The sequence below is a fragment of the Mus musculus genome, chromosome 8 (genome assembly GCF_000001635.26).
Source record: "Mus musculus strain C57BL/6J chromosome 8, GRCm38.p6 C57BL/6J".
Classification (NCBI taxonomy): domain Eukaryota; kingdom Metazoa; phylum Chordata; class Mammalia; order Rodentia; family Muridae; genus Mus; species Mus musculus.
Window position 1 is genome coordinate 12,016,647 of NC_000074.6, and position 72,089 is coordinate 12,088,735.

Consider the following 72,089-nt stretch of genomic DNA (forward strand, 5'->3'; position numbering starts at 1 on the left):
GCTTACTAGACATCTATTACTTTTCCTGAGAATGTTCCGTTGAGTTCCACAGCTCATTTCAAAAGCTGGGCTGTTGGTTTTCTTGGTGTTTAGTCTCTTGAGTTTGTTGGCTGTTCTAGACACTGATCATCTGTCTGATGCGTAGCTGGCTAAGCATTTCCTCTTGTCCTGTGGGCCACCTCTGCTCTGTCCTGTGGGCAGCCTCTGCTCTGTCCTGTGGGCAGAAGCCATCTAGTTCCCCGAGGTCCACTCTCCTCTTACTGCTGGAACGCTTGTGTTCTAGTCAGACTGCCTCGAGCCTGCAAGCTCAGGCACAGGCTCTCCTCTCTCCTTCAGTCAGTCCAGGAGTCAGGTTTCAGTGCAGGTCTTGTGGTAGCGTCTTAATTGATCTGGAGTTGAAATTGTGAAAGGTGAAAGGTGAAAGGTAAGGATCTGGTTTCTTTTCTTTTCTTTTCTTTTTTTTTTTTTTCTCTGCGTGTTGAAATTCAGGCTTCCCCACACCATTGGTTGAAGATGTTGGCCGCTTTGGCTATCTTTGGGCTTGTCCCAAAACAGCAACACTACTCCCCAACAGCAACAACAAGCAAACTAACAAACAAATACCTGGTAGTAAATCTAGTCAAGGAAAGAGACGATCTCTCCTGTGAAAATGGCTGGGCACTGAAGAAAGCCATTGAGAAGACACTAGAAGATGGGAAGACTTCCCATGCTCATTGATTGGAAAAACCAATACTGTGAAAATAGCCATCATACTAAAAGCAATCTACAGATTCAGTGTGATCCCAGGCAAAATGCTGGGACCTTTTCACAGATGTATTTCACTTTTTAAAGATGGCATGGGGCCTGACAGGGCTGAAATCTATGGAGCTAACAAGCAGGTTGGTTGTTCCTGCCCTAGCTCCTGACTGAAGCTCCTCTACCCACCTTATTTGACAACCCTGGAGTCTGACGTGGACTAGTGCTCATTGCACACAGCCACTGCCATCTGACGGTTGCTAATTACTTCTTGTCTGTCTTCCAAATTCTCACCTCCACTCACCGAAACACATGTATAAAGTAACTCCCAGCATTCCTTGCCTTCATGCACAGGTCTTGGTACCTGGCTTTCCTTTATGTCTGTATGTAGTTCGCATTACTGTAGACTACAAAATGCAGCTTCCCTCTCTGGTCTATTTATACTTTCGAGTGTTTGTTCTCTACTCTCGTTGACTTGACTGTTCCAGCGTCATCTGTCCTAAGAACCACGTCTGTATTTAGTTTATGACCCAAGTCACAATTTTAAATAGTACTTCCTCCTAAAAACAACATCAGCTGTGTGAGGATGTGACCTCACCTCCGTCTTGCTCTCCTGTGCTGCAGAGGGTATATGGATATATGCAGTGGCTTCCGTTTTGAGAGCATGTGAAGCCTTGAGGTTGCTCTCCTGTAATCATGGAGAGAGTGGGCTGTTTGGGCCCTGTGATCTCCAGTAGCAGTGAAGGGTGTTCTTCAGGTGCTCTCAGAGTCTGCTTTTCGCTCTTCTGCAGAGATGGGGGGAGAGAGAGAGAGAGAGAGAGAGAGAGAGAGAGAGAGAGAGAGAGAGAGGGAGAGAGAGAGAGAGAGAGAGAGACAGTTAGTATCAACAAAACAGTAATGAAATGGGATTTGCAGGGAGCCCCGGGCAGGGCCAAGAGCCAGAAGCAAGATTTCCTGATTATGTTCCTTTCATTTCACTCCCATGGAAGTGTCTCTCAGCCTGGCACATGAACATTCAAGGACAGGATAGAGTGGCTGAAGAAAGGACCCAGGAGGCTTAAGGCAGGGGCATGGTGTCCAAGGTACACATCTCAAGTGTCCTCACTGAATTTTGGGACTCTGGGCTTTCTCTTGGCAGCCATGGTCCCTGAAGACCTTCCTAAAAGCCTAGGGGTGCACATGGTGGTGACACACAGGGTGACATCCATCACTCTTCCCTTAGACTTTTGCCTGTGTCAGAGTGGCAAACACACAAAACATAGAGAGATAGATTGATAAATGATAGATAGATAGATAGATAGATAGATAGATAATAGATGATAAATAGATGATAAATGATAGATAGATGATAGATAGATAGATAGATGGATAGATAGATAATAGATAGATGATAAATAGATGATAGATTGATAAATGATAGATAGATAGATAGATAGATAGATAGATAGATAGATAGATAGATAGATAGATGGATAGATAGATAGCTTGGTGAAGTCTGAAGTACTTACTCAGGCTGGCTCCTACACTTCTAAAGACCAGTTGTGCTTTTCAGGCAGAAAAGAGGGGCAGGCATATGTGTGTGACAAGACCACCAAGGAACCAGCTCTGGCCAAAGCCTCGAGTGAGGCATACTTAGGCTGGGTGGCAGTTGGAGGGACTGAGCATCAGAGAATGAGTCAGAGAGACAAGTGTCTCAGGTGAAGTTTAGACAACTGTTGGCAAGGATGTCTGGAGATACCAGAGAGCAGCATGCTGAGATCAAAGCCCACACTCAGCATCACTGTCTCCTGGAGAGCAAACCTGCTGCTATGGGGCAAGACCAGGACAAGGGGTCTTACCTGAGGCTGTGGGCATGGATGGGTAACCTGGGCTTGGCAGTGTTTTCCACCCAGAATCCACCGGTGACGAACTGGATCCTAGCAGAGGAGAGGATGGGTTGGGAGAGATGTTTGACTTTGCAGGTCGAGGTTAGGGCTTCCCACAGTTCCATGAACTGTTCCCAGGTTCTGGATTTCTAAAGATTCTATGTGCATGACTCAGCATGACTCAGCATGACTCAGCATGACTCAGCAGCAGGTGAATCATAGGCCAAGTGTGACTTCCTGGAGCAAGGGACTGGTGGGCAGTGCTGTGCCCGGGATCGCTCATGCAGGGCCCAGACTGCTCACCGCAGAGCACTGGACATCCAAGGGCAGACATGTGGGGAGCCGCCCTCACATTTGCCTTTACAAGATGGCGCTGACATCCTGTGTTCTAAGTGGTAAACAAATAATCTGCGCATGTGCCAAGGGTAGTTTTCCACTACATGTGCTCTGCCTTCCCCGTGACGACAACTCGGCCGATGGGCTGCAGCCAATCAGGTAGTGACACGTCCTAGGCGGAGGATAATTCTCCTTAAAAGGGACGGGGTTTCACCATTCTCTCTCTTGCTCTGGCTCTTGCACTCTAGCGCTCTTTCGCTCTGGCTCCTAAAGATGTAAGCAATAGAGCTCTTGCTCTCTTGCTCTTTGGCTCCTGAAGATGTAAGCAATAAAGCTTTGCCGCAGAAGATTCTGGTTTGTTGCGTTCTTTCCTGGCCGGTCGCGAACGCGTGTAAGACAGACATAACCAACAAATTAACCCTTTGCAGTGCAAATCAGTGTCATAGGCTTTGTAGTTATTAGAACACAAGTGTCCCCATGGGGAATTCAATAGAGAACAGTGAGCGTGCTCACATGTTAGACATCTTTCACACTGACGACTTCAGCTTGCTCATTTAATGGGGAAATCCAGAGGTGCCAGGAGATTGAGTTGAGGGTATACAGCTGATTGGGACAAATCACAGCCACATGCTCATCCTGGGACTCTTCCATATATTGGTATTTTTGTGTATGTTTGCCTATTTTATTCACGGGTAATAAAAAGGTAGTTAAAAGGGCATACAGAGTGCTTCAGTATGGAAGCTTCATCAAGGACGTGCACATGTATAAGGCAGTCCTTGCGCTTAGGAAAGGGACATGGATGGGATGAGAGGTCTAAATGTGGATAAGATTGTATCTTGTATCTTGGGTATTCTAAGTTTCTGGGCTAATATCTATCCACTTATCAGAGAGTACATATCATGTGAGTTCTTTTGTGATTGGGTTACCCCACTCAGGATGATGCCCTCCAGGTTCATCCATTTGCCTAGGAATTTCATAAATTCATTCTTTTTAATAGCTGAGTAGTACTCCATTGTGTAAATATACCACATTTTCTGTATCCATTCCTCTGTTGAGGGGCATCTGGGTTCTTTCCAGCTTCTGGCTATTATAAATAAGGCTGCTATGAACATAGTGGAGCATGTGTTCTTCTTACTGGTTGGAACATCTTCTGGATATATGCCCAGGAGAGGTATTGCTGGATCCTCCAGTAGTACTATGTCCAATTTTCTAAGGAACTGCCAGACTGATTTCCAGAGTGGTTGTACAAGCTTGCAATCCTACCAACAATGGAGGAGTGTCCCTCTTTCTCCACATCCTCGCCAGCATCTGCTGTCACCTGAGTTTTTGATCTTAGCTATTCTGACTGGTGTGAGGTGGAATCTCAGGGTTGCTTTGATTTGCATTTCCCTGATGATTAAGGATGCTGAACATTTTTTCAGGTGCTTCTCAGTCATTCGGTATTCCTCAGGTGAGAATTCTTTGTTTAGCTCTGAGCCCCATTTTTAATGGGGTTATTTGATTTTCTGGGGTCCAGCTTCTTGAGCTCTTTGTATATATTTGATATTAGTCCCCTATCTGATTTAGGATTGGTAAAGATCCTTTCCCAATCTGTTGGTGGCCTTTTTGTCTTATTGAAGGTGTCTTTTGCCTTACAGAAGCTTTGCAATTTTATGAGGTCCCATTTGTTGATTCTAGATCTTACAGCACAAGCCATTGCTCAGTACAGGGGAACGCCAGGGCCAAGAAGTAGGAGCTGGGGTGGGGGGAGGGTATGGGGGGACTTTCGGGATAGCATTGGAAATGTAAATGAAGAAAATACCTAATTAAAAAAAAGGAAAAAAATAAATGTGGGTATGAGTATCTGTAGAAGTAAGCATCAAAGTGCAAACACACTGTGGTGTGCACAGACAGGGGCTTGTGGCTTGTGGTTAGTGTATGTTCTATACCTATATGAAAATGTCCTGGAATAACAATAAAAAGAGAAAATAAGTATATGTACAGAATTGGTGGTGCATATGTAATCTCACTTAGGTGGTTTAAGAAAAGCATGTACACATATGTGCATTCATGCATATAGCCTATATTTGTGTAGACTTGCATGTTCTTCTTGCTGAGACCTTCCACTAGATACCGGCTTTTTTTCTGCAGTTTGACTCGTTGTCCCTGGCCTCAGCAGGGGTTTACTAGCTTAATTCTGTTTGTAGAGGCCATCAAAGACGTCTTAGCTTCTACTCCTCCTGGATAAGTAGCATTTTGTTTCCTTTCTCTTTTGTTTGCTACCTGAAGCTCACACACCTCCCCTCTCTCATGGGGCAAATGTTTCAATTTGGAGGAATGTCTCAATCAGGAGAAACATGTTACACAGCGTCTCTTTCACTAACCTGCTCTAGAAAATCAATCACAGACATTCCAAGAGATTTTCCTCCTACGTGATTCTAGAGCCTGCCAGGCTGACCATCAATATAACCCACCACAACTCCCTATTGTCCCCAAGACTAGGAATGGTGCAGTTGAAGGGCTTAAGATGCTCTGACAACTGGTGATCCAGGTATAAGGCCTGGCTAGGGATTGGTGGTGAATTAGAGGTACACAAAACTGGTGTTATAGGGGACTTGATAGTAGTTGTACTGGGGAGGAAGTGGAACAGGAAAGCTGGGGCTCACCTAGGATCATGCCGGGGTATAAATGAGTCCACACACCTCCACCTTAGCGACAGTGCACACAAGGACATGGGGCCCATCTTTCACAATGCTGTCTTAGATGTCTTCTTGCTTGGGGGTTTAAAGACATTCTCTGTTCTTTAACCCACAGTTTGGGAGTAATTCAGGAGATCAGCTGTCCTCTGGAGTCTTCGGAATTAGTCTCAAAAGTGGCATCTACCTTGCTTGGAAAAGTACACCCTCCTGAAATAGCGAATTTGGCAGGAAATCTGGGTAAGGTCCCACGATTACGTAAAAACTAGTGTTCATTTTACACAGAGTGTCAAGTTGGTCTTTAAATAGCTGTCTCATAAGCACTAGCCATTTTATTATCCATTAAGTCATTCAGCATCTACTATCCAGGTTCTCAGGTTATTTTCCCCAGAGGAGTTGCTGATATGCAGTATTCTTGCAAAAAAACGAGGGTATTGAGAAGAGAAAGAGATTGTTGAAGGGAGAGTATCCTGCAAGCAATCTCTTATTGCATTTGCTTGATAATTTAGGCAAAATGCAGGCATCAAATTTGAGACAAGTAAAAAGGAAGTCTTTAGAATGCATTGTAAACTCAGGGCTGTTTGCTGTAGTTCAGCCAGAGGGTTTTTTAGTTTTTCGTTGTTTTTTTGCTTTTGTTTTGTTTTGCTGCCAATGTATGGCAACTGTAGGCTTAAGTCCATCATCATGTCACCATTCTGAGTGGGACATCATGTCAGGCACAGGCCAAAGAGACAGTATTGTCTCTAGCTGGAGCCCTTGTATGGCTGGGAGATGGGCAACGCCTGCTGAAGGTCACTTGGAGAGTCCATAGCAGAGTGTAGGGCCATTTCACATCCGCTTCGAGAGTGTCTTGGGGCTATCATGTCCACGCAGGGACTCCTAAGTGAAATGGGGTCTCTAGACATTCTAAAGGCAGGACAGAAAACCTCCAGCCAGGGCTTTCCAGACTTTTTATTTGGAGGTCCAGGATCCAATGTTTATCAAATTCTCTAAAAGATATGTGGTCACCATCACCATGGAGAGGTGATGAGGTGATGGTTCTATAGAGCCTAGGTTCCTTTTCAGATCCCAGTGAGGTCTGAGTGGAAACCTGACAGGTCACCACAACATATACCAATGGGAGTTTATCATTCTGAGAAGATAGAGATGCACTCGGCTTAGCCCCTCGCAGAGACTGGCAAAGCGAGCAAGCTCCTCCACCTATGGTTTAGAGTTGAGCTTTGGTCTCAGTAGATACTGTTGCATGTCACAGCCTTGACTTCTGGCTGTAGTCCTGAAGAGATGGGGTAGATAAGAGCCCTAGGATGTCATTTGAGAATACAATGCTATGGTTTGAGTGACTGCTGGGAAAAGCTGCTTCTGTCTGTGTGCACATCTCAGGGTCCCCTTGCTCTGCGGGGCTTTGTATCACAGGCATGCACCCGGCTAGGAAAGAGTGTTTGCAACCCTGATAGGTGGTCTGAATTCTTTTCACTGAAAGGAACCCTTGAGTCCCCCAGAAAGCTCTTTAGTACCCTCCCTGCAAATTGAGGAGGCGGCACCCCTTTTGTCCAGGTAGTTCAATGAATGCAGCATCCTGTCCTTGCTGTGCTAAGGGCCACCATCACCTTTGATATGGGGATTGGCTTGATGCTGAATTTTTGGCATTGTTCTTGGACTTGTCTCCTTTCTTTTTTTTTTTTCTAACCTGGTGCCTGTGACATACCCTTCAGTAGGGGGCCTGACATGCTTTCCTGCTAGGCTGGGCATATCCCCAGAATGTTGGTCCCTTGGATGTGGGCATGTTTAGGGACAAAACTCAAAATGCTTCAAAGCATTACAAGGTAAACACTGGTATCAGCCACACATAAAGGGGTGGCCATGAGGCTGCCTAGTGACTGAAGTTCAGCCTTGTGTGGGTGTCAGGGAATTGAAGGCACAAACATAAAGACCTTGACTACTTAACACGTGACCCAGGAGTGTTGCAGAATGGTATCAGCTGCTCAGAGAAAGCACTGGTGAGCCAGTCCTGGTCTGTGGAGCTGCTGTGCAAGATCCCTGGCCTTGAATTTCTAGGATTTCAAGGAACTTATAGTGTTCTCTTGGAGTCTAGAGTTGGCAAGCAGACAGATTCCTGGGACATTCCTGCTTCCGAGTTCTATAAGAGGACAATCTGAAGTGTCCTCTGTCCTCTGAGAGGCAGTGCCTGCAGTGTCTGTATAGTGGCTGAGTGAAAAATATCTCCCATAATCTCAGGCATTTGAACCTTTGATCCCCAGTTGGTGGCACTGCTTGGGGAGGTTTAAGAGGTGTGGCCTTGATGCAGAAAGTATGCCCCTGGGGGCAGGCCTTATATTAAAAGCTCTGCTTCCCGCTTGGCTCTAAGATGTGAACTCTCGGCTTCCTGTTCTGGCCACCATGCCTGCTGCCTGTTGTCTGGCTCTGCCCCACGAGAATTAACTCTCATCCCTATAGTACTATAAGTTCAAACAACCTCTTTCTTCTATAAGTTGCCTTGTTCACGGTAATTTATCACAGTAACAGAAAAGTAACCAGTACAAGCTGGGGCTTCTTATTCTTACCACCTCCCAACACCACGGTGCTCACTGGAAGCCATGCTTTGTTCTGTTCAGTGCTAGAATCAGTGTCTCTGTCTGGGGAAGTGAAATGAGTACTACTGACCGGCCAGTAACTCACAAGGTAACACCAGTTACGAGAACCCTAGGACCCCTGGGTGTTGGGTCTGACTAATGGATCATCTCCAGAGGGCCAGAAGCTACACTCACCTGGCCACCCACTGGGTGCTCTATTAGGGGTCATGATTGAGCCATTTCTTATGTGTATAGTTGTACCCCATCTCTCTCTCTCTCTCTGAACCATCTCTCCTCTGCCTGCCCCTTCCTACCTGGATTACAGTGACTTCTCTCTGGCCACCCTATCAGTTCTCAAAGCACACTCTTGCTCAGATCTTACTATTTCCCACCCTCTTGGGGGGCATGGAGAGGTGTTTCACATGGCTTAACCAGGGAAAAGCAGGCTGACAAGGTCCTGGAACTCACAGGTGAATGAGAAGTTGGCAGTTCTTAATAACTATGAGCTCATTTGAGACCAGTGAGACCTTGTCAGCCAAGATGGCCGCTGGTTGCTGGGTTTGTGTTGCCCTTGATAAATTTAATAGAAGCAAGGTGAAGTGCACAGCTGCAGGGTTGAAGAAGGTCAACATTGTCAATGGCTTGATGGATCTGGAGACTCAAGTCACCTATGAGTCCAACTTCAATTACATGAAGTAGGAAGAGAACCCTTATTCTGCATTGTCCTTGAGAGATAAATGGGTAAAGGTGATTTGTTTCATATCTGCTTGGTCCTTCCTACCAGGACAGTCAAGGACACACCTAAAGGTTGTTTTATTTTACATTAGAGTTTCTAGAGGATGCAGCAGAACAGGACTTAGGACACATCTGATTGCATGTGGGCTGGTGGTTCTAATTCCGTGGCTTATGTCTGCAGGTGGCCTATCCCTCAATATGTATGGGCAGGGCACAGAGCAGGGGGTGGTACTCTCTGTGGAGACTTGTGGGGCAATGTGCAGAACTAGGGACTAGGAACCAGGTGGGGACTGGGAATGTTTCAAGAAGATGATGATACTGAAGTTGACTTTATTAAGTGAATAGAATATATAGTTAGATGAATGTGGTGGCTTGAAGGAGAATAATCCCTATAGGTTCATATATTTGAATACTTGGCCCCCTGTATTAGTCAGAATTTTCTAAAGGAACAGAACTGATAGAATATGGATATCCCATATCTATGTATATGTATATATCATATCCCTCATATAGATGAGATTTAATGGAGTGGCTTACAGACTGTAGTCAGTCGCTGTCTTCTGACCAAAAGGCGAAGGATCTGGCAGTTATTCAGTTCACGAGATTGGATGCCTCAGTAGTCATTATATCATGTCGGAACCCCAGAGAAGTCTGACAAAGATGCCAGTTTTCAGTCTACATTTGGAACCCCCAAGAAGTAGGCTCTAACTAGTGAAGGGATGTCTCAGGAAGAGCATAAATGAACTTGCCAGCAGGACTGAGGGCCAGCAGGCATAAAGCGAAATCTCACTTCTTCCGAATCCCTTTAGGGAGGCTGCCACCAGAAGGCATAGCCCAGATTTGGGGTGGGTCCTCTCACTTCAACGAGCCAATCAAGAAAACCCATTGTAGGTGTGCCCATCTTCCTGGGTTTCAGTTGATTATAGATGTAGTCAAGTTGACAAGTAAGATGAACTGTCATGTCTCCAGTTGGTAGAACTATTTGGTAAGGATTATTAGGAAGTAGGGTGTTGTTGGAGATGTGTCACCACGGCTGAGCTTTGAGAAAGTGGTCTCATTCTTCCTTGTGGTTATAGATCAAGAGATGAACTTTCTGCTGTGTCTTCACTCAACCATCCATCACAGAGTCTAATCCTCTTCTGCCAATGAGCCAAATCAAATGCTTTCATTTATAAGTTGACTTGGTCATCGTGTTTTTCTCAGAAATAGGAAAGTAGGCCAGGCAGTGAAGAAATGAGGATGCGAGGTGACAGAACAAGTTATCAAACGAGGGACTAGTGTAAAAGTTTATCTTAAAAAAAAAGGATGAGGTGCAGTGAAGGTGTGGAGCTGGAGCAGGAAATCAGAGATTGCCAGCCTGGACTTAGCTTGCTCCACACTGTGTGTCTGGTGACCTCAGGTCACTGTCCTCTGAGCATGAGAGTTAGCTAGTGAAAGTGACATTGTAAACTTGTTATGCAAGTTTAAGCTCTTAGCCCAGGACCTGGCAAAGCATACACGCCATCTGTTATTTAAGAAGAGAGACAAGAACCTCTTGGAACATGTGGGACTTGATAATCTCCCACCATGTGAAAATGACACATTTCAAACCCCAGCCAGTGCTATTGTGAACACAGCCAACACCATTGTGGTGGAAGGCACCTGGGTCCTCCTCGTGAGTGTACCACACAGGATTTCTACTACCCTGCTGTCTAATTGTGACCCAGAGCCTCTAGCCATTGGTGTGGGACCAGGAAAGGAAAGGAGTAAATGGCGTCTGAATTGGGAAAATTGTTATTGGATTGCTATTATTGGATTACGAGAACCCCACCGTCACATGAAGTGTGATCGAAGCAGTAAGCCGGGCTGGACTGGCTAGTCACAAAGGAAATGTTCAATGATGGTAGGTAGCATCTGGTCTGGGCCACAGACTGGGGAACATGTTTCTATAGCAGCAGCTGAGGCGGTTCCCTAGATGCTAGTTTGATGGAAACCATGTGGGACTTGACCAGAGACTTGACCTAAGACTGCTGTGGCCCAAGGAAATGACAAGAATGGGGGATACAAGCCTGCTTAGTGGAAAGAACACGGAACCATGAGGCATCACCCACATCCTGTGGCCATTTTCAGAAGGCTCATGTGGTTCCTGTAACAGTGCACTTTCCCTGGGGATAGGATGACATGGTAAGACTGTCTTGCAAACCAGCAGCAAAAATATGAAGGGACTTTCATGAAACACAGCGAGCTTCTTCAGCAGGAGAGCCAAACATGTGATACAGCTATGCTGTATATTCCAGGGGAGACATAAACAAACCTCTACCCAACCCAAATAGGGGCTGATATCAGACCAAGGTAAGAACAATACCAAAGTCCAACTTGGTGAACCAAAGAGTCTTACTGGGGTTGCTTACAAGGGTGTAGGTGAGGGGTTACTCACAGGTGGCAGAAATAACTCAAAGACAGCTGCATCACCAAAGTCCACCCCAGCACGGGTGACATTCACAAAGCTGGGAGCTTGGAGCTCACTGCACAGGCAGAATGGCAGTTTGGAGGGTGTCTCTTTTAGAAAGCTCAGTGGGGCCTGGGCCTCATTGCAGGCGGCTTAGAAGATCTCTTCCACTTCTCCCATCTGTTTGGCTGGTCTCTGATTGGGCAGGTTGGCTACACTGAGTCTATTTCTGAGCTCCATTTACCTGAAAGTAGTTCTTCCTGTTTGTATAAGCTTGAGGAGGGAGAACTGTTATTTTCAGGGACTTCCTGAAGCTAGTGAGTTGTTTGCTTCCTGATTTTAATGAACATCCCAGCAGGATGGACTATTTCACAGACCACCCTAGAATATCTTAAGGAGCTTTCCTCCAAGACAGAACATTTTATCTGGGGAAAAACTTGTCATGTAACAAGCTGTCACAAATGGCTGACATCATTCTGCTTGAAGAGATGTGTCAACAGGACACACGGAGAACCCGAGCAGAGGTACATTTATCACGTGACGTGTAGCTTTTCTGAGAGGGCAAGGACAGTTCAGTACCAAATGCCAGAGTAAGAGGGAGCTGGATGGGAACTCATGACCTAATTCCATAGCTAGTTTATAAATTCCAGTTATAGTGCACTAAAAATTCAAATGTAAAATAATTAAACCATACAGTAAGAGAAAAACTGAGTTTTTTTTTTTTTAATGACTGAGGGGTAAAGTGACTTCCCTTTATAAAGCACTAAACAGAGAGAGCTTAAATGTTCATTTTTAAGCCTGTAGCACAGAGCTGGGGCTCAGTCTTAGCTGATTGTTTGCATAAGTAACTCTGTTCTCTGAAGGTACAAGATCATGATGTTACACCCCCAGCACTAATGAAAAAAAATGGTAAATAGAATGAAAAACTGTAAAAACCCCCAAACCATGCAAATCAGGAGAAATGCATAAAGGGCTACAGTATCCAGTCGTTAGAAACCAGGAAGGGCCACACTAAGGTGAGAAACAACGTGTATAGCAAGCATTCACACATGGAGACAAGCAAGCAGCTAGAAAGGACAAGAGCCCCTTGGGCTAGGGCTCATGGGGTAATCTGGACATTCCTGCTTCCATCTCCTTTCTACACACATCACAGCCACACATGGCGAGGGGCGGGAAGTGCATGCAACTTTTGTGTGGGTAATGGGATTTTATCTTGTATTTTCTAGAGCTCTCTAGATTTTTAAATCTTTTTTCCTATATATGCATGCAGGAAAATGTGTGCTGAGACGCCAGAGGTACCTTTCATGGTGGTCCATGCCAAGCCAGATGTGACTCTTCACTTTGCCCTTCCCCAGTTCTTTTCAGTCATCTTAGGTCTAGCAGACATATGCAGGCCTAATCAAGTTTACTTGACCTAAAAGCTGTGGGGGTCTTTGGAGAGGGGCTGGAGGGTGACAGGAAATCCATGGTGTCCCAGGACAGGAGTGTCAGCAAATGGTACTATAGACTTCTCTATTGCTGTGATAAGATGCCATGACCAAGACATCTTACAGAATAAAGTTTATCTGGGGTAACGGTTCCAGAGCATTAGAACCCACGGTGGTGGAGCAGAGCTTGGCAGCTGCAGTAGAAGGCTCACACCTCGAATCTCAAGCACAAAGCAGAGAGAGCAAACTTAAAGTGAAGAGAGACTCTTGACTCTCAAAGTCCTCTGCCATTGATGTCCTCCCCCCAGCAAGGACACACATCCTAGGCCTCCACACACAGTGCCACCAACTGGAGACGATGCATTCGGATGCTGGAGACCATGAGGATATTCATTTAAACCTCCACAGCACTACTGTTCAATTCTGGGATTGCCATCACACTGAAGATTCTGCAGTCTCTGCGACTCCTGCTCCTGGCTTCTTCTGCCAAGTCTACGGGACACTGGTGCGAGTCCTGGATCTGGCCTCTTGGGCTCACACTCCAGCCAGTGGCTTCTCTTCAGGTTGCTTCCATGTTGGTAGAAAGCATCTATGCTGTGGTTGTCAGCTCCTGATACCCATGGCTATGGCTCCTCAAGTTAACATGTGTGCAGTGGACATGCAGAGATGCCACAGATAGTCTCTTTATCTCTAGGTTTAAAGAGCTACTGTCATTCCCATTCTGTCCGTGAGAGGGGCCGGGCACCATGCCCACCTGCTTTATGGCTCTGTATGTCCAGCAGCCAGTTATGTGTCTCTCTGGTGCGCACTAAATATGGAGGAGAGGCACTGTACACATCTGATTATTTGAAGCATTTTAAAGTAAACAAATGTGTGCACATACATGTACAGGTGCATGCATGTTTATGTGCACGAGCGGGGAGGCCAGAGGTTGGCACACAGAGGTGACTTCCCTTTAAGTTGTCACCTGACTTCCATATCTGCACTGTGTTGCCCACCCCTACGCCACAAATACATACTACATAAATATAAAACATTTTTCCCCCAAAAGGCACAACTCTGAGCAGCCTTTCTGTCTGCAGCAGCCATAAGCGGCAGCACCGGTCTCCTCAAGCATTCAGATGAATGGAGGATCCCTTTAGAAGTGACAGCCCAATGTGTAAGAATGATAAACGGCTCTGGCCTTGATAATTTTTATTAAGCACTAAATGTCACATTTAACCTGCATTACGGAAAGCAATTACCCATGTATCAACAGTCAAGCAGCGTAGAGCACCGTGCCCACAGAAGCACGCTAGGCTCCATCTGGGAATAAGGATTTTCAATTAGGAGGCAAATAGCTGCCGAGGGATGTGGTCCTTCGGTGGCTCCCAGAGGAGGCCGCTGAGTAGAGTCTTCATGCCGGCAGCCAGCGAGGCAGTGTCAGCCGACCGTCCCCAGCCATCTGCTGCCAGAGCAGCCGCACTTTATCAAATCTCAATATTTACAGACGCTGATCAGCTCGTGGGGCCAGGATGGCTCCCTGCCAGGGAGTTCTGGGAAATTCATTTTAAGGTGTGTTTCAGTAGGCTAATTAATTTACAAGCACCTGTTTCATGGCTCGGAGCTGATCGTGCCACAGATGAGCACAGCCGGGGGAGAGACTCTATCCTGGAAATAGATTTCAATTGATTTTAATTTGCTGATGGCACGGTGGTAGGTTTAATGGGAGTGGAGCCTGGAGCCCCCTTTTTTCCTTTCTCTTTTTGGAATGGGTTTCATTGGTGGCATATTGCTTCGCCCTGGCATTGCAGGGAAGGGCGGCCTCGGCAGGATGTGTGTGTGATATGGGCACCTGTGGCCAAAGGACTTGGGGAAGTGGTTCTGATGGGGCCCAGTGGGCTGTTGGTGTGGGACTGGCAGTCAGCATAGATAGATGCCTAGGGACGTTTGGATTTCAGATACACAGCAAGTGATCTTTAGCAGTGGTGACCCCATGGGGCCGTCTTGCTCTGCTCTGCCTGTCATTCGCCTGTGGTTGTTTAGACTTTACCTGCTGGATCTGGTGCTTCAAATGTGGTGCCATGCTGCAGAGACACAAGCTCTGCCCTCCTGAGGCTCCTGCTCAGGGCGTTATTGTGTTTGACTCTGAGACAGAGATTTTTGTACTTACAGCCAAGGGGACACCCAACCCAAGTTCTCTCCTGAGGCTCTCTGCTCCTATGCATACTTCAAAGACCTTGTCTCTATAGCCCATTCCACTTTTTTTTTTTTTTTTGAGTGAGGGACATCTTTCCTTGTGGGAGGCCTTGGGATGTGTAGTGACACCAGTTGTGTGAGAAGACCGGAAAAAGGAACAGGAGAAGGGGACGGGAATCTCATACGCACACTCAGTGTACTAACTGCTTCTCCTGGAGCTGATGTAATTGGCTTAAAGCTTTACAAAATGAAGAGAGGGTGTGTAGCTTGCCAGTAGCGCTCTCAAGAGGAGACACTAAGAAGGTGTTAAAGAATGTGTTGGGTGAGATGGGTTTGGCTTGCTATTCCTAGCAAGGTGCAGTTGCCTGTGGCGGCTCAGATATCCCTCCTTCCTACAGGAGTGCTGACATAAGGCACCACACAGCAGAGCTGGAAGGCTGCCAGTATCCTCAAAACCGGCTTGGCTAGGCCAGAAGTTCCTCTAGAGTCTGTTCCACCATCTTGTTGAGTGGGGGCCTTGGGATTATTCAGGGACTGCTGTTTCTCTCTACTTCCTCTTCTGTCTCTCCTTTTACATCCTTTCTCCCTCTTCCCTTGTCCATTTGTGTGTGCTCTGGGCCCATGCTGGCCTAGAACTCTGGCACTCTTCCTACCTTGGTCCCTCAAGTCCTGGGTATGCTCTGAGCAAGACTCATGTGCGCATTACTCAGTGCCACTGATAGGACCTGCTTCGACTCCAGCATCCATTACTATTGTACCCTCCACAAGGAGACTCAGCATGCTGAGTGCAGGCACTCAGAGCATTCTGGTAATTAAGAGATGGGGAATATCAGATATAAGGATCCATGTCCCCCAGGGAAGGAGTGAAGGTATGGAGGAGGCAGAGTCAAGCCTGGCTCTGAAGCCCGCTTCACTGCGATGAATTCCCCCCTCCCCTCTCTTCCTTTGCTTCCTCATTCTCTTATTCACTTTCTAAATATACTTATGTACACAGGAAGTGAGCATATGCATGCCAATGCTGACTTGAACATGTAGGCAGATTCTCCTGTGTCCTGGCTGCGGGAAGCTTTTAGAGATGATGTTGGTTGGTTGGTGTGAGAAAAATTGCTTTCTCTCATTAAGTTAGTAGGTGTCCTAAGGAAGGAGCCCAGATTGCACATATAGGTGGACCAGCCTATGTGGATGAAAACAGACCACCACTGTGGGCAGAGAGTCCAGCCACTGTGTTCTGTAACAACCGTGGAGAGTGGAGTCATTCTGTGGACAAACCCCTGAGGACATCGTGGAGGAGGCGCAGGACGGGGACCTGAAGTTTACCTCCAGCTTACCAAGGAGCATCCCGTAGTCCACTCAGTGAAAACTGTCCTACCCTGTGAGGCTCCTTCCTCTCCAGAGCTGTGTTTTACCAATGGTCACTGCCCTAGCACCATATTCTCTCCCTGGTCCTATGATGTGTCCAAAGGGTGGACCTGTGGGAGAGCAATGAAGAACCAGTAGAGGCCATTACAGTCAGAGAGCCCGTGGTAGCAGAACTCTAGGCAGGATTGCCATCAGTGTGCCATAGGCAGGGGCTACTGTAATATCAAGTACAATGATAATGGTGTACATCTTTATTTTGTGGGTCCAGGAGGTGGGAGTCCACCATCAGGCACAAGCTCCAGTGATCCTGGGCAGGCTGGCCTTCCTCACTCCCTCCCACCACTGGGAACAGGCTCTCTGGTGTCTCTCCCTATGGGCACACAGGTCTCAGCTGGGATGAGAAGGAGGAGCTCAGCTACCTTTAACATAGATGTTCACATCAACGTTACATGTAAGAGGGAGCTGACCTACCTTTAAGATAAATGCTCACACTGTCATTACATGTAAGTGAATTTCCTCCAACAACCTCGGAAAATGCCACATCCTGAGATGTTCCTCAATGAGTGATGGGCAGCAGTGAGCCATAAAGATTATATGAACTCTCCCTTACAAGCCAGATGAAGGGTCATGAAGGGCTGTCTGTCATGGTGCTGTTTTGCAGTGTGTCCAGTCCTGGTTTTAGCAGAATGAATTCGTGGGTTACACTCAGATTCATTGCCCGTGATGGGTGATTTCCATCTTCAACTTGGTTACTGACGAGACCTGCTGGTATTTCTGTGTGTTTACAGAGAGAATCGGCTGAGGGGAGAAGACCTTTCCTGGGTGTTTGAAACACTGTTCTGTGGGCTGGGGTCCTGCCTGGAATACAAAGGGGAGAGGTTAAATCTCACCAGGCAACAACGTTCTTTCTCCGCTCCTTGGTCTGTCAGGAGGTGAATAAGATCCTTCAGCCACCCTTATCACCCCGATGTTCCAACCATAATGGTCATACTCTCAAAGGCTGAGCCAAAACAAGTCCTTCCTCCTTAAGTTGCCTGTCAGGTGTTAGGTTATGGGGGAGAAACGAAACTGTCAGAGTTCTTTAGTGGCTAGTGGGAGAGGCACAAGGATAGCAGACATCTAAAACGTGAGCTTAGAAATGTTCCTGTGGGACTGGGGAGACAGCTCAGTAGATAAAACACTTGATGTGCAAGCAAGTGGATACAAGGTCTATTCCCAGGGCCCAGAGAAGAGCTGGCTGGGTGTGATGGTATCTGCCTGCAATCCCAGCACCAGGAAGAAGGAGACAGGAGGTCTGGGAGACTTGCTGGGCGGCTGGCCTAGCTATATCAATGGACTCCATGTTCATTGAGAGACATTTCCACAAAAAGTAAGATGGAAAGTGATTGTGGAAGACATCCGAGGTCAATCTCTGGTCTCCATGTTCACGCATACACGTGTGGAGAAGCAGCAGAGGAAGACATCTGATGTTGATGCATGATTAGCTATGTGCTTGCACACAGGCACACACACATGCACACAGGCACACATATGCATGCACACAGGCACATGCATGCATGTACATAGGCACACCTATGCATGTACACAGGCACATGCATGCATGCACACAGGCACACACATGAATACAGGTACACACATACATGTTCACAGGCAGATGCATGCCTGCACATGCATGTATGTACATAGGGACACACATACATATGCACACAGTCATACACATTCATGTACACAGGCACATACATGTATGTTCATAGGCACACATGCATGCACACAGGCTGCATTACATACACTAATTCACCCCGTGGTTTGCTCTGAGACAGATAACCGGTGTTGGCTCTGGACAGAAGTCAGGCCCAGGCCTAGAATGTGAGTGACTGGCACTTCTATACTGCGCATGTGCCCAGGGGTAGTGTGCATATCTATCAATGGACAAATTATAAGTGTGCTTCAGTCTGATGTGACGCTCCTAGAATGGCACAGAACCCAGTACACTCTTCACCCAGATCTTGTCCCAAGAAGCCAGGCAGCTAACATGCCTGGGAGCCTGGGAGCCTGGGAGCCTGGGAGCCTGGGAGGCTGTGTACTCATGAAGAAACCCCAGATTTCCATCTTCAAGAAAGGCCTGGGGGGCCCACCAGACTGGGCTCATTAATTTAAGACAGTTGAGCTTGCGTGCGCCGGGGCTCACAATTCAATTATGGAGGGAGATAATCTTCCTGGGGTGGTTCATTGAGGCTGTGATTTTTAATTAATTCTGTACATGTGGGGATGCTGTGGAATGCACAGTCTGAGCTCTCAGGGCTGTCACCTCTGTGTTCCTGTTGGTGGACTCTGCCCAGATGTGTGGCTGCGGTAACGCTCCCTAAACAGGCTGGGCCACACTAGCTCTCTGCCTCGGGGCCTGAGTTGAGCCAGGGACCCTGCTTTCCTACCCCTATGGAATGGCTTGGAGTAGTGTTCCCTGCCCTGTTGTCTGGTTCACACCCTAAAACCTCAGTGAGGATGTGATTTAAAAGCGATGGGCCTCTTATTTAACTTCTCTTTGTTTTGTTTTTGGGACAGGGTTTCACACACCCAAGTCTGGCCACAAACTTGCTGTGTAGTTAGCAGTGGCCTTGTGCACCTAATAATCTTGCCCCTGAATCCGGAGTGCTAGGATTGGAGGTGTGGACCACCATGCCTGGTTGGGATTATATGCATGCCCTCGTGTCTGGCTTTTATATGGGTGCTGGAGATCCGAAATCAGGTTCTCAGGTTTGTGCAGCAGACACTTCACCTACCAAACTATCTCCACAGCCCCTTCAACTCAGTAGTTTCTTATCCCTCCACTTTCATAAGTTGTGGAATTGTGTTTGGCCAAGGAGATTAATTGACAATATATCTCAGTGGCTTTTGACTTGGCCAGGAGACCTTCTGGATACGTGGCTAGCCAGTCAGATATACTTGACCCAAGGCCCAGTTAAGTTGCCTGCTCTAGGCTAACACTCTTTGCTGTAAGATCTCATTAAAGACTAAGTTTTGCTGCTTAGACAGAAAACCAATTCAACCTACTTGCCTTCTGCCTGTAGGCCACAGGACCAACGCACAGTCGCTTTTAAACTTTTTTTCTTTTTTTCTTTCTTTTGAGACAGGGTTTCTCTGTGAAGCCCTGGCTGTCCTGGAACTCACTCTGTAGACCAGGCTGGCCTCAAACTCAGAAATCTGCCTGCCTCTGCCTCCCAAGTGCTGGGATTAAAGGCGTGCGCCACCAATGCCCAGTACTTTTTAAGGCAATGTTTGAAACCACGATCAGGGAAGAGGCTTTGTTTTCGATGACATCTGCTGCTGTGATCATACTGTGGTCAAACACATCTGAAATAAGATTCATTCGGCATTTTAAAATTTTATTTTCTGTGGTTGAGGAATTCATATGCAGGAGGCAAGGTTGTACCATGAACCACACCTTCAGCCCAGGTTTAACCATTTAACCACACCTTCTGGTGATGTTGTGTGTACTCTTGCCCCTGTGTGACTGTCAAGCACGGCTTACCTTTGTTATTGACTGGCTTATTCCACCCGAGTGCCATCCATCCCTGCAGCATGGGACAGGCCAGATCCAGTTCCACTGTGTGCACAGACCACACCTGTATTTTCCAATTGTCTGCTGACGGGTGCTTGGGTTGCCAGATCTGGGGTGAATGACACTCTTCTGAGTGGGAGCACACAGGTATCTGTTGTTTCTGCTTTTGATTCTTCTAAATATACAGTTTCAGGGTTTTTTCTTAATATAAAGGTAATGCCTGTTATATTACTTCGACCTGAGAGTGGTAAGTGCCAACTGTGCAACATGTTCTGCTTCCTTCATGTACAAAGGTTCCTGAAGGACAGGTCCTCAAGGGAACAGTGGAGGGAGTTGCAGGTGGGCGTGAGGAGCTGCCCACCCTGGAGGAAGGCAGACTCCTCCCACCCGGGAGGAAGGCAGACTCCTCCCACCCGGGAGGAAGGCAGACTCCTCCCACCCGGGAGCAAGGCAGACTCCTCCCACCCGGGAGGAAGGCGGACTCCTCTGTGATTCTGAATTGGAAGGGACCACAGCTCATAGCTAAGGAATTGAAGTTTTACTTAGGGGCCAAAAACCAGAGAATACCTTCTTGTCTGGCATGTCCTGTAGGTGACAAAGCCACCAGAAGCTCCTGCTGTTTCCTCCTGTGCTCTGCACCTTCCTCTTGCTGGAGAGCAATCTCCAGTGGCTTTCTCAGAGAATTTCCTGAACACCCCTGAAATTTAAACATCTTTATGGAGGTCATTTTATATACAGAATCTAAGCAATTGATTTTTTTTTTTTTTAGTATTCAAGCTAATAGGAATAATCCCACTTTCTCATGTGTGTGTGTCTCCATCTCTCTCTTTCTCTGTGTTTCCATTTCTTTCTGTCTCTCTGTTTCCGTCTCTGTCTCTGTCTCTCTGTGTCTGACTATCTGTCTGTCTCTGTGTGTGTGTTTGTGTATGTCTGTCTGTCTATCTCCCTCTCCTCCCCCTCCCGTGTGTGTGTGTGTGTGTGTGTGTGTGTGTGTGTATAGAACAGAAGCCAGCCTCAGCTGTTTTTTCTCAGGTGTCCTACATCATGTTGTTTGAGATAGGATCTCTCTATTGGCATGGAATTCACTGATTCAGATATACTGGCTGGCCACTGAGCCCCATGGATCTGTCTTTAAAAAGCAAAACAAAACAAAACAACCCCCCCCCCCAAAAAAAACAAAACAAAACAAAACAAAAAAAACCATGGCTCTGAGCAATCTAACTCAATTGTTCACGCTTATAGGCAACTATTTACTAACCAAACTCTCTGTGGCCCAAGAATCCTTTTCTCTTGACAGTAATTGTTCCAGGAACACCAGGGTGACAAAATGCAGGCCAGTGTATTAGAACTGGGACATGGCCAGAAGGAGATTCTGAAAGTGTGCAGCAAGGGTACCTTAGCCTTTTCCTTCAGACTCTGCGCCTGGAAGCAGCCTCTGGTTTGTTGAGGTACAAGGCTAAGGATGAAGCTGGATGTGAGAACCGTGGAAGTGGGAACCCTAGAGACTTGTAGGGAGAGGAGCAGGCAAAGCTGCTAAGAGAGACCACTGTGTGGTCCAAGTGATTGGTGGCTGCTGACAGGGAGGTGGGCAGCCTGCTGCTTCCAGCATGGTGGCTGCTGGGTGATGTATACGGTGTGGAAGCGGGTTTCACTTGTCTCAGATTTAACTCCGACAGCTGCTGTGTTGGCCAGCACATCCCTAGGCCCTGCGGCGATGGCTGATGCCTTCCATATCTGAGCCTGCCTCTTCTCGGCTGCTACAATCTCTCCTTCTTCCTTCCTGCCAAGGGCTGGTTGTCTGTTCCTCTGTTGGCCTCTGTCCTCATCTTGGTGAGAACTTGGGAAGAGACTCGGGTCCACACAGTGTCTGGCCTCTTCTCTGTTGTGGACTGCCCTGAGGTTTGGTGGCATTTTGGGAATGACCTGATTCACCGTGTAGATCCTGCTTGATAGGGTTGTGTTGGTTGAAAGCATTTTCCCCCTAATGTACGAAGCAGTGGCTTAAATTGTAGGCTGATTTTTTTTCTTGACATAAGCTTGGGTCTACATTTCTCATTTTTGGTGAATATTGCTATTGCTATTAGGAATGGTAAATATCGCTGGTCCGTGGTGATGCACTACTTCTCTTTCATGTGTCCATCTTTTCTCCCACCATCTCCTCTTTGTTTTTCCTTTTCCTTTTCCCCCTGTTGAGCTTTTCCTGCTGTGGTTTCAGGTAGACTTTTGGACTCTCTTTTCAGTTTTCCGTGATTCTGGTTGCTGGCTGAAGTAGGATCAGTTGACCCTGAGTAGATCTGTTAGCTCTGAGTGTCTCTCAATCCCTCTCCCTCCCCTCTCATCTTACAACTTGTCTTAAAAAATTATACTTGTTTCCCTGAGGGTGAAACCCTTTGTGACCCTTACTTCTTGGAGTTAACTATACGTTGTAACCCTTTGTTGAGTAAACTCTGCTTTGTGACCCTTACTTTGTGGAGTTAACTCTACTTTGTCACCCTTTGTTAAGTAAACTCTGCTTTGTGACCCTTACTTTGTGGAGTTAATGCTACTTTGCAGAATGCATTTCACTTGCTCATATCTCTTTTATAATCTAGGAAGTTTTTGCCAACACTTGGGGCTAACTGGCTCCAGGGTCCATTCCTTCAAGTGGAGGTGACTTGTCCAAGGTTACTCTTTGCTGCTGGGTTGGAATGGGTGCTCCTCTGGTTGCCCACTCCTCATCTGCAGATCCTCAAGCATTCGGTTGGCACACAGTGGCACTGGGGCTGCTGCCCTGGATCTGTGGAGGGCAGAAGTGGTGGATGGAACCCAGTGCAGAATCCTCCTCTAAAGTTGTAAGTCAAGCCCAGTTCTCAGGAATTAGAAGGAGGATCAGAAAACCAAGGCCAGTCTTAGCTACATCATGAGTTCGAATCTAGCTTTGTCTCTATGAGACCTCCCCCCCACATCTCAAATAAACAAACAAAATAAACAAATAAATGATACTGTTCACCACTGAGTGCAGCCCTCCAAGTAGGGATATATCATCTTGAAAGATGCCCCAAGGTCTATGGCAGACTTACTGTCCTAAGTTCTTAGGCACAACAGGGAGATGGAGGAGAGAGAGCAAGGTGGGCAGCACCTGCCAACTTTTCCTTATTCCTCCCACAAGGCCAGTGCTGTTTTAGCTCCTCCCACAGGGGCGGGGCAGAGCTGGCTGCCCAATGGGTGCCTGCCTCCTACCATGACAAAGATCCTTTACTGAAGGTTTGGCCAACCTCCTTGCTGAGCATCGGTCTCCCAGTATGAGATTGGAACCCTGCAGTCAGGTCTGCCCAGGACTCTGCCTTGCATACATGCTGCTCTCCTTCTGGAAGGTTCTCCAGGAGCTAGGGAATAGAGCACTCTGAAGGAGACACCAGCGTCTGGGTCAATAGACCTGGGTACTAGTGAGCTTTTGTGGCTTTATGATTGGAGAGGCGAGTTGTTCTCTGAGGGCAGCTGAGATGTGCTCTAGGGCGTCACAGACACTTAGGGACATTGGGGGCTAGAAGACAATGGACAAGCTGCACAGACTCGCCTGTGTTCCATCTGCTTTAGGTCCATAAGTAGGGAAAGGGAAATGTTCAGGACAAAACAGCTGGCGGTTTGACAATGACTTTAGAACCTACATGTAAGAGATTGTAAGAAGAGGAAATTATGTTTTACCTGCAACAGCCCAGCCAACATAAATAAATAAAATCACACTTGCCAGCCAACATAAATAAATAAAATCACACTTGCACCCATGCAGCTGGAAAGCTGAAACACGCAATCAGAAGCTTGTTGCCAACAGTTTCTTAGACAGATCTCAGCCTGATTCCAGGAGAAAACCTGTAGTGATTTTAATAATTAAGGCATGATCAAATGTTTGTCCTTAATAATTAATGGAAAAATACCAGGATGAAAATTTAAGCTATTGCTCTATGTGGAGGTTCATGTTAAGACACGTATTTAACTCTCTGTCCTATGAGAAACAAGACAGAGGGCAGAATGCATGTGTGCAGGGCCTGAAGCAGGAGGCCCTGGAAGGAGTTGTGTGTTCAAGGTCCTTCTTTTTGTTCCCAGTCTGCAGGCCAAGCCCTCAAACCTAAGCTTGCAGGAATGCTTTGCACATGCGGTCTCTGATGGAGCAAGGGACTCCTGGCTTTGGATAGCAGACACTCTGTGATCCTCTGCAGTCCTTGGAACCCTAATCAGTTTCTGGGGTAGGAGTGCAGATGACAGAGGAAATACATGCATGTATATGTTTGTATGTGTGTCTGTGTGTCTGTGTGTCTGTGTGCCTGTGTGTCTGTGTGTCTGTAGAGCCAGACGCCAACAATGGGTGTCGTAGTCCCACTTTACCTTACTTTTTGAGACATGGTCTCTCACTGAACCAGGATTCAGCTAGACTGGCTAGCCAGCAAGCTCCAGGGAACCTCCTGTCTCTGCCTCCTCAATTCTGGGATTATAGGTACACCACTGCACCAAGTTTCCATGTGGGTATGGGGAGTTGAACTCAGATCCTCATGTCTGCGTGCTTTCCTTACAGCTATCTCCCCAGCCCCCAACCCTGGTCACTTTCTACAAAGGGGAAGTGTGCTAGTTGTGCTGTGTGCCAACTGTACTGTCTAAAGGTTCTCTGACATAAGCTCCATTTGAGGTCACACATTACCGCCTTTAGGTTGACAGTGAGGGTTTGTAGGTGGCATCAGCCTTTGCCACTACCTCAAATCCCAGCATGAGTCCTCAGAGCTCCACCCTGGTGCTCTCTGCTCCTGAAGCCCCAGTACTGCACCGTATCTGGGTGGTGACAGTGCTGGCCCTTCAGCAGCCTGCAGAGCAGCAAGCATCACTTATAAGATGCAGCACACACACACTCTTCGGGGCTGCAGTGTAGGGCCATGTGTAACGCAAACTAAGAAAAAGACACTTAAATAGGTGTCATTTGAGGCATAAAACAATCAGAAGGCTCTGCCGGATAATGAAGATTACACTGAATTGTGTAAACAGATCCGCAGCTTTCAGAGCGGCCGTGCTCTGCCAGGCAGCTTCCGCTTTCCCTTCAGCAGCAATTTCTTTACATCGTGCAAGTTTATTTTCAGCATTTGCCTTTTTATAGATCAAAACAGACCTCCAGGTAGTGCCTTTGGAGAAACACCCTTTCCGTCTCATCAGCAGATAGAGCTTGCTGGAAACTGAAGGGCCATGCTGCCCTCTTCCAGCGCCATCCAGAGAGTTCGGACTAGTGGCTGGCCGCAGTTTCTGTCTGATGCTGGGAGTTCTTGTGTTTCCCATGCCTCTCCCTTCCTTTCAAGTTATCTGTCTCCATTCTACATCCTCGTGCCTCTGGTATCAGTCGGAATTAGACAGGAAGTCCATTGTGTCATCTTCCTCTGCTGTGTGGCAGCATGCAGTGGCCTTGGACTTTGGAGGAAAGCCATGACAAAGCATAGTATGTTATAGACTAGGAGGAATGGATTGTAAGGAAGGGTGGAGGCAGCCATCTTCCACCTGTAAGTCCTTCCTTCAGTAGTGTCAGCAGAGTCAGAGGACCCCAGACTAGGTTCCAGGCACATGTACCCCTATCCTCCTGCTGGAAGGCATCAGGGCAGATCACAAGCTCCCCCTAATAACTTTGCCTCTCTCTCTCCTTGTCTCCTCCCTCCCCCCTCTCTCCTCCTATCTCTACAGCTGCTGTAGTTTACTGGGGAATGTGATCATGTGAGGTATTGAGTTTACTCCCTGGAAGGTCACACTTGACCACTGGGTCCTGTACATTTTCACAGATGTCTTGTTCTTGTCCTTTCTGAACTGAGTCTAATGTTCCCGATATAGAGCTGACCTATGTGCTACATCTGCTTGCAGCCACCAAGCTACCTCTGTGGGGTTGTGTTGCTGAGCTGAGTGGTGTCCCACTTTTCTACAACCCTAACCTGATTCTGTCCCCTTTCTCCAAGACCTGTGTATCTCCATTATATACTATATTACGTATCTCCATTGGATACTATATTGCAGGTCTCCATTGGATACTATATTGCAGGTCTCCATTGGATACTACACACACACACACACACACACACACACATACACGGATCTCCATTGGATACTACACACACACACACACACACACACATCTCCATTGGATACTACACACACACACACACACACACACACACATCTCCATTGGATACTACACACACACACACACACACACACACACACACACACACACATCTCCATTGGATACTATATTGGGGATCTCCACTGGATACTATATTGCCCTCCACCATGGGTCTCCTTCAGCTCTTGTCAGATAGATCTGCATCCATCCTTGGGTTTTTCTAAATCTCCATCCTAAGGGTGCTGCCCATCACATGCAGTAGACGCTCTAGAAACTCTTGCCTACCGTTGTGTAGTCAAGACACACACACCTCACAGGGCTTGTTGGGCTCATGCTCTGGCATCTCTCTGCCTCTAAGCTGACAGGACACAGTCATGCTCCTGCAGTAAGCAGACCAGAGGTGTGGCTACTGTTCCAGTGACTCTTTGGAGGTTAATTTGATTGTCATATGTCAGAACCTAAACTCATCATGGAAACAAGTCCCTGGGCATGCCTGAGAAGGACTTTCTATATTAGTTAACTGAGATGGAAGATCTACCCTAAGCTCAGGTGCTATTCCCTGAGCTAGGGTCCCAGACTGAATAAAAAGTAGAAAGCAAATGACCACCGTTATTCATCTCGATTCTGCCTCCTGACTATGGATACAATATGAGCAGCCCCCTCCCAGCCCCCTCACACTCCTGCCGTGATGGCTTTCCAGCCATGATGAACTATGGTTCCAACCCTTCCCTTCCTAGCTTACTCGTGTCTTGTTGCAGCTATGAGGACACCTGGTGCCACTTCTGGTGGCCAGCTGCACCAAGTACCTTTGTCACTCTCACCTCGGCCTCTCCAGGTCTTAGAGATGAGAGCCCCAGGCTCCACCCATGCCTCCACACGCCGTGTTCCTACCTTCCTGGACACCCATGTGTGGGGCTCTGTGGGAGGATGGCTTTGTCTGGGAGAGGATGGAATGAGCTGTGGAATCCCTGCAGATGCTGCTGTTCCAGGAACACGTGTACTGTGGCGTATCGCGTAACGGTGCGCTGTGGGGAACTGCAATGAATAGAGGGGCACACAATAACATGCATTGTTGATGTTTGTTAAAATAAAGATATTCAATTTATAATAAAAGGGATTAAATGCTTAATTCATGCCTATGTTAATATTTGTCTGCAAGTACACAGATAAATGGAGGCGCACCTTATCACGTCCAACACCTGTGCGTACAAGTTCCTCTGCTGAGATCTCCACGGGATTGTATGTTTTACAGAGCTTAAACTTTCATTTCCCAAAATAATGATATCATTCATTTACAGATATAGATAGGCATGCCATACTCCAGCTTCAGACCAAGACGAGAATTGTGGCTTGGGCTATGGAATATGGGATTAATTACAGTGGTGGTAGGCCGCTGTCTGCCACCACAGCAACCAGCGACTTGCACAGTGGTAGTGGCCACATGCTTTGCGTCGGGAGCTAGTAGGGGGCAGAGTATCGGCTGCCCACCCAGCAGAGCGTTATGATGTGCTCAGCATTGTGCGGGAGGTGCTATGTTCAGAGGCCATGGGGCTTGTAAATTGAATCTGATTTTTAAATGTGCCAGGGGAATTTACTACTTAAAGAGCCCACGTCTGGGGCTTGGGGGGATGGGCATGTAGCTGTTTGTAAGAGGACTTGCTTAACTTGCATGAAACCCTCAGCTGCATCTCCAGTACTGCATAAACCAGGTAAGGTGGCATACTCTATCTAGGGCTAGGGAGGTGAAGGCAGATCAGGAGGTCAAGGTCATTCTTGGTTATACACACATGTGAGGATAGCATGGGGTAATGAGACCTTGTCTCTCTCTCTCTCTCTCTCTCTCTCTCTTTCTCTCTCTCACACACACACACACACACACACACACACAAAGAGAGAGAGAGAGACAGAGACAGAGAGACAGAGAGACAGAGAGACAGAGACAGAGACATGCTGCCTTTGGGTGCAGCTCCTCAATAGACAGCTAACAGATGCTCACGGTCAGATGTCATTGGTCATTCCTGGGCAGAGATAAAGTCGGGTCACATCTCTCCATGGCTTTATAAAAGCTAAATACAAAGCTATAGAGTGAGGCTCTGAGCCCAGGGCTGTGTTACACAAGGGGTGCTGTCAAGCATAGCATCTCACACGGTTGGCCTTGGCTACATCAGGATATACTGTGTGCTATGACAGAAACTTGTCCTCAGAGTCTGACATGGTGTGAGGGTGTGAGTGTGCTGTGAACCCCTGGGGGTCAGAGACAGCTCTGTTCATGTGCTCCCCAGCCTGGATTTACAGTATCCATGTCAAGATAAGGAAACAGGCTTACCGTGTCTGTGGAGGCATTCAGGGTCTCAGCCAATTACAAGGTCTATGCCGTTCACAAACAGGAGTGCCTTTCTCCGGTGTCCAGGGATCCCTGGGTTTGTGGCTTGATTTTCACCTGATATTCTTCTCACTACTTCAGCCATTTTTAGGCTCAGGCTGCCCAGTATGATGTCATTTCTCCAGTTACAACTGTAGTGACCTCATCTCCAGATAAGAGGTCCTGGGGCCGATGTCATTCAAACATGAGTTTTGGAGAACATAATTTGACCAGTTTACCTCATGCATGTATATGCGTGTGTGTGTGTGTGTGTGTGTATGTGTGTGTGTGTGTATGTGTGTGTGTGTGTGTGTGTGTGTGTGTGTGTGTGTCTGTGTGTGTGTGTGTGTGTGTGTGTGTGTGTGTGTGTGTGTGTTCGGGAGGAAGCACTTTACAGACTGAGTTATTTTCCCACAGCCCCACAGAGTGTGATGTTTTTGAGACATACTGTGAGAAGCGAGCATGAGGCTAACAGGCAGAATGAAGATATGGACACAGGCTTAAGGTGGCTGCTGAGGACCACAGGGTCTCAGCCAGATGCAAGCTGTATACAATCATCTTTGGCCCAAAGTGTGAGTCCCCCATGGTGCATAACAAAGTCCCTCTACTTGATCAGGTCAGGGGATGTGAGATAGCTTGTGTGACTACTGCTGTATGCAGAGAACATTGATACAAACTCAGCAGAGAATGACGGTGTTAAAGAATGATAGATAAACTATGTTCTCATGAAGGCAGAGGTAGTCGATGGAGCCTGATGGATAAACTATGTTCTCATGAGAGGCAGAAGTAGTTGATGAATCTGCTCACAGTGTGCAAGACTATGTTCTTGTGAAAGGCAGAAGTAGTTGATGGAGTCTGATGGATAAACTATATGTTCTCATGAAGGCAGAGGTAGTCGATGGAGTCTGATAGATAAACTATGTTCTCATGAGAGGCAGAAGTAGTTGATGAATCTGCTCACAGTGTGCAGGCTTTTCAGGAGGAAGCTGACCTAGCAGGGATGAAGTCTTCATTGCCCTGAGTAAGGGCAGAGAGGAGCTGCAGCAAAAATCAGGGAAGCTGTGCCTCATGGATGCCAGGAACAGTAATCCAGAAGCAAACGACAACATCTGCTGGATATGAGTAATGAGGTTTTCAACACAAGACCCTGAACTAAAAACTGATTTCCTGCAGGGACCCTGGCTGTGCCTTGTTCTGTACATTCTGCAAAGGAGAAATTGCATATCATGGTGATAGTTTGATTTCATGGTCAACTTGACTTTGTTTGGAAGTGTCTAGTAGACACAGCCCTGGGTACGTCTGTGGGGCTTGTTTCCAGAGAGATTTAGTGGAGCGGGGAAGGCCAGAGCAGAATGTGGGCAGTGCCATCCTATGGATCAGAGTTCCACACTGACCAGGAAAGGGGAAGAGAGAAAGGCAACTGAGCACCTGTATCCATCCCTCTCTGCTTCCTGAGAAGACGAGATGTGGACAAGCAGCCGCCACACTCCCAGTACCATGGCACTGCCCAATATGCATGATTAAATTGATCATCATCTGTAAGTCACATGTCCTGTCGTTACTTGCAGCTTATAGGTCAGGAAACCTAAGAGCTTGAGAAAAGAAGACAAAGTGAAATTTCAGTTTTCAAAGATCAATGATGTACCATGACATGCCAAAGAGGGATGTGACATGAGAGGCATTGATCAGGGAACACCTGGGAACGCAGCTCCTGCGGTCACCAGCTCTGGCTGATATTGAATGACCAGTGGGCACCTCTCTAGGTGAGGCGTAGCTGTACAGCACCATAGCGTGCCACTTCGAACCGGCCCTTGTGACTCCATAGCTATGAGTAAGTGGCAGGTGACCCTTAGCCAGCCTCATGACTATTCTGGGGCTTCCTAGGCAGATGCAGCTTTCATTGACTCATGCTGGCAAGCCAGCTGTGCCTTCGTGAAAGGCGAACCCATTGCTGTTCAGTAGAGTGTCTAAGTAGAGGGATACTGGAAGCACGGGGCAGGGTCCAGAGCTGTCCATCTTTCTGAAACGTTTTATAGGACACAGGGGACTGGAGTGAACACACCATGCAGGCGTCACTGATGTATAACCTTAGGTGGCTGAATGCAATCATGTGTGCTCTGGACACCCCTCACAACAAATTGGTTTGCAGGAGCGAATGGTTGCATGGTTACATGGAGCTGTTTGATAGGCCAGGTCCAATGTGGTGACTTTTAGGAGTGTGGCTCTCTTAGAGATCACAGGATAACCTAGTGAAGATGTCTTTTGGCTCTGAGATACTGTGTTTATGTTGTGTGAGATTTGGCCCAGAAGCAAATTCCTGGTCTGTGCCTGGCCACTTGAGGGTTGAGGTCACAGTACTTACAGGGAGCTGTGTTAAGACTTCAGGCCTCCACCAGACACAAATCAAATGCTTTCAAAGCCACGGGTGGCTTCAGCCCTGTGCTGCATAGCATGGTACTGGGTGTGGTCATTAGTGTGGAAAGTTCTAGAATGCATTACTGTTCCAGGGAGAATTGACTCTGCAAGCTGAGTTTCTAATATACAACAATACAAAAACAACCTTAATCCTTTTTAGAATCACGGGAGTGCTTTGGTCGGAACCACAGAGCGTTAATTCAGATGAGTGGTGTTGCACTGGTTACATGATCAGAAGTAAAAATGGTTTTGCCATCTCAGCTCTGGGACATGGAAGCCCCGTGTCCTCAGCAGTTAGTGTGGCATCTCTGATCCTGTCTTCCCAGTCAAAAGGAAAATAAGGCCACATATGACAGGCTTCCATGAGGGTGTGAAGGCGTGACAAATGTGACCCGCCCAGAAGCTCTGCACAGCCCTCGCTATGAGCCAACAAAACGTGGCTGTCAGCCTGCGGATTACTAGGTGTTCGGCTGGTATGGTGTTAAAATTGAAGCCATGGCTTTTATTTTATTTATTTACTGACTTTTGAGACAGGGTCTCTCTATGTAGCCCTGGTTGCCTTGGAGCCCTCTGTGTACACCAGGATGGCTTCACACTACACGTAGTAAGGTCATGATTTTTAAAGCCCGCTTTGAGGGGAAGGTCACGGTATGTGGGGACATTCCTTTTCTCATTACCAGGACAAGAGTAACTAAGGAAGGGTCTTTCTTGTTTGTTTGTTTGTTGAGGCTTGTGGCTTGTGGCTTGAGGGTACAGGTCTTGTATCAGCGCAGGCATGGCAGGAAGGGTTTAAGAAGGATGCGGGTCACATCCTACCCAGTGGCAGGAAGCAGAGTGATGGATGTTGTTACCGAAATACAACTTTCTCCCTTGTATTCAGTCTGAGACTCCAAGTCGAGGGACAATGTCATTCACATTCACAGTGTGACTTCCCCCACAGATACTGTCTCTAGGGACACCCTCAGAACCATGCCCATAGAGACACCCTCAGAGCCATGTCTCTAGGGACACCCCCAGAGCCACGTCCCTAGGGACATCATCAGAGCCACGTCCCTAGGGACACTGTCAGAGCCACATCCAGATGTGTGTGCCTGGAGTGGTTTCAAAGGCAGTTAAGTTTACGACAAAGGCTGACCATGGTGGTGAGCTACTTAGAAAGGCTTAGAACTGCTACCTCCAGGGGTGACTTAATTTAACCTTTGCGAGCCATCTGACAAGGAGACAAAATGTTCTAGTCTTTGGCATAGAATTGAGACAGCTAGCTAGAACTTGAACTTTGTGTTTATGAAGCTGGGGCCTGGACTGTCTCTGTTTTGCCCCCAAGAGCAGCTGAGAGCGGCTTGCCACACCCACTCAGAACATAACCACATCTAGCAGAGTGGGAATGGGTGGGAAGGATGGGGAGGTCTGGGGCCTGGGCTGAGGACTTTGCTCCTTGACCCTGACAAGTGAAGCAGGTGGAGTGTGAGACACACTGATCCAGTGTGGTCTGGGAAGAAAACTGGTCATTGCTGTTAGGTAGACAACAACCCAGGAAGGCTTTCTAAGGGTAGGACTTCCGGATGGAATGGAGGCTTCCCTGACTTTTCTCTGAAGATGCCAGTATAGAATTATATCACTTCGCCTTCATCCAGTGATCTTGAGTGAATGGCCATGATTAGCTGGTCTGGTCACCAATGGTCAATGTTCTGTTTACAGAGTTCTGCACACTGATGGTCTGTGATAAAGACCTTCTCCTTGGCCCTTCCTGGGCCAGGCATGAACCTTCCCCTACTCTCTAGCTAGTGAGAGCAAACAGAAGAGTGTGTTCTACTTCCTGAATAGATCTTTAGAAGAATGAAAGGCTCTGGACAGGCCTTGTGAGGGCAGGCGTGACTGCAGCCATCATGGGCCATGGGCCATTCATTGGGAAGTAGCTACTTCTTAGAAGTTTCTAGCCTTTGATGACCTCATGTTCTAACTCATTTCTGTGGCTTCTTATTGCACCAGAGCCACTGTTTCTCAAGGTTTGATGTTATTCCCAGCTAAGACTGATATGAGCTCAGACCCAAGGTGGGAACTTTTCCTAACATGCCAGAACAACTGGGCTCCTGGGAATAGGAAAGGCAGCCTGTGGTAGATGAGGGATCCCTATAGGTTCCCAGGGGAAGAAGAGTACAGCCTTGTCTTTGCTGCTGGATGCACACTCTACACTTCTCAGATGCTTCTTGGGGCCGACATAGTTTCTGGTAACTTAGTCATCTGAGAGAGCCTCAGTTGCCCTGTGGGAGGATAGTGACTTACTCTGGAAATCAGCCTTGAACACTGAGTGTCTGGCACAGACCAACACCAGTCTGTCCAGGATCCTGTTCCTGGAGCTGTAAGGTCAAAGCTCACACTGGGCAGAATCAACCACTTGTCTTTAGGCACATCTATGAAAGGATATCTAATGGGACATGGACACATTGTGAACAGGAACAAGAGGCCCAGTGCATTTCAGTCCATCTCTGGGGTCCTGATGTAAGGTTTATGTTTAAATAGAAACAGGATGCATGTATAACTAAGCAGTCCTACCTATCATCATTATCATCATCATCACATTATTATCACATCATCATCACATCATCATCACATCACCATTACATCATCATTGCATTACCATTACATCATCACATCACCATTACATCATCATTATCATCATTGTTGTTGCCATCATCATTGTCATTGTCATTATCATCATCACATCATCGTCATCATTATTACATCATTACATCACTGTCATCATCATCACTATCATCTTTGTCATCATCATCACATCATCATCATCACATCATCACATCATCACATCATCATCATCGCATCATCATTACATCATCATCACATCATCATCATCATCATTACATTATCATCATCATCATCGTCATTGCCTAGTTGTCCATGTAGCCTGTTTTGCAACTGTAAAATCTCCCACTCAGATCTGCTCCCCTCTGGCTGGCACCAGGTTTCAGCCTCTCCCATGACACAACATGAGATCCCTAGGGCAATTTTACTTTTACCTTTTTGTTGTTTCAGTGTTTTGAAGACTGAAGAGAGGGGTACATCTGTCTCCCCAGAATGTCTTTACTCCTCTGAGGGTGCTGATGGCTACAGCACACAGCCAGGGACAGAAGGAAGAAGGGCCCACTCACTGCCCTGCCTTGTGAAGATCTTATTCTTGCTCCCTTGTCCTCTTTTGTTTGTGGCCATCCTCCTGCCTCAGCTCCTCTGAGGTCTTGTTCTGTTGGTTTTTGTATTTACACTAGCTATTGGGAGTCTCCAGCCCCTGTCTGTGGTTGAGAACTGGATGCCTGACATGGGCTGAGTTAAATGCTGAGACCTTTGCCTTTGACCTCCTGTAGATTGAAAGTCGCCTCTGTAAAAATTATAAATGTCTAATGGGTTTTAAGTAGGCAGATAGTCCTGGCATTAGGTGTTACCCTGTAGGTTGCCAGTGTCACTGGGCACTAGGGTCTACTCTGTCAGGACCTCTCTGTGGGCTGGGGTGGACATGCCACAGACAACTGTGTTTGTAGGACGCTGCCCCTCCCCCCTTCATTTAAACAGAATGGCTTTTTTTCCCTTTAGACACTGGGACTTTTGTTATGTTAATGAACCAGGGACCATTTCCAATTCAATTTTACCTGGGCCTGGTCAGCTGAGTCGCTTTGTTGGCATCCCCCTGGGACCTTCCTTGTCTTTTAAACTGTAATTTAGTTGGAACGGTCGTCAATTTCCTCTGCTCATTACATTTGCTGGGTATCACAGATATTTAATCGAGCCCATGTTCCAGGACCTGAAGGGATTCTGAAGGGGCTGTGTCTTCCCTGAGTGAGCCAGCGAGGTGACCACGTTTCTGTCACCCCTGTCTGTGGTCTGGCCCTTCTTCTGGCTTTTGGTTGGTTTTCTGAGGGATCTGGCCCTAGAACCCGCTTGGTTGAGGGCTCCATAATTGATTAGCGATTCCGGTTAGGTGGACAGGCCGGCCAGCCTGCCAGGCCTGCACTCTCTCTCACAGTCCTGGGCGCAGGGGGACTCTAAGCGACCACCTGTAAACTCCCTGCCAGAGCTCTCGCATCAGACCTGCTGTATGATTAATTTTTATCAGAGTCACCAGCTGTCGTGGAAGTCCCAGCAGTGCAGTTTCCTACCCTCATCCATCCACTCCCAGCTGCGCTGGACCACGCAGGCCCCCAGCCTGGGAGCTGGGCCTCTAAGCAGGTGCTTGGTGGGCACAAGACAAATGCCCCCCACCCCCACTGTTTCCTGAAAGCTAGGACAAGCTTAACTGTTGCGTGGCTGCATCCAATTGAGGTCTGCAGGCACAGCGGCCTGGAAGCCAAGCGTCTGGGTGGTTCTCCTTCCTGCTGTCAGGAATGAAGCAGGAGCTTGGGATGGGGCCAAACATGGTAAACTGAGGCCACAGCCAAGGATGACTGAGCACTGCAGCACCACAGAAGCACTTGCCTTCCTAAAATATGGGAGTGCAAACCGGAAAGAGCAGAGCAGGAGGATGGGACAAACTGACAGAGAGAGAGACAGAGTCAGACAGACAGAGAGAGAGAGAGAGAGACACAGAGACAGACAGACAGACAGACAGACAGACACAGACAGGAGACAGAGAGACAAAGAGAGTCATGGAGAGAGACAGACACACAGACACATAGACAGACAGACAGACAGACAGGCAGGCAGGCAAATAGACAGATAACATCCAGACAGGGAGAGAGAAAAGGGGATAGAGGGATAGAAAGAGAAAGACTGAGAGATAACTGAAATGAGAGAGAGAGAGAGAGAGAGAGAGAGAGACAGGTGGACAGAGTCAGAGTGAGACACACAGAGAGATACATACAGAGGAGCCATAGGTTAACAGACACAAAAGGATACAGAGAGGTGTGTGTGAGAGAGAGGGAGAGAGGGAAGGAGGGAGGGAGGGAGGGAGGGAGGGAGGGAGGAAGAGAGAGAGAGAGAGAGAGAGAGAGAGAGAGAGAACTGGAGGAAGGTGCCGAGTCAGCAGCTCTGTGGTAGAACAGGCTACTTCCTATGAGTGTCACCAAGAACACTGACCATGGGCCCGGCACCCTGAGAGCCTCTGTCCTCAGGTCAGCCACTCTCCTCTCTTCCACCCTGGAATGCAGTACTATGCTTAAGCTACTCCAGCCTTAGTGGCTACTGTTGGTTCCTTCCTGCAGAGGGGAGCCAGTGCTAGAGGATTTTAGAAGATCCTGAGCCATTGAATAGAGCTCCCAGAAAATGGGGTCTCTCCTTCAGCCTGTCCTCAGGGTTTCTGTCACCCTCTATTCTGGCTTCAGTTTCTTGCTGCCCCTCACCAGAGAGCTGCATCTAGTCTCTCTTGCAGGGTGCATGTGATCTCAGGCAATATTCCCCTTTATGTCTGATGGTAAACAGGGTGGTTGCAATAAAACCGTGAGACATCTTAGCACTGTGGTCACACTATCTTTGACTAGGAACTGTGTCCCCAAAGACAGTCCTGTGAAGTCCAACTGAGTCATGTATATGAGTCACCATGGTGCATCTCGCTGATCCAGATGGCTAATGGCGGATTTGGTTGATGCTGACTGACATATACTGGGTCTTACATGTCAGGGAGGGTAGGTGGGTGTGCATGGCTGAGTTCTCTAGTGACAGATGCCCTTCAGTCAGTGAGACCTGCATTCTCTCCTTGTGTTACAAGGGTCCATGGGGACAGATGGAGAGACACTATCAGGGGACTCATTTCTCCCTGACTCTGACTGACTGAGAGCATCAGTCAGCAAAGACACTTGTCGAACCAGTTCTCCAAATGCTAGCCTGACCTCCCTGCCTCCCTGCCTCCCTGCCTCCCTGCCTCCCTGCCTCCCTGCCTCCCTGCCTCCCTGCCTCCCTGCCTCCCTGCCTCCCTGCCTCCCTCCCTCCCTCCCTCCCTCCCTCCCTCCCTCCCTCCCTCCCTCCCTCCCTCCTGTGTTCCCCCTACCTGGAGCTTGCCACTGGAATCCTGGTCTGGCTTTTCACAACCCAGAAACACCTGGGCAGGAATGCCCTGGGCATTTGCTGATGTTAGAGTGATGAACAGACATTCAGCAGCCGTATCAGGCACAGAGCGTGTGGGCGTATGCTCTGCCCACAGCGCTGGAACAGGGTGTAATCAGCATTACTCTTACTAACTGTGAGACCCCCCCCCCCACCAAGAGGCTTGTACCTTCTCAGAGCCTTGGTGTCTCATGGGAAGGGGATGGCATTACTGGACTGTCCAGGAACCATTGCCTTGCTTGGTTCAGAGCATCCGCTCCTCATGTTAAGGGCAGAGCAGGGTAGGTAGACCTACATATTGTCTAGAATTATAGTTGATCACATCTGAGGCTTGGTTAGAATGATGGCCATAGGTCCACGGAGCCCAGTAGGAATGTACACACTCAAAATAAACATGATTTCAAGCCTTTAGGCAAAGCCTCAATGGAGGAATCATGGAGTGTTCACAGAGGTGTGTGTGTCGAGCTGTAGTGACTTCTGTTGTCTTCTGCCTTCGCCTAGTAATCACCTGACACTGTCCATTAGCAGGGCATGGTCTGGCAGTCCCTCCTGAGACAGTAAGTCCGGGGAAGGGTTTTTGCTACTTGCTTGTGAAGTAGTGTGTTCCTCCACACAGAAGGAGTGGTTCTCAACTTGTGGGTTGCTACCTCTGGTGGTCGAATGGCCCTTTCACGGGGGTTGCCTGAGACCGTTGAAAACCAAGGATACTTATATCACAATTCATAACTGCAGCAAAGTTACAGTTATGAAGTAGTCACAAATTAATTTCATAGTTGGGGGTGGTGTCAGTACAACATGAGGAACTGCATTAAAGGGTCACAGCGTTAGGAAGGGTGAGACCACCGTCCTATGTGATCGGTGACCCTTGATTCTCCTACATCTACAGGACCACAGTGTGTTTGTGGCTGTCCTCTGTGTTGGAAGTGCGGGGGAGGGGGGAGGCGGGGTACCAAGGGGTGTGCCATCCTGGGGATGGGAGTTGAGCAGGCTCCCTGGGAGGCAGTGAGCAGACTGTTCCTGGATGATGTTCCAGGACAGTAAAGAGATGGAGCCACTCACAGCCTTGGGATGACAATCCACAAGCCAGGGCAGGGGACATTAGCCACTGAGGAGAGAGGGCAGTTCTCGAAACAAGGAAGGACAAAGACACTCTCTTATTTTCATTGGGAATATGGGAGAGGAAGTGTCTAGAGCCAGATAAACTACTCTAGCTGCGGCTGAAGTGGGAGAGTGAGGGGCGGGGACACAGAGTTGGGATCTGATTGGCTGCGTGAAGGCAACTGAGATAGTGATCTCCTCAGCTGCGTGCCTTTAGGAAAACAAAACTAAAGATTCTGAGGAATAAAGAGCTGAGCCCTGGGTGCAATGTAGGCGCAGCAGGCAAAAGTGATGCTCCCAGCTCCCCAGCTTCTCCATGGGAGAACCCTGATGCCCTACTCCAGGCTCCCCAGCTTCTCCATGGGCGAACCCTGATGCCCTACTGTGGATGAGGTCACTGTCTGGGATGTTCACAAAGGCTGTTTGCGTCAGAGAATGGCTGAAACCAATCATTTCATGAATGCCCATCATCTCACCGTTGCCTTTGGAAACGCATGCCCTCTTGTTTGGGATATATATATATATATATATATATATATATATATATATGTATGTATGTATATATATGCCATGCCTCCTGTCCTAGATGATACCATGGTTGGCTTCTGGACCCAAACTGCAATAACTGCACACTCCACTATCAGCTCAGCAAAGCGTTCAGAAGTTATGCTGGTTTTTGTTGTTGTTGTTGTTTTTGTTTTGTCAGTGTGTGTGTGTGTGTGTCAACTTGACACAAACATAGATATGTCTTGGAAGAAGGAATCTTAATTGAGAAAATGTCTCCATAGGATTGCTCAGTAGACAAATCTCTGGGCTGTTTATTGTCTTGATTGATGTGGGAGGGGCCTAGCTCACTGGAGGCAGTGCCACCCCTGGGCTAGCTCACTGGGCAGTGTCACCCCTGGGCCAGTGGTCTCGGGTGCTATAAGAAAAGCTGAGCAAGGTAGCCGCTGCCTCTAAGTCCCTGCCGTGTTTGAGTTCCTGCTTTGACTTCCCCAATGATGGACTACAGACCGTAATATGAAATAAAACCCTTTCCTCTCCAGGTTGTAGTCCTGGTGTATTGTATCACAGCCACAGAAACCATATCCAGTACAATAGTAATCCATTTACCAATCACAAATTAATTTCCAGTCTCATTCAAAGTTACTCCAGGGACCTCCCCCGCACCCCTGCCACATTTGGGTTTTTGGAGGTTCTGAGTCACATTTGCCTGCTCTGGGAAGCTGATGTGCTTTCCCATTTGAGGCTCTAAAAGAAGCACATGGCTCTAGAGACTGCTCACAGCGGCCCCCGACCCCCTGCTCAGAGACCTCGCTCCTGTCTTCAGTCCCTCTCTTCACCACTGATGTCACAACCAGCCTCAGAAGGCTCTAGCGCCTCCACTCCTCCATACTGTCTTCAGATGGGTAGCTTATGAAGTAGGTTTCTCTACCCCTGAAGATGGAAGCAGGTATAGCCTGTGCCGGAGACCTTGAGCCCAGCCATCGCTGTTTTAATTCTTCCCAAGGACAGTTTCCAACTGGCACAAAAGAGAGCCGAGAGTGTATGGAGTAGGGTGCTGAGTGGCCTTGGCCAAGGTCATCCGGCAAGGCAGCCTTGGGCCTCTGAATATGGCTCCCAGGAGAAGGAGGAGGTGGAGCTGGCTCTGGCCCGTGGGGCCTGTGGTGCAGCCTGGACACGGCAGTGACATGGCATGGTGATTCTGCATGATTCTGAGATGATGCCACAGTGGCAGGCTGCACGGGGACATGCCACAGGGAGCACAGGGCGGCTGGGACCAGGGCCGGGGCCGGGGCGGGGCTCTCCAGGAGCCCACTCAGATATATTTTGCAGGCTTCTTCAAAATTTGGGAAGACAACTTTGTTGCTTCTCAGGTGTTGTGCAAGCCCTTGGCTGCACATATTTTATGTCTAGATCTGTCTATCTTCTATCTATCTATCTATCTATCTATCTATCTATCTATCTATCTATCTATCTATCTATCTATTATCTATCTATCTATCTATCTATCTATCTATCTATCTATCTATTATCTATTTATCATCTATTATCTATCTACCTACCTATCTATTATCTATCATCTATCATCTATTGATTATCTATCTGTCTGTCTGTCTATCTATCTATCTATCTATCTATCAATCATCTATTGATTATCTATCTATCATCTATTATCTATCTATCTATCTATCTATCTATCTATCTATCTATCTATCTATCTATCTATCAATCATCTATTGATTATCTATCTATCATCTATTATCTATCTATCTATCTATCTATCTATCTATCTATTATCTATCTATCTATCTATCTATTATCTATCTATCTATCTATTATCTATTTATCATCTATTATCTACCTACCTATCTATTATCTATCATCTATCATCTATTGATTATCTATCTGTCTGTCTGTCTATCTATCTATCTATCTATCTATCTATCTATCAATCATCTATTGATTATCTATCTATCATCTATTATCTATCTATCTATCTATTATCTATCTATCTATCTATCTATCTATCTAATCTATCTATCTATCTATCTATCTACCTATCATCTATCTATCTATCTATCTATCTATCTATCCATCCACCCCTTGGTAGGTAAGTAATGAAGTCACTCACTGCCTCTAGCGCTGAGGTATGTTGGAAGTTACACGGTCAGTTTCATGAGCAGCAGCAGCATGAAAGAGAAGTGAGGCTGTTATTTGGGGTGATTATCAGTGTTTCTGCTCGGATGGGAGGGTATCCTGGGACCCGGAAGCCCGGGAACCGCACAGCTCTGAAGGAAAAAGGTATCTCAGTGGAAGGGCGTCCTGAGAGGCAGGAGCTGAGGAGCTACACAGTTGGTGGGTGTCTGTCTGTCCATTTCAGTGCGAGCCCGTGGGGCTAGAGCCTCATGTGCTTCAGTCAGCTCATCCCTGCTCCTTGTCCTGCTTCCCTCAGAACTTGCTTTTTCTTTCATCTTTTCTATTTTGTTGAGTTTTACTCTAATTTCTAAAGGATGATATCATCTTTTACTTTACTAAGATTTTAATTCCGGTCATTATATGCTTAATTTCTTACAGGACAAACGTTTGGCTGTTGCTTCAGTGTCCTTGTTACTCGGTGACACATCCTTTGCCCCCTTACGGTATTTTTAATGTACTGGTTTTCTTCTTCCCACCTCAAAACGTCCTCAAGCATCAGTGTGTCCTGATTGCCAGGCGTGTTTAGAGAGGGGAGTGGAGCCAGGGCACAGGAGGTGGACCAGGGAAGGATCTCCAGGGAGGGGCCAAGGAAGTTGTACACTTCAGGGATTTTCCATGAGCATCGTTACAATCTCCAACATCAGTTTCCTAACCTCCCATGACATCCGAGACAACAGATCCTCAAAAGTTCCAGCTGTACTTATTTATTTTTGCATTGTGGCCTCTGTCCTCTCAGCTTCAGGAGCAGTAAGCTGTGTTGCTGCCATAGCTGTTACCGTACCATCCTGCAGGCCTGGTGGTCAGTGACTCTGCAGTGACTGCCTCAAGTCAGCCATGGTGGAAATCACCTTATAGAAATGATTGCAGGGGAGGAGGAGGCTTGAAGTTTTGCTTTGCAAAGAACAAAGCTACTACAGCTTTTACCCCTTAGCAGCAATGGTGGGTTCCAAACATCTCCCCTGTTTAGCAAACTGTAGCATTGACTGGCTCATCCTTCATGTTTAAAGTTATTTATCACAGTAATCAACTCTGTAAAAAAAATGTTTACTGTTTACCATAAAGGAAGCTATAGCTGTGAATGCAATGTATTCTACAGCATTCATAATGAGGGGTTCGTAGTTAAGGCACAAGACATCTTTTGATTACATTTGATTTTCCTAAAAAGTTAAAAATTAAATCATATACATATATCAATCATAACAAAACTAATATTTTTCTAAGCTCAATATTTTAGTCTGAAAATTATGACATTGTGAATAGGGAAAAAATATAAACAGCGAGAAGAAGACAATCATGAAGAAATGAGATAATAATCTTCAGATGAAACAATTAAATATGAATTATGACATAATCACAGGCCCCCCGATGGGTGAAGAAGGAAGCTACTGATGATATAATCATGTTTGCTGAAATGCCTGCTGCTGTGCAGGCTAAAAAGATACTCATTCCTTTGCAAGTTCTTCTAGTTGGTTCTTTTTAAACTTTCTCAAAATGTTCCCTTGGACTAGAGATTTTTGTGCTTCAATTAAGTAAAAGATACTAATATTGAAGGGATGGGGAGATAGTTCCGTTGTTTAACAGCCATTGTTCTTACAAACAACCTGGGTTTGATTCTCAGCATCCACATGGAGGCTCACAACCATCCACAGCCCCACATCCAGGGAGCTGACACCCTCTTCTGGCCTCTGAGAGAACCAGGCAGACGTGTGGTACACATACATACATTTGGGCACACAAAATAAAAGTAAAAAATTAAAAACAAAACATGCACTACTATTGAAGGCATTTCTCAGTGTGCCAGGGAATTTTCAGACAGGAATGTTCTTCCATTACAGCCTCAGTTCCAAGACAGTCACGCTGCACATGGTGAATCTGACTTTCGCATCAAGCAGTGTAAAGTTATCACAAGCTTGTCTAAGCAGTTAGGTATAAAAATGATTTCAAACTTGAAAATAAAATGACCCATCAACCCTAAGACTAGTACAGTTATTTGGCTATAAACCATATGTATATGCATTTATCTACATGCACTTATATTGATGCTGTTTGCTTTTGTTTTTGTGGTATTGGTGATCAATCCCAAGGCTCCCAAATACTGGACCAATGGACTACCTCTGGCCACATTTCTAACTTCAAATATACATAATATATATAATATAATATAATATAATATAATATAATATAATATAATATAATATAATATGTACAACTAATATAATATAATGTATATAAATAAATTTGAGATTTAAATATACATATTTGTGTGTGTGTGTGCGAATGGCCACCTAGGAGTGAGTGGACTATCTGGGCAATCCAAACCTCAAATTTAAAGGAATATTTAGTTTCTAGAATCAGGTAGCTGGAAGCTGAAGGAAGTATTTGGAACATGTACACACTCACCCACCCACACACCCACCCACACACACACACACACACACACACACACACACACACACACACTCATGTCTGTTTACACAGACAAAAGCATGAGAGAAACACACGGGTGTATATGCAGTCCATCCCACTCGTGTATGGAGACTGCAAGAGCCACTGTGCTGTGGCTACAGCCTGCAGCAGGCCTAGGTAACAAGGCGAGACACGGACGTGGCCACACTGGCGGCTCAGACTTCGGCTGTACGGACCGTTAATTAGTATTAGGTTATAGTCTCGAACTGCTGGCATACTGCAGCACCTGTATCCCATCTGTTTGTTGCTGCTCAAATTATTGTCAATACCATTAGGTAATTTACCTAACAACCGTGCTTTGCTCTGCGATAGCTTCAAAAGAGTAAGGGTGAAAAAAAAAAAACAAAAAAAAAAAACCAAAAAAGCCCCACACAAGCTAGCCGAGGATGGGCCTCCTGTTTGTAAATTTACACGATCCCTTTAAAAATAAAACTTATTTTCTTATATTAAATGTAATTCACGGTTATTTAAACAACGTGGGATGTATAGACTGGCTGCGGCTATTCAGTTACAACAGTGGTTAGGGCTGCTGTAGCATTCAGTCAGAATAACAGTATTTCTTCATCCGCAATTATTATTTTCCAGGGCCGAGACCCTAATGTAGTGCAATTTCGTGTCCTGGTTTTCTTGGGGCGGTGTTATGGCATAAGCATTTTCCCCTGTCATTAAAACTCTTTGTCAACAATTTTCAATGTGTGTGGAACATGCCGGCCTGGGGCTGCGTCTCCCTCACCACCAGGTACGCAGTCTCTTTCCACAGTTTTGAATTAAGGGGAATTTTCTAAGATTGGACTCTTTAGAGGTGAAGTTACTACGGCAAGAGATGAAAACACACCGAGGGGTCCTGGTACACTGTGCTGCATGGTCGGTCTGCCGTCTGCCCCTGAGGGCTCTGCTGGGCCCTTCCTCAATGGGATGACACTTCCCATCCCTAGACCTGGCGTTTGCTGCACGGGACACTTCCGATCTGCAAGGCTGGCCTGTTTAGGGTGCAGTTCGTAGACGGGGCCTCCCCACGTAGCTGAGGAGATCCTGGTGTCCTGGGTTAATGGGGTGGAGGCCTGGGTGGGATTCCTGGGTCTTTCTGTGTTTCATTTGCCTTGATGTGAGTTAAGGCGTCCTCTGGGAGTCGCCCAGAGGACAGCAGGCTCGGCGGGAGAGTTGCTCCTAATGGTTTATGATGACAGAGCTGGCACCTTTTTATGCAATTACAGCCCCGACTTACTCATTATTTTCTACTTAGCTTGATCTGTACTTCAAACAGGCGTACTGTATAAAGCCGACGCGACTTGCACGTATAATGCCCGTGGCCCCGCCCACCCTCGGCACCTATGCAGGTAATACCTCCTCATAAGCCAGGGAGGCAGCTTCCTCATCAAAGCATCTCTTTGTTTAATCGTGTTGTGTGTTGGAGGTCAGAGCTGTTGTAACAAAAACATCTATCTCGGGGCTTTTTAGAGGAACCTGTTTAAAAAGGTTAAAGTGGGTAATTAGTACACGCTCATTTACAACTCCTTGGCAATAAGAATTGCTTTTCAACGGACCATTTATCCATGATCCGAAGCGTCATGCTGCGGGCTTCTTGACTAGGTCAGGAAATGTAATTAATAAATGATAGGATTATTTATGGTTCATGGTGCCAGATTAAAAACACAATGATCTACAGAATGGGCGAACGCCATCCTCAGAGGCAGACTCTCACTCTCTGATCCTCGGACTGAGCTGTCATGTCACCTGACGAGGTGATCTCAGCTCTGTGTTGTGCTCTGCTGGGGACTGAGCCGGGAAACAGCCTAGACATGCTCAAGACGATTGACTGCGGCTGGGGAGTAGGAGGGTGGGGTGCGGGGGCACTGTGTCTTCCTGTCCCACAGGGACCCCTATCCCTAAACATGGTTTCTGAGTACGAGCTAGGGCTCATATTAAAGCCATAACAAAAATGAGTTTGAAGGATTTGGGGAAAGGTACTGCATTTTTCTCAAATCAAAACATGTTTGGCCCGAGGTGGATCCCCTTCGTCTTAGTGCTGTTTGCTTTCCAGCCTTCTCTGAGTCTGTACACGTTCAGTCCTTTTCTGACCGATGCTGGACCCGGACAGGGCTCTGTCTTCTGTTCTCTATAGCGGTGAGGTTGGAAATCAGTCTGTGAGGTTTGTGTATTTTCCCCTGTTCATGCCTGGTGGTGGGTACCTGGACCAGATGACGAGGACTCTCCTCTGCAGACTCTTGGTTGGCTACCTGCTCTGATTTTCCCCACATGTCTTCATGCCACTCCTGGAAAGGGAAGGCTGATGTTACAAAATCTCAGCAGAAAACATGGGCTGGCAAGCTAGTGTTGTGTCCAACTCCTGCCCCATTGTCCTGTGTGCGGCCCCTGTCATAGCTGGTGCTTCTTGCTTGTGTGACACACCATATAGTGAGTGATCTGGGAAGTTCTTTCCTTCCCCACCAGTGATGACTAACATTGGTTGCCAGTTTGGTAGGATCTACAATCATCTACAGACAAACCTCTGGATATATATGTGAGGAATTTTCTGGACTAAGCTGAGGTGGGAAGACCCACCCTAAGTAAGGGTGGCTCTGTCCAGAGGGTAAGAGTCCCAGAGTGAACAAGGAGTGGGAGTGAGTTAAGCACCAGCTCTGATCTCTCTCTGTCTCACAACTGCTGACCAGCCACCCCCCCTTGAGTTCTTGCCATCATGGCTCTCCTACCACAGTGGATTGTGTCCCCAAGCTGAGAACCCAGACAAGCCCTTCCTTCCTTAAGCTGCTTCTTATCAGTTATTCCATAACCAGCACATGATCTCAGTCTCTGCATTTGCAAAGTCAGAAACATGTGCCTCTTGCCTGCCTTCCAGGCAGCATGATGCTGAAGTGGTTACAGAGACAGAGGTTCAGTTCTGCTCCCATGCAGACAGCCTAACTCAGCATTAACTACAGTGGTCACTGAGATGCTCGGTTGGCAGCACTGATGTCACAGTCAGTGTCCTGGGTCCCCTTGGTTTGCTGAACACACTGCTCTTAAGAGTGACCTTCAGCAGCCCTAACTGAGCCTTGCGGGCAGTGGTGGCAGGCAGAGCTCACTGTATCTTACACGTGTGCCTGGGGCACCAAGATCACAGAACTGAGAAGTATAGATGAACACGGGCAGGAACGCAGGCAATGAAGGTCACAGTTGGTCTGACAAGGGCCGCCCAGGCATGTCTCAGATTAGTCATAATAAAGAACAGTGTCCCAAGGCTACAAGGTGGCATGACAAAGAACTGTCACCTTTAAGTCCGCTAGTTTGCAGTGGGTTGCCATAGCACCTGGGAAATAAATATACATCCCTGAAAGTGATGTCAGCTAGTGAGAATGAAGCTGTGCGACACTACCACAAAGCAGCGTAGAGTGGGGTTTTCTGTCACTTGGGAACAGGAGAAATGTTTGCTAACCACGCATAGGGTAAAGGACAATACACATGCTTTATAAGCTCATTACAAAAGGACCGTGGTACACCAGGAGTCTTTTCTAAAGAGATGTCCATCTATCTAGCATTGTGAATGAATGATCACCACCACTAACCATCAGAAGAATGCAAATTAAAAACACAGGCTCGTCTTACCTCGCTGGAAGCATAATTACCACAGACAAAAGTCTTAGCATGTACAGGCAGGGAACTGAGTCACAGGAAGGTAGAGGTCGTAGGATCCCATTCACATGTGGTCTGACCCAGTGGACAGTAGGGTGTGCAATAGCCTCTCTGGGAGCTATGGTTGGGATGGGCAATTTTGGTTGGAGCCTTCGTGGTTCGGTGTGACACTGGATGGATTCAGGAGAGCCACTGTGTTACAGGGTGAGCCCCGAAGGCAACAGTCATTCAGACCTTAAAACTTCTCACCACAAAAAACTGCTAAGTGTGTGAACATGTCTATGCTAATTAGATCGATTAGCTATTCCTCGATGCAAATTAGCTTAATTAGCTATTCCTCAAAGTACCTGCATCTAAAACCACACATTCCACATGGTCAACATGTACAATTCACTTTCTTCTTGGTGTCGATTAGCAAATATGTTTTCCAAACATCCTTTGAATACAACTTCCAAGTGACAGAAAATAATGACAATGTTCTGTATGGACTAGAAAGGCAGGACAAAGGAGGAGGTTCGGGATAAATCACAGAGCGTTCTGGAGGAGGAAGGAAGCCGAGGTGGGAATTTGAGGTCTCCACCATGGATGCTCTGACTCTTAGAATCTAAATCCCTTCCAGTTCTGGATACAGGAAGCCCATGCAGACAAGTGCACATGCCGGTGCCCAGGGCTCTGCTGGTCAAACTGTCAATTCTGATTCTCCCAAGGTGGCAAGGAGAACCTTTCCTTAACTCTCCCACAGACTTGAGCCAGATTTTTACTTATTGGATTCTCTCAGATCCTCAGGTCCTGAGACACAAGGGCAGCTCTTGCTTGTGGGACTATAGATACGTTGTTTTTCTCCACAACCAGGAGACAGGTCCAAGTGACCCAGGTCATCTTTAGCTACCTTAGGCTTCCACCAGACTTCGAAACCCATGACTTAGTGTTCCTGATGGCCCCCAACTGGGTATTTTAGGGTGCGTCTATAAAAATGAAATTTGCCTGGGGACTGGCGAGATGGCTCAGTGGTTAAGAGCACTGGATGCTCATGGGACCAGAGGACAAGCAACCACATCGCAGCTTCTAACCACCTGCAAGTCCAGTGCCATGGGATTTGATGCCTTCTTCTGACCTCTGCAGACACCGGCATGCAGGCGAAGCACACATACACATGAGGTAAAAATAAATCTTTAAAAAATAATATAATTCTGATTGAGACAACATCCAAGGGCTGACAAGTGGCTTCTCTTTTGAGAGACGCAACTCTGTATTTTCTCGGTAGGCTTGCTTGTCAGACCGGGATGTTGCTCCTGGCACCTCTGTGGTCATCTTAATAGTTTGTAGTTCGTATGTAGGAGACAAAGGGACACCCACTGTGCCTCTTAAGACACATCACTGGAACTGATCTGTAGAACAATGAGGCACCGGGCAAGCACATTTATTTCACCATCAGTGTTTTAAGTTGGTGCTTGCAGAATGTTCCTAGAGAAACCATAACCAGTCAAACCTCTTACCGAGCCACACGTTGGAAGGAAGCTTGGGTGAACACTTCCTGCAGGAGGGGTTGGCTGTGTGATGTTGCCAAATTCACCCCAAGTCAATGGGGGGAGATCAACATTTATGTATTTACCAGTTCTCAAGGTTCAAGGATCAAACCCTGCGGCTGCCCACACAGAGCCTGCCCCTGTTCCCTCGCACGCCCACAGCCCTGCACAAGTTGCCAGCTCCTTTCTTGTACGTAAGAAACACAAAGTGTTCTGCCCCGGTGGGGCTGAGAATCATACACGTTTTCCTGTGAGGGAGCAATGGCACCTGATTCTGAATTATTCAGGTCAAAAGTGTACATTTGGGGCTGGGGATTTAGCTCAGCGGTAGAGCGCTTGCCTAGCAAGCACAAGGCCCTGGGTTCAGTCCTCAGCTCTGAAAGAAAAAAAAAAAAAAAAAGTGTACATTTACGAAGCTCGCATCAGTTTTCAATACTTCTGACTTCTTGGGATTTTCACCAAGTTTATCCATTAGCTCCTTACCCAAATAGGAATGGCAGCTGGAGAAATAAAATTAGAGTATCCAATCGCATTATTATTTTTTAAGCTTCTGGTAAATGGTGGCTGCTGATGCAAAAGATCTTTGATGAGAATGGAAGACGGGGGTTACCACGCTCTGTTCTGGGCAATTGATGCTTTGGTAGCCGCAAGGATAGTGGAGTGAAAAAGACTTGTAGGCTATTTTTTTGTCAGATCTATAATCCTAAAGTATTCTGTGCTAGCTATTGAGGTTCACTTCACAGTTCAGATCATGAAAGAGAAGAATCTTTGTTAAGAAGTGCGAGAGTAGACTAATCCTAGCCAGGCGCAGTTGCTGGAGTTAAGTTAGCCGGGCTGAACTGAATGATACAGACATTTACAGATCTTACAGTGAGTCAGGACAGAGAGGTGATGGATCCCCACAAGTTCTGAGAAAGGAGAGGAAACAGACATGAAAGCACCATCAGGTATTCCTGAAGTAACTTTTCCTCCCTTCAGCAGAGCCATCCCATGCGATTCTGAGATTCCGCAGTCAGCACACCGTGTGACGTTGGCAGCTGCAACCCTCTCTAGTGCAGGAGTGGGAAGGGCCAGCTGGATGGCTCCACTGTCCACCGTTTACAAACCTCAGGTGTGAGAGAGTCATTCATGTTCCATTCCAGACTCCAAGCCTCTGCTGTTACAGGTTCCAAGGTCACTGGTGGAGGGCAGCATGGGGTGAAACCAACATCCTTACTCAAGCCCACAGACAGTCCTGGGCTCTCCGTCTCTACCCACAAGCTTGCTTTGTGGTGGGAAGCTCAATTCTGTCAATTAAGGCAGAACACCTGCTTTTTTCTCTGATTTTTCAGTAGATTTACATTTTGAGGAGCAAAGCAGGTGCTTGAATTTTGTAGCATTATAATGAAATGGAAAATTGTCAATGTCACTGGAGTGATTGAAAAATTTCCAAAATGACGTTGAATTTATGAAATGTGATGAGGCTGAGGCCCAAATTCTAACCCAGTTTTCTGGAAGAGGTTCGACCAGAGAGAGGGAGAGAGAGAGCCTTCTGACAGAACCCGGAGAGGCTTCATGGGGAACCAGCACCCTCCGCCACCCCAGGAGAAATGTAAAAACCAGAGTGTCAGGATGCAATTTTATGCAGCATGTTTAATCCAGCGTTTGTGAATAGCAAATTGCCAGGGCCTCTCAGGCACGCTATTCTATCTGCGATTCCAGAGCCAGGAAGAGGTGCGGGGAATTGCAGCAATTACAGGCCCATCTCATTGATTAATGCCGATTGCAAAATAGTTGCGAAAATATTGGCATTGCAGCTTCAGTCTGTTAGACCTAATACCTCCGTGCCAATCAAACCCGTTCTGCCAAAGGAAGGCACTGAAACAAGGTGGCAGAGCCATATGTGACCCTCGGGCATCAGTACTACACAGAGGGCAGCTCTAGTGGGTGCCCTCCTACCAGCCTCTCCACTCTACCTCACTCAGCAGCCACGACATGTTGGCTTAATCACAAGGCACAGGGACAGCTAAGTTTAAAATACTACATGCTTTGATGAGTTGCAAACCATTAGATCTCATGGTCCAGTTGCATTCCATGGTGAACCCTGGGAAAGCCCGAGGCTGGATGATATCTTCCTGGAAAGAATAAGGAACTTGACATAATACAGGGCCCTGCATCCGAGCAGCTACTGTGACTATTGGTGAAGACATACACAAGAATCAAGTAAATAAAACATGGCTACTAGTGTTATTGAGCTAGCTTCCTCTAAGGCAATAATTGGCAACTGGCTATATATGTCATAATATATATAAATTATAAACCTGCTTTCTGCCCTTCAATGCACTCATGCTATGCATTTTCATACCCTGGTGTTCACGGAACATGGGCGAGCCCAAGCTTGGTAATTTATTGTGAGAACAAGAACTAAATTCGAGACCTCCAATAGAGCACCTTAAGTATACAGATTTGAGGGCATAGTCAACCTGCAGCCCTTGGCTGCGTGTGTCCCAGGATAGCTATGACTGTTTCAACCCACTTGTTGGACACAAGGTTATGGGAAAGTTTGGGCCCTCCTGGCTAAGCACGTGGTAAGTACTCGGGTGTTGGTTGCAGTTAGTGTGCACAATTGCTGTGTGCAGCTTGAGATGACTGAAGAGGCTTCGCTGCTGGCTCTCTGTATCCATGATGGCTACCACCTTCCCAGTGTGATCTGTGTGCCAGGCTTCCTACCCACACTTTGCATACAACCTCATGTGGTGTGCACAGTGGTCCAGTGCGCGGGGAGGGTGCTCTCTAGTTACAGAGGAGCTCTCCAAGGCTCAGACAGGGTTTGAGACTTGCTAAGGTCACAAGGTTTGGGTGTGGTTGATCTAGAATTTGGACTAAGACTCTCGGATTACCCACAGTGCATCAGTGCAGTACTAGGCGCCTACCACATGTAGGTCTTCTGCCTGACACGCGCAAGCCTTGGGCTCTAGGGATTGGAATAATTTATTTCATTTTTGAATGAATGATTTGGCTAAGGTTTTCTTCAGAATCTTGAGAGCACAACAATCCCAAGGGAAGTTTGTGGCTCTTGCCTACTAATACTGGCCATTTAGAAATTAAAACAGGAATGAAGTATTTGCTAAGAGTCCAGCCCTAACTCCCATGATGGTAACTGAGCTTTAGGGATAACGACTTTCTCACCAGTGAGACAGATGCGGAGCTTTACGCTTTGGGCTTAGTGGGCTTCCTTCTTAGTCTGTGGCAAGACTGCTCTAGCTAATGTAACGGGAGGAAGCCAGCTAAGCATGGGGGCATTTGATGACCTCTGGGTTTTGCAGGGATGGAGCATGGAGCTTGCCCACCCTGCTCAGACCTGCTGTCCTGAGTGGCTGTGCTGCCAGCATGGTTTTCAGTGCCGTGCCTCGTCCCTGAGAAAATACCTCCATGGAATGATGTGGGACTTCTAATGTCTCCAGTTCCCCACATAAGGTTCAAGACGCCCTGTATACCTCCCTTGGGAAGTCTTGGGTCCTGGGAGGGTCTCACATGATGGTAGTTCATCTTAAGGGCAAAGGTCTGGGGTTAAGCCCTTCCCAGAACAATGTAAAACTGCCTGCCTAGGCCAAGATGGTGGTTTTGAAAGTCACCCATGGCAGCGTGGGTGTCTCTCGTTAGGTTGTTAAGGAGTGCCTGGCTGAAAACTGAGGAGAGCCAAGGGTGCAGTGTCCTGGCTTTCTCTCCAACCCTATAACCTTTGGCAAGCCAGCCTAGCATTCATGTGAAGCTTGCATTTGGGTGGGTGAGTTTTGTTGTTTTGTTTTTAGCTAGTGCATCATGGGGCCACAGTTTCGGGAGGTCTCTAAGCCAGTAGGTATCTCTCTACCCACTGGTGCTATGTGCAGAGCCTAAGAGGTGCTAGTGAGAGGAAGGCTAGCAGGGTCTGCAGGGAGTCACAGAGAAATGTGGCAGAGCTGTGGAGGAACATGAGGGAAGACATAGTCAGAGCTTGCTTGGTAAGAGGAACAGCCCAGAGGACGGACAGCAGGTGATGGTGTGGCCAGATTGCTCACTGGAAACATTGTAAGTACACCTGGAAACATTGTTAAGTATGCCTGTGTGCTCTGGGCTGGGATGAGCTATCTTCCCCTGGAAACCTCTGTTAGTCCTGTCTTTTCTCCTTGAGCAGATGGGCAGGACTACTCAGCCTGACAGACTCTTTATGAGACACTGCACGAATGGTACTTCATCCCACTCACAGCCTCCTCCCTCCAGGAAGGCTGCTTCATACTCATGTCAAGGGCCAGGAAGTGAGGCAGGGGCTTGTCTGCTGCCTGGAGGGTCAAGGCCACCTTTTTATTTAATTTAAAGGTGCTCTGAGTTTCAGCACTCACCCCTCAGAGTAAGGCTTTGCCAGGGTCAAGAACTGCCTGGCCCTGGCTCACTGCCTTTCTGTCGGGCACATGGAGCATAAGGGGACTGTCATCAGGGCAGGGACTTGGAACTTGCATCTCAACCAAGTCAAGGGCTAAAAGCTCTAATATGGTGGTGGTGGTGGGGTGGCTCCCAGTTCTTTCTCATGCTGTAGAGACTGAGCAGACCAGACAAGGGCAGAAGCAACAGGCACGGGCCCCGACTGTCCTGGACAAGGGTTATCTGGACTTGATCTCATTTTTGTTTAATGTTTCATTAATTTTAAGTGAAACATCAACTGTATGAATCATAAGACATCTTCTTCATGCAGTGTGCTCTGACCAGAGGGAAACAGTTTCAACCTGTGTGTGTGTGTGTGTATGTGTGTGTGCTGATGTTAGAATGATCTGGTAATTCACAGACTCCATGGGATGCGCATACCATGGTGGCTGTACATGAGTAGATGATGATGGTGGTGGTGGTGGTGATGATGATGATGAAGGAGGAGGAGGACTTTTATTAACAGTCTTGACTTAACCTTCAAGTCATAAGCTTTTATTACAAATTTAAAAAATCTCAAATTGACCAACATGAAACAATGTAAAAACCTTTAAAGGTATATTTAAAAATAGATCCAAATAAACAAACAGAACCACCATTTGTCGTTACCCAAAGGAGGTGTTTTTAGGTAAAAAAAAGTAAGAATCCCACATTATAGGTAACATGGTAGCTCTAGTGTATCAGGTCTATGGGGGGAAAAAACCCAAGCAAGTCTAGATCTCCAATCTTTTATTCATTTTTTATTGCTGGAATTTTACACTCCTTTCTTCTAGTTGGATGACCAATCCCGATAGGGAGGCTGCATTTGCTCAGCCCTGCCCTGCTCAGCTTTACAAGATGATGAGTTCTCCGATGGCGACTTGTTGGTTTTTCTCTGCCATCTCATTTGTGGATCTCTGGGGGTCTGTGTCAGTCACTGAATATGTGATGGTGTTGGTGACAAAGTAGCTGCTGACCCCAGGTCTCATCTCCTTGATCTTTCTTGTTGCCACCCTCTCTGGGCTGTCTTTGGCACAGAGGGCCTTGTGGAACTGTTGTCTCTAACCCTGATACATACTCTTCCCAGTGTCCTGCCTTGGTGTTGTTGCTATTGATGCACCATGTCTGTTGCTTGCATTGAATCACATTACCGTTTTTTCCAACCTTCTTGCTAATGATCTTGCTGCTGACACGAGGCTCCTTGAACCACTACCTCCCACTCAGCTGCCCACAGTATCAGGTTTGGTGTTGATGCTAGGCTGAGAGGAGGTGGCGTTAGATGGAGCTTGAGGTATGTGGCCGCTGGGTTTTGGTCTTACTGACCATGGCTGTGGAGATCATGGCTGTGGTGATAGTGACTAGGGTCAGATACAACAGTTGCAGCTCATTCCAGGGTGTGATGAAAGCTAGGTTGGCAGTGGGATTACTCTGGGCTCCCTGAGGTCTGCTCTCTGCTCAGGTAGAGAGTGTAGATATGTGGCAGTATCTGTTTAACCATGGATCTTGCGTCTATAGAATACTTCCTTTCGATCACAGGAAAGCCGATGCCGAATTTTGTTTGTTAGTGCTACAATCTCATAGACATTTAAGTGAAATTGAGCAAGGTTTTGTATGTATGCCTGACCAGTTTGCCCTTTTGTCTTAATTTTATACTTAAAGTGATTTCTCATCTTTGGAAAGACCTTGTGGTCCTCAATAACACTGCCCCCTCTGTACCTTCAGGCAAGAGACCACTTCCGGTCACACAAGTACAGGTGTTAGTCTTTCTCTGTTTCCATTTGCCTTCTAACTTTGTGTTTGGCGTCTTTACATAGAAGAGAATGACAGGCACAGGGGAGGGAAAAATTCATTTTCCTCCTGCATCGCTAGGTTCACGGCTGAGGCACCTCTAACAAAAGGTGAGTTAGCAAGAGGGGGCCGTGCACATTCATACATCAAGCTTCATGCATCACAGGAACTTTCCGAAATAACGACCCGGAGACACAGGAAGCAGGAGCAGTAACGACCCGGAGACACAGGAAGCAGGAGCAGTAAGACCCAGAGACACAGGAAGCAGGAGCAGTAACGACCTGGAGACACAGGAAGCAGGAGCAATAACGACCCGGAGACACAGGAAGCAGGAGCAGTTTGAGCTAAGGTGATGACTGGACACTTGTGGGAAAGTCTAGTATGTCACATGGTGTGATGCCACAAGATGTGACCAGAGGTAGCAAAGCAAAGTTGTGGGGGTTGCAGGCCTGGTGACAACTGGGAACAACCTCTTCTCTGTCCCCAGATATGCAAGGCAGACATGGCCTATTCCTCTGGGCTCAGGGCATGCACCTCTGGAGTGGAAGTCTTTGGACCTGGTTCTGCTGATCCCTGGAATGCCAACAACCATGCTCAGGGCTCTGTGTCCTGAACCCTTCCCGCTTAGACTTTCTGTCAAGATGGTTCTCTCATTTTCCATTACAAGATGATTGGCTAAATGTTTTCTAGCTGTTTCAGTTAGTGCATTAGTGATATTCTGAGTTTATCTCTTTTGCAGTGGGACAATGGGTATTCACTCAATGAATTGGCACAGACCACTCTTGAGTTGGCCCATGTTCCCCTCATTTGGAAATTCCACCTTTATCATAGGCACCATACCCCATGCTGCTCTGCTCTGCCTTTTGGTCTCTCACTCTTAGTACGAATACTTATTCTGTTGTGTTTTGACCTCTGGTATTCATCAAGTGTTCTTTGGACATGTCGTGCTGATAATTAGTTTTTACTTGCAACCATTTTTTCTTCTAGATGAATCTTACATTTAGCTTGTAAAATTTCCTTAAAATTTCCATGTGAATATTCCCAGCCCCATGGTCTGGGTGACAGTGTTCTTCCCGACCTCATGCGTCCCCTTTGAGAGCTCTTGCCTCAGCTGGGCTCTCACAGGCACTTGTCATTTCTGCTCACACTGTCTATTTCATTATTTCCCCTTTGCTATGGCCACACACCTGAGCAGACACACTTAAGAGAAAAAGAATTTATCTGGGCTCATGGCTTGAGGGTGAAGTCTGTCATAGCTAGATGACAACAGGGGTGTGAGGCAGCTGGTCATGTTGCATCTGTGGCCAGGAAGCAGAGAGACATGGATGCTGGGGAATTAGCTGGCTTTCTCTGTTCCTCTCTTTTATTCAGTTCAGGTCCCCAGCCTATGAGATGATGTCACTCAAGTTCAGAGTGGGCTTTGCCCTCTTAGTTAAGCTCCCTCTGGAAACATTCTCAAAAATATGCCTAGAAATATATGTTCTGGATGTTTCTAAATCCAGAGACATCGTCAAGGAAGATTGGCTGTCACACTGCCTGCCTTGGACTCTCTTCCCAGTTAGTGCTGCCTTTCACACAGTGTGGGTTACCATTGACTTCCAAGTGGCTCTTCCTGTTCTCTTGCAGAGCTTGGCTCACTGATATCAAGCTGGCTCTGGACCTGGGGCCTGGGTGCTCACTGATTGAGCTTAGTAGGGTAACTTTTGATATGGACAGGCTCAGCCTGGAGAACTGTTCTCAGGAGGAGCAGACAAGAAGCATCTTGTGGCCATGGTTGTGAAGTCTTCAACAGAAGACGTTCTCACATGAGGCATAATGGCAAAGGATTGGCTCCTCATGGGCAGCAGCAAGTCAGGGATTGGCCAGCAGAATTCTACAGAGCTGACCTGCACAGAGAAGGGTAGGTGCCACAGGGAGGCAGGCACAGATTCCCACACACAGGCTGTAGAGACTAGATGCCCAGTGCCATAGCTGAATCTGATGTGTGAGAATAGGTAAGAGTATGTGTATGTGTGTGTGTGCATGTGTGTGCACCTGCGTGTGCATGTGTGAGTGTGTGCACCTTCTCACTGGAGGCAACAGGAAGCTCAGGTATTCATTTTATGATTGTGTCACGTGGAGAGTCCAGAAAATTGACCTTTGACACATAGCAAATGTTGACAAGACACCTCAGGCTTCAGAGGGTGCTGGTACTCACTGCCCTATCCCTGGACTGTGCAGAAAGTTCCTAACACCCTGGTCCTCCTGACAACTTGTGTCATGGCTCTCTTGTGCTCTTTGCTATGGTGGCTGCTGAATTTCTTCATGTGCCTTCTGCTCTCAGTGAGTTTGAAATGTGAAGTACTTGGCCTCCAGCCTTCTCATGGTGACACGTGATGCCATCAGCCTTCACAAGGAGTGAGCCCAGCTCCCCAACAGAACCATGGATACAGACCCCACCCCCACCGAAGAGTGAGCTCTCAGGCATCGGAATTTCACAAGTCCTTTTTTGTTGTTGATGTTGTTGTTCTGGGAAATATTCAGAGCTGTTTGACTTTGGGCAAAATTGAGAAACATCTCGAAGTACATTAGCTCCAAGGCCACCTCACTTCACACAGCTGAAAGTGTCACCCAGGTCTAATTAAACCATTGATTTGAAGGGAAAAAAAATACCCAGAAGACTGCCAAACATGACATGTCCCTGAGTTATGGGGCTGTGTTCCAAGTCCGCCCCCACATGTGCTTTTACCTCACAGCCCCCAGCTACAGACAGCAGGAAGCCATGGTCTTCTGCAGCCCTGACTCTCTTGGCAGGGCTCCATATGAATCAGTGCTGTGATGTTTAAAGGACTCTTGGTGTTCTGTTCCTGGGAGTGTGAGTCACCACCCTTAAGGCTGTGACACCGAAGCAGAGCCCCCTCCTGCTCTGCTCAGTGGTCCCTGCATAGAACCCAACTCCAACGCATGTGGGAACTTGGTATCCTTATTGTTAAATTATTGTTAAACCTGGATCCTACAGGACTGGCATCCACTCAACGCCAACATTTCCTAGTGGTAGATCCAGGAAGGACTTTCTCCATCCCCAGACTCTTGTATTTAGCACTGGGGTGATAAACATATGAATTACCCCTAGGACTTGCAGAAGGGACAGGAGTGGGATAGAAGAGTTGTGTGAGATAGTCACTGGCCTGGGAGCTCTGGTGGTATCACCCGCTGTGATCTCCCACTAGGCTCCAGGTCCTGCCTATCATAAGGCCTATTCTGGCTCAAGTTCCCATGGTTGTGGAATTTCAGCAAACACTCTTATTGCCTGCAGAATTGGGCTTGGATCACAGTCTCTTTTTGTCTGAGGCAGCAAGAAACCACCCTGTCAATGTGCATGTGGATGTGTGTGTAGATTTGCTATGCATATACCATAGTGTATGTGTGTGTGGGGGGGGGGGAGTGGTCAGAGGACAACCCTGTGAAGTTTGCTCTCTTCTAAACTTTACAAGGTTCCGGGAATTGAGCTCAGACAGCAGGCTGTGCATCAAGTGTCTTTACCTGTCCCATCTGACCTGCCCCACCTTAATTTTTGAGATAGGTCTCTAACTGCACCTGGAGCTCACTTTTGTGACTAGACTGACTGGGCAGTGAGCTCTAGAGTTCATGTTCTCCACCACTCTCCACCAGCGCTGGGGTTAGAGATGTGGACCGCCACACCCAGCTTTTCTGTGGGTGCTGAGCTTTGAACTCAGCACCTCATACTGGCATAGCAAGCACTTTACTGTTTTCCGTCTGTGCCTGGGTTATCTTGACCTTGGGAATGGATCTTAGGCAGCCCTCTTTATGTGTACCCTTATACTCGGTGGCTATTCTCCTTCTAGCATCCCCACAGCGGCCCTTTGATACTTAAGGAATTCCAGGCTCTGCAGCTCCATAGGCATACGGCACACATAGCTCATTGGAGGAGTTGCAAGTTCGATTCCTGAGAACAGGGAGGTTACAGAGGCTCAGCAGAGCTGTGCAGCCAGTACCCTTGGTGAAAGCATCTGCCCAGGGGGGACTGGGAGATCCAGTGGAGAGGTGTCTAGGGACCAGCCACTTTTCTTATCAGGAAAAGTCCATTTTAAGCTGTTCCGGTGTCATTGCAGAGCTGTTTACTAGGTATATACCTCAGTAGAAACATGACAAAGTATTGGCCAGTGTGGGGCCAGGCTCACTCTGCAGAACCAGGGTTGCCCTCTTAGCTCTACCAGTAACTGAGGCAGAGGACAGAGGATAGAAGGCTTCTGAAGGCCACAGGTAAGGTGGGTCACACTGAGACACACAGATGCCATGATCTAGACCACTTGCTTCCGGCTACCTCGGGGCTATACCTACTGAGAAGGTGCTTGTGAGGGAACTAAAGTATCACATGTCACGTGTCACGTGGCACATAACACTTACAAGAAGCATCTGCCCACTTTTCTGGTCAAATCTAGTGTGTATATATGTCTGGACCATAGCTTCAGCTGTCCTTGTATATTTTTCTCTGAACCCAAGGCATGGCAGCATGGCACTTTTCAATGCCAAGTTCCTAAATGCCTATCAGACACTCTCAGAAGGCCAGGTTTGGGAACCCTGAACTCTTACGCAACTTTGTGCAGCATATGTAATATTGGGGGAAGCAAGCTCAAAGCTTCGATCCAATTCTCCATTGTTTCTGACTGCTCCCTCCCAAGTTGTAGAGAACATGCTCTAACAGGCCAAGCTCTTGATACAACAGAAGTGGGGGCCCAACATGGAAGGTGTACTTTACCCACCTGACTCCACATAGCAGCCCCATGGCTACAGCTGGGAATGGCACTGTGGGTTGGAGCAGGGGTCTGGGGAGTGGTCCAGGGTGGCTGTTCCTGTGTGCCTGCTTGGCCAGAGGTGCCAAAGGATACTTGCCCAACTTTAGAAGTTACCATGGAGGCTTTTGCAAATGAGGCTAACATGGTTGTGTGGGTGAGCTGTGTTCAAGCAGTTGTCTCGCTCTGATGTGGGTGTGCCCGACCTCTTGAAGGCTGTAAGAGAAAAAGGCTGACCTGCTTCTAAGAAGGAGGAGTTCTGCCACAGACGGCCTTGGACTTGAGTTACAGCAAGAGCTGTTTCTAGTTCTCCAGCTGAATTCAGACCTACCACCTCCAGGAGCACTGCTCTAAAAGACAAGCAACCTTGGCAGATAGATGCATACAGATAGATGTCTCTCTAGATGGGCATCTGTAGATGACAGGCATCTGTAGATGAACCTCTATCTGTATAGATAAACAGAAACAGGATTACACACTCACACTTACAGGAGTGGTTCAGCCTTTCGGAGAATTCTGACTAACACAGGACCCCACTTCCCTTAGAAACATTTTCTAAGTAAACACCAAGTTCTACATTTTTTGCACACTAACTCTCAAGCTTGCTCTGTGACCTGGGCGATGGCCCCAGCAGTGATGGGGACAAGGAAAAGCTGTGCCTCTAACTTCAAAGAAAATAGGTCAGTTTGGACCCTGTCTTCCTTCTTCAAGAGTCTTGCTATGTGTGGAGCCCCCACCACCTTATTTTGGTGCCTTCTTGCTTGGTTTCCTTAGGCTACGGTTTGTCCTGGCAAGGTTCTAGGTGTCCGTGGATATCTCACACTGCGCTGAATTTCTGTGAATTTCCCTTTGATCTTCCCCCAGATCTGTTTCCAGCCTTTGAGGTTTTGGCTCCTGCTTGGCCTCAGAATAACTGCTGGTCTTCTTCCTCTTGTGATGGCAGAAGGGTGGCATCCCAGGACAGTGGGATTTACTTGACTTTACAGGATGCAGAGAAGGCTAGCTGTTTCTCCTGAAAGGCTCACTCTCAGCTTGGCATGACTTCAGCTACACAACAGTCCCCCAGAGCTCTCTTCCTGGCCAGAGAACTTGGCAGAGCCGGTGCCCCATGGGGAGGTGAGGGGCCCTTGCTAGCCTCTTCTGTCAAGCAGACATCTCCAGCGCTGCTCACCTCGTTGACCACGCACTTGAGCCCACTCTCCCCTCATCATCCAATTACATCCTGAATGACGAGGGGGCAGAGTAGAGCCCTAGCACACACAGGAAGCCAATCTGGGTCCCCGCTCTACTGTGCCCATCTGGCCAGCAGCCAGCCCCAGCCACCGCTCAGGGAGCTGTCTCCTAGCTTAGGCTCCGTCCATTATTGCTCAGAACACTTGCACTATGAGCAACATTGGCAGCCACTGTTGGTGCTAGGATCACTCTAAACCTTGTATCTGGCGTTCCTGGACTAGCTGGAGCATAGCGATGTATGCAAGGGGTGCCCTGATGCTGGGTCTTACAAGGGTGAGAGTTTGATCTGATGCAACCAAGGTTACCAGAAATGGCTGCTGGGCTGTGCCTGGATGAGCGCAGTCTGGCACAGGCAGGAAACCATATGCCTTTAAGGGTCATTGGTGTCCTAGATGCATCATTCTTTCATGCAGCCTCAATAAGCGCCTCCCAACCTGCATTGGGGACATTTATTTCTATTTGGCCCAATGACATTGCTGTGGAGGAGTGTGCACGTGTCCTGTCCCTCTGGTCTGCACACAGCATTCTCAGCCTTGAGGAGCCCAGTGAGGTATGATGGTGCCTGTTCCATCCCCCTACTTGCTCACCAGGATTCATTCCCTTGGCATGGTTCTGATACCCACATCTGTGTTTGTTAGGATTCACATGCTGCAAGTTAGAGAAACCAAAACCAGGCCATTGAAGCTGAAAAGAGGTTTTATTTGGGGCTGAGTCTAAGGATTTGAAGAAGACTGATATCAGGGTGGTGATGGGGAGCCTGGGCAGGGGAGAGAGAGCACTCTATTGGATGCTACAGAGAAAAGAAGCCTAGGCTCTGCTTGTCACGACTTAGGTAATTATAGGAGTCCACTCTCAGCTCAGAGTCACGACACAGAGATTTGACAACATCAGTGCTGTCAGGGTAGAGACATGGTCAAGGTCTCCATCCTTAGTGATGGAGATTTTACTGAGTCAGTCCCAGGCTGGGTAAGGAGGAAGAGAAGGCCAGGGGACTGTAAGAGGCATGCCAAGGTCATGGTTGGACATGCAAGTAGGCAATGCCAGGGCACAGTCCAGCACTTAGCTCAGAGCAGCAGGGACCTTTGGGTGTCATGTTTGGTGAGAACTATTAGGGACAAATAGCAAAGATGAAGATTAAAACAAGTAGGAGAGAAACCCAAGGTGAATTATTCTTCAGTCTTGCCAGAGACGGCAGAATGTAAAGTGAGCAAGAGAAACATTGTTAGTGCAAGCCAGAGTGGCCAGGGCTACAGACCCAGGCTCCCTGGGAATGGTGACATGTTGCTCTGGGCTTCTGCATGGTTTTTCCAGGATGTGTTAGAGACAGAACTCTCTGTTAGTGACAATGAGCTGTTAACCTGGGAGAGAAACAACTTTCTCTTGGAACGTGTGAGAACAGCATTCCGGCTCTCCCTGGATTCAGAGCAGGGTGCATGGCTTTGCCTCCCTCAACCTCTACAGAGCCCCAACCGTCAAGCTCTCTCAATGTTCACATGCTGCTCACAGAGGGGTGGCCTGTAGGCCGCAGATCATGCCATAGGAAGACTGCCCTAGTCAAGCCTGCTCCTGTAACTCTCATGTCACCAAAAACTACCACAGATTTGGTTGACTCTAGTCTCTGAGGACATATACCACTGAGACAGCAAATTGTCTTCGATATTTTTCTATTCTCTCCCTTTTCTACACTCAATAAAAAGATAACAATCATAGCCACTACACCTCTCGGTGGCGCTGGGCTTCCCCATTGGCTGTTCAGCCAGAAGTCCCTGCCTGCAGTGTTGGGTGGGGGCTCCTGCCCGTGGAGAATGTGCACAAAGCCCCTGGTGAGTTCAGCCATCTTGGTATTGTCGTCTAGGATTTTTTTTAATTAAAAGTCTGCCTTGGAGTATGTCAAGTACTTCTGTATTTTTGCCATTCTTCTTATCTCTATGGCAACAAAAATATTTCAACATTTACATGGACATCATACTTCCTGCTAATGTACTGTCTGAACCGTGTGCACCGAGAAGGGAGCCACAGATGCTGGCTTCTGCTGCTGGGATGCTGGAGTTGCCAGGACAACCGAGAGACCCAAAGATGTCCTCACAGTAGCACTAAATGGAGGCTTTAAATTAATTCGTCCTCATGTGTTTTTGTAGCTTATGTTGTTAATTGAAATAATAGGGGTGACCTTCCGTGTGCATTCGGAGCACCTGTCCTATTAAAGCCGTCTGTGCCGTTTGCTTAAGTACACTCATCTCTCAGGCAAATCTAGCGTGAAATACAAGGAAATGGAAGACACTTACCTCATACTGCTGTGCTCCCACATGGACTTGGTGTGATGGGGAAAGGCAGCCTTTCTGTCAGGCTAGAGAGAACAGCAATAATTTATTAATTTTAAAACTTCACTTATTTTTTTCTCCCTCCTTTGCAGGCTCTGAGCCTGAGGGAACTTCTGTCAAATGCTGGCCCTGGGGAGGAGAGCAATGTTTGTTGACCTGTCTGCTTAGTTTTGCAGATGGGGCATCGGGTGAAGTCAGGTAGGCTACAAGCCCTGGGATGTGTTTGTCCCCATTGCCTTTGTAAGTAAGCATTGGTTCTGGGAACTTCTTTCATGGAAGCATGGTGTCCTATCTGTCCCACTCATTACCCTCTTTCTGAAACTTTACTGAAGTGACAGCTGTGACTTAGAGATCAGATGTGACTGTCTGCCCCCTCCTTCCTGCCGAAGGAAAACCGCAGGGCTAGGAAAGCAGAGAAGGATGTGATTTGTTCAGATAGAATCTTGGGGGCGTGGTGCTGTCTCTAATGAATATCTAGTGAAATTTGGAGTAAGGGGTAGATTAGAGAAAGCCAATCACTGGGGAAGGCAGCAAGCCTTGGGTAGCTCCTACCTTAGGAAGCAGCAAAGCCTTTGGGGCAGTGCCTGGTCCAGCCTCGGATGGCACAGGTGAGATGAGGTCTTGGAGTAAACAAAGCAAAGGGGCAGAAGTCAAAGTGTGGGAGAAGTCACCCACAGAGGGACTCGGGATAGTCAGCTTCTCATTCTGATTGGTGTGAGACCGGCTGTCACGTCACCGGTGTGAGACCACTTCCCATGTCCCTGGGGACTCCTTGCTCTTTTCTGTAATCCCTCTGTCATCCCAGTTTTGAATTTAACTCCTATTATCCATGTCTATGGCTGCAGAACAACAACAACAACAAAATAACAACCAATAAGCAACTAGCTAGAGCCCTCTGACTTCCCTGGGTGTTTTAGTAAGACAGGTCATAAGAGAGTCATATATGGGTATACACCAATGGTAACCGGTGAATCTGCTTTCTTACCACTGCGGCAATGCCTGCCACAGGGAGGAGGGTTTTATTCAGTTCGTGGTTGTGCTGGATAGGTTTATGTCAATTTCACCCAAAAGCCAAAGTCATCCAAGAGGAGAGAGCCTCAATTGAGAAAATGCCTCCATGAGACAGGGCTGTAGGGAAGTCTGTAGAACATTTTCTTGATGAGTGATTGATGGGGAACGACCTTGATCATTGTGTGTGAGCCCATTCCTGGGTTGATGAGCCTGGGTTCTATTAGAAAGCAAGTTGAGCAAGCCATGCTGAGCAAGCCAGTAAGCAGCACCCCTCCATGGCCTCTGCATCAGTTCCTGCCTCCAGGCTCCTGTCCTGTTTGAGTTCCTGTCTTAACTTCTTTGATGATGACCTGTGATGTGGAAGTGTAGGCTGAATAAACCCTTTCCTCCCCAAGTTGGTTTGTTCATGGTGTTTAATCGCAGCAACAGTCAGTGGACTCAGAGTATTCAGTCTTTGTTTGGGCAGATCATCAGGTGGTGGAAGCTTGTGGCTGAGCATGGTCTTCACTTACTCAGTGTCAGTCAGGAATCAGAGGAAGGGTTACAGGAAAGGGCCAGGAGAAGATATAACCCAAAAGACCCTCTTCCACCGACCCACTTCCTTCAGCTGGGCCACGTCTAACCATTCCTCAGCCTCCACAAACAGCACCTCCAGCTGGAGAGCAGCATCCAATGCCAGGAGCCTGTGGGAGACAGCGCACATGTGAGCCACAACATGTGGGAAGCTGGAGAGCTGGCCAGGCCGGTGGGCAGGACCCCACATGGGAAAGTTCCTCTGACTCCATCACTCAGTCAATACAATTCCCCTTCACAGGCAACACATGGCTCAGCCAGGTGGAGCCAGGCACAGCAAAGGCCCGCCTCTGAGCAGGAGAGGACCCAGGGTAGCTCTCCAGCCAATCCCCAGGGACTGGTAATTACGCTAATGGTCTTCTGACTGCTGATTTTAAAGGAATTACCAGGAGGGCTTTTAAAATGATGACTTTTCGTTCGTAGCTATAATCTGCCCTGTCTCTTCATGCTTTCAACTAAACGCACAGCTGACCTAAGCATGGCTCTGGCCAGCCCCTCGCAGGGAAGTCTCCTTTGCTGTGTTGCTCTTTGGTCCGACGGAAGGCGCATGTTCAATTTTGTTGGGGTCTGACTGTTTCTACTCTGGTCCAGCTTCTGTGCTTATTTTTAAATCATATTTTATTTATTATTTAGTGTGTGGATGTACATGTGAGTGGAGGTCAGAGCCAGCCTTGAGCGAGTCAGTTCTTCCCTTACACCATGTGGGTCCCGGGGGCTGAGCTCCCACAGAGCTTGACAGTGAACACTTCTGTCTTATCAGCCCCCAGGCTTTTATTATCCATAAGAAGATAGCAAATATTAGTTAGGAGATATTTCTCCTAACTTAAAACATCTCTACTTCCTTTTAAGAGCTAAGTCATTAAGGACATGCATACTGGACTTTGGCTAACTGGTACTATTACACAGGTTCACTGTCAGAAATAATTGTATGGTAAAGGAAAAAAACCAACATGTGTCATTAATAACATGTTATAAATGACTCACAGAATTATTATTGCGATTTAATAATTACCTTCCTCAATTCTCCCTTAACAATTTCCTTTTGAGGGGCTGGAGAGATGGCTCGGCAGTGAAGAGCGTTGGCTACTCTTCCAGAGGGCCCAGGTCTGATTCTCAGCATCCATTTAGTGACTCGCAAATACCTTGTAACTCTCTTTTCAAGCGGGTCTGGTGCCCTTATCGGAACTCTGTGGTCACTCCATGCATAGGGCACATAGACACATGTGCAGACAAATAAAACAAGCAAAAAAACCTCATACCCATAAAATTAAAAAAAGAAATCAAACATTTTAAACTTTCTTTTTGAAACCGAGTCTCGCCTTGAAGCCCAAGCTGTCCTAGAATTTATGGAAATCCCCCTGCCTCAGCTTCCCAAGAGAGCTGGGATTGCCAGTGTGAGCTTAAACTTTGTTGTTGGTTGGTTCAAGGTTTCAGAAGCTCGACTGTCCATACTGGGCTAGAGATGAAACAAGAGCATTAGTAAGCACGCACCCGGGCCGGCAGGAGTGCTTTCTTGAACTGATGAGGTTGGGATGGTTGACTGGCACTTAAGGAGGTTCAGAGTCAGAACAATAGGAATCTTGCAGTCCTGGCTGTTTGATGCCCAGTCGAAGGCTGGACTGTGAACTGGTGATTTGCCCTGGGATGTTTCTGAGTAAATAGAAACTTAGAGAAATCAGAGCAGGTGTAGTAAGAGGTCCAGCCTGGGGCTCTGGCTGAGCAGGTGACGCCTGCACTGTGGCCCTGCGACCCACAGTCCTGCAGGTCTGGAGCAGGAGGGCTGAGGAAGACTCCAGTGTGTCCCTGCTAAGTGATGAGTCAGGAGGATCTGAGGGGATGTCTAGGCTTCCAGTGAGCCTATTGCATTTCCCTTCGTGAATTTGTTAAGTTCATTATTGCCTGCAGCAACGTCTCCCATGCCTTTGTGTGTTTAATTTCCTTTTTAATAGACAAACTGTCATGGGAGGTTACACAAAGCATTATTATTCAAAGGAATGTTTATATCACTCAGATAAATATCATAGAGAATTATGGGTTGGGAGCGTATTTATTACATATACAACCGAGAAAATTGACTGGTATTATCAAGTAAATACATGCTATATTTAAATTACATGATAACAATCGCCGATCATCAAGTTTTTCCTTGGTGTACTGAAATTAGAATATACAGAAAAGCAAATGAATATTTAAACTACGTAGAAGTTTGAGCATCTCCACTATGGATGACAAAGAGGACTTGGGCCATGCTGGGGTAAGGGTGGTACCCTGGCTGGGTCTCACTGTAGGCAGCCCATAGAAGTCACTCAGCATGGACCCTGCGGGCTATACGGGATCTCCTGTGTTCTAGAGATAATTCTATTATTATTAAGTTTTTGTTAACTGCATCTTTTCTCTGGGTGCAAGGAAGAGTATTTGAAATGGAACAGTGCATGGTTCTTGGAAGGGTAGAAGTCTTTGAAACACAGGCAGACCAAGGTAAGCTGTGTCATGAACTCAGAAACCTTAAGACACGGATGTGGTTTGGTGTAGCTGAGGATGGTAGCTCAAAGGGGGGAGTTAGCTATACACAAAGACTTGTGACTGAGGTGGTGGGCTCTGGAGGGAAGGGGATGTGTGCTGCTGCTGTCTCTACACAACTGGTTAGTGCTGGGTTTGATGGGTTGGCTCAGTTTGCTGCGTCTATACCTGTTCTGGATCATGCTGTTCGGGTTTTGACCTCAAGGCAAGGGCACCCCCGAATTCCCAAAGCCCCGATGAGTCTGCTACAAAGCTCGGTTGTGAGTAGCACAACAATAATGTATCCCAGAATGGTCAACAGGATGCTGCTGAGCCACTCAGAGCATGCTTGTCTCTATTTCCTTAGGGAAGGTTCAAAGGACTCATTCAATCAGTGAGAGCCACAGGCACCACCCAAGTAAGTTTTTCTACAGTCGGAGAAAGAGCAAAGTCAGAGCGCCTGGCTTGGGAGAGTGTTCTGACTGTTTAATCACTGTACCAGCCCAGGGTTCTTCTGTGGTGGACCATAATTCCACCTGAGCTACTTTGGAGTTATAGGATAGTGTACGACATGCAGTTCTTTTATTTTGTAAGTGGAATTTGAGAGGGCGAATCCACTTCTCCTGATGACCCTGAGGGGGTGTCGGTGGAACAGGTACCCTCTTCCAGGGGATGTGCCAATAGACAAGTCTTCTTGTAGACTCCCAGGAGCTTGCTCTAGACCAAGCGGTGACGGGCATGCATGCTGGTAAGTGTGCATTTATGCATTCCTTTGCTCTGTCATCTGTGAGCTCCTAGAAGCAACAGCACCCTAGGGGTAACGAGCACTCTTAGCACCAGCTGCTTGCTCCAGCTCTGCCACACAGCAAGAGGAATGGAAGCTTAGCTTCCCCAAGGATTTCTGCTCCCCAATCTGGGAGCTTGTGTGCGAAGCACACCAGGCAAACCCAAGGTATTACATGGTTTTAGAACGTACAGTAGGGTTTATGGAAATCTAACATTAGTAAAGGCATGCCAAGGCCATTGGAGCAAACTGAACAGGGTTTTCAAGGCCATATCTGGGCAATGTTGAGAAACGTAATGAAGGACTGTAGTTATCCTCCCAACCTGCTGTTGGAGTTTCCACTGTTTTAGTCAGTCAACTGTGTCCTAAAAAGAGTAAATGGAATATTACAGAAAGAAACAAATTTTCAAATAACTTTTGTTATTTCATCATTACTTATTAATGTGAATAGGTTTCTATGCCTAATTTTTTAAAAGAATTATTTATTTTGTGTATGTGAGTACATTGTCACTCTCTTCAGATACACCAGAAGAGGGCATCATATCCCATTACAGATAGTTGTGAGCCACCATGTGGTTGATGGGAATTGAACTCGGGACCTTTGGGAGAGAAGTCAGTGCTCTTAACCACTGAGCCATCTCTCCAGCCCTTTCTGTACCTGATTTCTAAGTTAAAAATTATAAGTAAATAATTATAATTAATAATAATAAACAAATAAATTATAAGAAGTTTCAGCATAGTTTTGTAGATGTTCCCACTCCTAGGTATCATAGCCTGTTCAGAGCTAAGACCATCAAATTTCTCACACGCATCTCCTATGAAATGTACCTCTGCTGTATTGGACTCCAACCCAAATCATAAGGTAAACATCTGTGGGCCATGCGTGCAAGTAAATGATTGACGAATAACTGGGATAGTTGGCAGATTTCTGTGCGGAATTCCAACAATCCCATGCAGATTCTCCTTTACAGTGGGGCCCATCCATCTACTCTACAGTATGGCTGCACAAGATGACTTTTTCCCCAAGATAGTGTATAGGGTGGGGAAACCTAACTAACTCCCTGGCCCGGGTCAGACCAGCAACCATAGTGACAGTCTCAGTATGTGTAATGACAAGGAGCAAATGGTGTGTTTCCCTGAGTCAGGGAATTTTTCTTGAAAAGACACAGCTCAAATAATCATGAGGAAAGAATTGACAAATTCTAAATAAGGAAAGTTTACAGAGCTTCTGATCAGACTTCCTCAAGCATCAAGGTTAGCCACAGCCAAGAATGTCTGCGAAACTGTCCCAGCAGACAAGAGCTTTAAAGTGGCCTGATGACCTTGTGCCATGTGGGCTCCTGGGTGGACCATGGGAACAGCCAAGGGAAGCAGGATAAAGAGTTAGCAGCACAGGGTCCCTCTTTCTCCTAACTGGGCCACATTCTATTGGCCATTACTAGGACCAATGAGTAAGCAACCTGGAGGGAGGGAGGGAGGGAGGGAGGAAGGGAGGGAGGGAGGGAGGGAGGGAGAAAGAGAGAGAGAGAGAGAGAGAGAGAGAGAGAGAGAGAGAGAGAGAGAGAGTTCATGGCAGCAGGAGAACACAGCTGGGTGGGACTCCTCACATCTGGAAAGACCAAGAAGTAGAGAGAATGTGAGGCTGGTCTTCCTTTTAATTTGGCCAGGAAGAGGATTCTGGGAACCAGCTTCTGAGTGACTGGTCACTGCTAGGCAAACAGTAGAGACAAGGGACACGCGTGTGCACGTGGTGTGCTTTTGACTGTGACAGAAATGTTTTCTAGGCATGAGAATGTAAGCCCTACAGGATCATGGGGGCATCCTTCACACAGAGTCAAGGAGAGGCCTGGGAGGCAGTTCGTCTGTGGATGGGTCAGGATCCCTTCAGGAGGCCTGAGAGTATAGCACCCAAGGCTGAGAGAGTGAAGATGAAGGGCCAGTGGAAATCCTAGAAGTCAGAGAAACCATGAATGTGCAAAGTCTATGGAGCAAAGCTGTAGAATTTAAGTGAGAGGCAGCAAGGCCACAGTGGCGGGGCTACCGGAGCCTTTCAAAGACTCCATCTTGCCACCGATGCCTCAGACACTGGTCGTGGAACCACAGCATTTAATGTCGGCCCTGCTGAGGTTTCATCTTGCTTTGACTGATCCTTGCCTGCTCTTCCCCTGTTCTTTCCATCCGGAGCATTTTCCCTGTGCCACTTGTATTTTGAAAATCTGTCACTTGTTTTGATTTTATGGGGGCTCATCTGAGAGTTTACCTTGAACCTCAAGAGTTTAGGCTTGTGTATACTGTAAAGGTATGGCACTCCTTGGAGCCAGACTCAGTGCTTGGCTCTGTAAAATGGACATGAAGCTTTGGGGGATAGATTGTGGGTTGAATGTTTGGGTGTCAAACTGAGGAGGGGTCCTCTATGATATTTAACATCAATTGTTGATTTACCTGGATTGAGGAGTGTCACAGGGGTCAGTAAAACACACTTCTGAGTACTTCTGTGTAGAGATTCGAGGGGAAATTAGGCAAGTTGGAGACCCCTGCTACTGTACAGGGTGGGGACCTGTATGGAATAAAAGGGAGAAGTGAGAAATCCAGCTAGTGTAGATGTGCCTCTTTCTGCTCTGGGCCACAGTGATGCAATGTGAGCTGTTACACCTCTAGTCTCTGCCACGGTGAACTAAAACCCCTGAGACTGAGCCCAGATAGCACCCTTCCCTTTAAGGTGTTATACCAGGTATGGTGTCCCAGGACAAAAAGCCCATACTTACACAGGCACACTCACTCCTACACACACACACACACACACACACACACACACACACACACACACTTCACAAATATTCAGGAATAATAGATCCCACTATGTTCATAGGATATGGGTATTGCAGAGTGGGAGATAGGGACAAAGCCACATTCTGAGAAAGTACTCTTTTGAGGGCATCCGAGAGAGCTGCCCTCTCTCTCAGCATGTTCCAGTTCCAGGGCATCTTAGAATCCTCATTGCATGAGACTAGAGACTGGGATGGCAGGCCCCAGAGTCTTGCAGTGAGTGAGTATATGGCTTCCCCCAGGAGGTCACGCTTGTCACAGGCAGGGATGGCGTGTTGCTTTCCCACGGTGGGGAACGAAATGCGTGCTGTGCACCAGCCAGGCCAGTTTGGGCTACCTGTTAGACAGACACTGTGTGAAGAGGAAACATCAAAGCCATCGGCCTTTCTATTGGCTACCATTGACTTGCACTTAATCTGCTCTGCTCCCCAGTGAGCGCTGAAGGGCCAATTTGCCGTGCAGCCTTCTGTGCATTAGTGCCCATTATGCTGCAATGGGTGTCTATCAGTGTCAATATGTCAGCAAGCAATTAATTCAGCTCACTACTCCTTGCCAGTAATTGCTAATCACTGGACCATCCTGTGCTCATGATATTAAACACCATCTTGACCATTTAGTGCCTCAGCTGCGAGCTGACATGTGGTGTTGGCTGCAAGTGGAGGATAATTATAGAAGGAGTTATCTCTGGAAACATATATATTTTAGGACCCATGTTAAGCATATATATAAAGCGCTCATATATCTTCTATAGTAAGACATGCGTATTGCAGATCAGCTGTAGGATATATTTGGTCAGGAGAGTTCATAGAAATAATCATTGTCATGTGTCCAAGCTTTGAGTTCTCTGTAAAGTTTTCTACAGTGGAAAAGGAATGGCTTCTACAAAGCGTGAGGGTCATATGGGAAACACAACTGAAAAGACAGGGGTCATGTTAGAATGGTAACAGACTCCCAACACAACTGAAGTCAGAGTAGACTCGGGGCTTTACAAGCAGGAAAGCCTCCACTGTTCCCAGACAGGTCATCCCTGCTCCTGGTAAAACGATGAGAGACAGCTGCTTAAGGGAGGAGTGGCTGCTGTCTGGCTCTTGGCCCCAGGGATTGTGGGAAGGAGCCTGATGGGATGCGTGCAGTAGAGAGTGTATGGTTATAGATGCCATGCTGTGACCTGGGACTTCCAGTGTCTGACCACCGGTGTCCTTGCACATGAGATCATTGTCACTGGTGCTGTTCTGTGTAGTAGTATTACCTGTAGGATTGGGGACTCCAGACTCAGGGCACAGGATGAAGATGGTCCTTATGCAACTGTGGTGATACTCAGACCTGCAAGAATTAAGAACAAGAAAACTGAAGCAAATTCAGACATCTGAAGCGAGTGCTTCGAATACATAAGAATATCTAATGTTCATGAAGGGATGCAGGTAGGTTTGCTAGATCACATTATATTTGGAAATGGCTCTTAGAGACCAGAGCACTTGAATGTGGTATAACAGTGGTCTGAACATGATATCTAAGGCTTCTTCCCATGTAGTTAACATGATATTCAGGACTGTTTCCCATGCAGATCCAATGCAGGTCCATGTTATCCCAGGATACTTCACATGTGGAGTCATGT